The sequence below is a fragment of the Rana temporaria genome, chromosome 2 (assembly GCF_905171775.1).
Source record: "Rana temporaria chromosome 2, aRanTem1.1, whole genome shotgun sequence".
Taxonomy (NCBI): Eukaryota; Metazoa; Chordata; class Amphibia; order Anura; family Ranidae; genus Rana; species Rana temporaria.
The window spans coordinates 370986-441854 of record NC_053490.1 but is presented as its reverse complement, the minus strand read 5'-3'; the positions used below and the strand labels follow the sequence as shown (position 1 = coordinate 441854).

At 53.1% G+C, this 70869-nt stretch overlaps 3 protein-coding genes across 3 annotated transcripts in view; 2 read left to right on the top strand and 1 right to left on the bottom strand.

Moving 5' to 3' along the window:
• The first annotated feature begins 10542 nt into the window (after window positions 1-10542).
• Window positions 10543-12352, top strand: RHOG (ras homolog family member G). The gene is given in 2 exon segments (XM_040339760.1): window positions 10543-11045; window positions 11048-12352. Coding segments are annotated over 2 exon segments (690 nt in total). The 5' UTR covers window positions 10543-10594; the 3' UTR covers window positions 11287-12352.
• A 17499-nt stretch (window positions 12353-29851) lies between these two features.
• LOC120928765 (nudix hydrolase 24, chloroplastic-like) lies at window positions 29852-39969 on the bottom strand. Its single transcript, XM_040339756.1, has 8 exons — window positions 39867-39969; window positions 38495-38727; window positions 38146-38209; window positions 37939-38066; window positions 37190-37308; window positions 34349-34481; window positions 33952-34048; window positions 29852-30106 (listed from the first exon to the last, which is right to left on the bottom strand). The coding sequence occupies exons 1-8, from the start codon at window positions 39934-39936 to the stop codon at window positions 30060-30062; spliced, it is 891 nt and encodes a 296-aa protein (XP_040195690.1). The 5' UTR covers window positions 39937-39969; the 3' UTR covers window positions 29852-30059.
• A 28447-nt stretch (window positions 39970-68416) lies between these two features.
• The window catches only part of PGAP2 (post-GPI attachment to proteins 2), a 21276-nt gene continuing 18823 nt past the window's right edge, over window positions 68417-70869 (top strand). The window contains exon 1 of the mRNA XM_040339758.1: window positions 68417-68517. Coding sequence (XP_040195692.1) covers window positions 68516-68517 — 2 coding nt within the window. The 5' untranslated portion in view covers window positions 68417-68515. The remainder of the gene's footprint in view (window positions 68518-70869) is intronic.

Sequence of the window (70869 nt, the reverse complement as noted above, 5' to 3'; positions counted from 1 at the left end):
GAGCGGAAATTTCCCCTGACCAGTAGAAGCTTCATCCCTCCCCCGACTCTACAGAGACTCCGGGTTCCAGGACCAGGGATGAGCTTCCAGAGCGACTCGCACATCGCCCGTTCTACCAACAATTCGGGGCCCGGGTCCCCAAACACTCCCCCTGGGACAGGACTCGGGTCCCCAAACACTCCCCCTGGGGCAGGACCCGGGTCCCCAAACACTCCCCTGGGGCAGGACCCGGGTCCCCAAACACTCCCCTGGGGCAGGACCCGGGTCCCCAAACACTCCCCTGGGGCAGGACTGAGGTCCCCAAACACTCCCCTGGGGCAGGACCCGGGTCCCCAAACACTCCCCTGGGGCAGGACAAGGGGCCCCAAACACTCCCCTGGGGCAGGACCCGGGACCCCAAACACTCCCCTGGGACAGGACCCGGGTCCCCAAACACTCCCCTGGGACAGGACCCGGGTCCCCAAACACTCCCCTGGGACAGGACCCGGGTCCCCAAACACTCCCCTGGGGCAGGACCCGGGTCCCCAAACACTCCCCTGGGACAGGACCCGGGTCCCCAAACACTCCCCTGGGACAGGACCCGGGTCCCCAAACACTCCCCTGGGGCAGGACCCGGGTCCCCAAACACTCCCCTGGGGCAGGACCCGAGTCCCCAAACACTCCCCTGGGGCAGGACCCGAGTCCCCAAACACTCCTCTGGGGCAGGACCCGGGTCCCCAAACACTCCCCTGGGACAGGACCCGGGTCCCCAAACACTCCCCTGGGGCAGGACCCGAGTCCCCAAACACTCCCCTGGGGCAGGACCCGAGTCCCCAAACACTCCTCTGGGGCAGGACCCGGGTCCCCAAACACTCCCCTGGGGCAAAACCCGGGTCCCCAAACACTCCCCCTGGGGCAAAACCCGGGTCCCCAAACACTCCCCCTGGGGCAAAACCCGGGTCCCCAAACACTCCCCTGGGACAGGACCCGGGTCCCCAAACACTCCCCTGGGGCAGGACCCGGGTCCCCAAACACTCCCCTGGGGCAGGACCCTGGTCCCCAAACACTCCCCTGGGGCAGGACCCGGGTCCCCAAACACTCCCCTGGGGCAGGACCCGAGTCCCCAAACACTCCTCTGGGGCAGGACCCGGGTCCCCAAACACTCCCCTGGGACAGGACCCGGGTCCCCAAACACTCCCCCTGGGGCAAAACCCGGGTCCCCAAACACTCCCCCTGGGGCAAAACCCGGGTCCCCAAACACTCCCCTGGGACAGGACCCGGGTCCCCAAACACTCCCCTGGGGCAGGACCCGGGTCCCCAAACACTCCCCTGGGGCAGGACCCGGGTCCCCAAACACTCCCCTGGGGCAGGACCCTGGTCCCCAAACACTCCCCTGGGGCAGGACCCGGGTCCCCAAACACTCCCCTGGGGCAGGACTCGGGTCCCCAAACACTCCCCTGGGGCAGGACCCGGGTCCCCAAACACTCCCCTGGGGCAGGACCCGGGTCCCCAAACACTCCCCCTGGGGCAAAACCCGGGTCCCCAAACACTCCCCTGGGACAGGACCCGGGTCCCCAAACACTCCCCTGGGGCAGGACCCGGGTCCCCAAACACTCCCCCTGGGGCAGGACCCAGGCCCCCAAACACTCCCCTGGGGCAGGACCCGGGTCCCCAAACACTCCCCTGGGACAGGACCCAGGTCCCCAAACACTCCCCTGGGACAGGACCCGGGTCCCCAAACACTCCCCTGGGACAGGACCCGGGTCCCCAAACACTCCCCTGGGACAGGACCCGGGTCCCCAAACACTCCCCTGGGACAGGACCCGGGTCCCCAAACACTCCCCTGGGACAGGACCCCGGTCCCCAAACACTCCCCTGGGACAGGACCCAGGTCCCCAAACACTCCCCTGGGGCAGGACCCGGGTCCCCAAACACTCCCCTGGGACAGGACCCAGGTCCCCAAACACTCCCCTGGGGCAGGACACGGGTCCCCAAACACTCCCCTGGGGCAGGACCCGGGTTCCCAAACACTCCCCTGGGGCAGGATCCGGGTCCCCAAACACTCCTCCTGGGGCAGGACCCGGGTCCCCAAACACTCCCCTGGGGCAGGACCCGGGTCCCCAAACACTCCCCAGGGGAAGGACCCGGGTCCCCAAACACTCCCCTGGGGAAGGACCCGGGTCCCCAAACACTCCCCTGGGGCAGGACCCGGGTCCCCAAACACTCCCCAGGGGAAGGACCCGGGTCCCCAAACACTCCCCTGGGGAAGGACCCGGGTCCCCAAACACTCCCCTGGGGCAGGACCCGGGTCCCCAAACACTCCCCTGGGACAGGACCCGGGCCCCCAAACACTCCCCTGGGGCAGGACCCGGGTCCCCAAACACTCCCCTGGGACAGGACCCGGGCCCCCAAACACTCCCCTGGGGCAGGACCCGGGTCCCCAAACACTCCCCTGGGGCAGGACCCAGGTCCCCATAGACTTTACAGAGACTCGGGGGCCCCAAGAACCCGATTCAGGAAAACTCAGAACAGACATCCCGGGGGCCCCTCAAACCCGTATGAGTGAGGAGCCCCGGTGACCTCTGGTGGGGTGACACTCGGCCAATCAGATCTCGTATTTCTGGGGAGTCTCGTTGTAGTCGGGAGGCGTCCTGCTGGTCGGAGTTCCTCTTTAGCGCAGGAAGTGAAGAAAACAACGAGAAACAATACGTGTGACTTCCTGCACCGCCCTTCCCCCGCTATGTGACTGCGAGGGGGGGAGGGGCGGGTCGCTACCGATATATTCCAGACCGACCACACACCATACAATCTGATTGTACAATCTCCACCATCCGGACCACACACCATACAATCTGATTGTACAATCTCCACCATCCGGACCACACACCATACAATCTGATTGTACCCTCTCCTCCACACACCATACAATCTGATTGTACAATCTCCACCATCCGGACCACACACCATACAATCTGATTGTACCCTCTCCTCCACACACCATACAATCTGATTGTACAATCTCCACCATCCGGACCACACACCATACAATCTGATTGTACAATCTCCACCATCCGGACCACACACCATACAATCTGATTGTACAATCTCCACCATCCGGACCACACACCATACAATCTGATTGTACAATCTCCACCATCCGGACCACACACCATACAATCTGATTGTACAATCTCCACCATCCGGACCACACACCATACAATCTGATTGTACAATCTCCTCCACACACCATACAATCTGATCCTCCATACAATCTATAAGTACTTCTTATGATTTCCTCCCACTTCCTGTTGTGTCTCCGGAGACAGGACGTGGATTCCCCCCACCCCCCGGTGATCCCGCCATGTTCAGGCACTTCCTGTTATGGGGTGACAACGCTCTTTGTGGACAGGAAGTGGCTGTAAAAAGGCCGCAGGAGAAAACATGGAATCCGGATTTCCTTCTCCGGACGCAGGGATTGGCTGAGGTGTGAGGGGGCGGGGCTGTAATCTGATCCTCTTATAGTTACATTGTTGCGGATTCCGTCCTCTAATAATATCGGTGGATTGTGCGGCGTCCCCTCAGGGGGGGGGGTTGTATAAATAGCTCTGGCATTGCGGGGCCCCCAGGGGGGGGTGGGAAGGGGCCCTGGGAGCCATGGTACAAATGCTGGGGGTGAAGGGGTTAACACCGGGGCCCTGACTGGAGGAAGTTGTGATGGAGGAAGTGGGGGAGGGGCGGCTTGTGAAATGGCATTTTCTGTAATATTTGGGTGTAACGCCGGGGCCCCAGACCGCACTCCTGGGGGGGGAGATTATGGGGCCCCTGACTGAACTCCTGGGGGGGGAGATTATGGGGTCCCTGACTGAACTCCTGGAGGGGGGGATTATGGGACCCCTGACTGAACTCCTGGGGGGGGGGAGATTATGGGACCCCTGACTGAACTCCGGGGGGGGATTATGGGGCCCCTGACTGAACTCCTGGAGGGGGGGATTATGGGGCCCCTGACTGAACTCCTGGGGGGGAGATTATGGGGCCCCTGACTGAACTCCTGGGGGGGGGATTATGGGGCCCCTGACTGAACTCCTGGGGGGGAGATTATGGGGCCCCTGACTGAACTCCTGGGGGGGAGATTATGGGGCCCCTGACTGAACTCCTGGGGGGGAGATTATGGGGCCCCTGACTGAACTCCTGGGGGGGAGATTATGGGGTCCCTGACTGAACTCCTGGGGGGGAGATTATGGGGCCCCTGACTGAACTCCTGGGGGGGGGATTATGGGGTCCCTGACTGAACTCCTGGGGGGGGAGATTATGGGACCCCTGACTGAACTCCTGGAGGGGGGGATTATGGGGTCCCTGACTGAACTCCTGGGGGGGGGATTATGGGGCCCCTGACTGAACTCCGGGGGGGGGGGATTATGGGGCCCCTGACTGAACTCCTGGGGGGGGAGATTATGGGGCCCCTGACTGAACTCCGGGGGGGGGGATTATGGGGCCCCTGACTGAACTCCTGGGGGGGAGATTATGGGGCCCCTGACTGAACTCCTGGGGGGGGGAGATTATGGGGCCCCTGACTGAACTCCGGGGGGGGGGATTATGGGGCCCCTGACTGAACTCCTGGAGGGGGGGGATTATGGGGTCCCTGACTGAACTCCGGGGGGGGATTATGGGGCCCCTGACTGAACTCCTGGAGGGGGGGATTATGGGGCCCCTGACTGAACTCCTGGGGAGGAAATTATGGGGCCCCTGACTGAACTCCTGGGGGGGGGAGATTATGGGGCCCCTGACTGAACTCCTGGGGGGGAGATTATGGGGCCCCTGACTGAACTCCGGGGGGGGATTATGGGGCCCCTGACTGAACTCCTGGGGGGGAGATTATGGGGCCCCTGACTGAACTCCTGGGGGGGGGAGATTATGGGGCCCCTGACTGAACTCCTGGAGGGGGAGATTATGGGGCCCCTGACTGAACTCCGGGGGGGGGATTATGGGGCCCCTGACTGAACTCCTGGGGGGGAGATTATGGGGCCCCTGACTGAACTCCTGGGGAGGAAATTATGGGGCCCCTGACTGAACTCCTGGGGGGGGAGATTATGGGGTCCCTGACTGAACTCCGGGGGGGGGGATTATGGGGCCCCTGACTGAACTCCTGGAGGGGGGGATTATGGGGCCCCTGACTGAACTCCTGGAGGGGGGGATTATGGGGCCCCTGACTGAACTCCTGGAGGGGGGGATTATGGGGCCCCTGACTGAACTCCTGGGGAGGAAATTATGGGGCCCCTGACCGCACTTATGGGGCGCCTGGATTCTTTTCTTGTTCCCTCTTCTGGGCAATATGGACCCTTCAATCTCCAGGACACTGAAAATGACCTACAGAGTCCGGATCAGAGCCCCCCCTGTACTTAGTACAGCGCTGAGCAAACAAGGGGGCGCTACCCCAAGTGTAACCACGACCCCCAAGTGTAACCCTGACACTGACCCCCAAGTGTAACCCCGACACCGAGTGTAACCCCGACACCGACCCCAACACTGACCCCCGAGTGTAACCCCGACACCGACCCCGAGTATAACCCCGACACCGACCCCAACACTGACCCCCAAGTGTAACCACGACCCCGAGTGTAACCCCGACCCCCAAGTGTAACCCCGACACTGACCCCCAAGTGTAACCCCGACACCAACACTGATCCCCAAGTGTAACCCCGACCCCCAAGTGTAACCCCCGGCGACACCGACCCCGAGTTTGACACCGACCCCAACACTGACCCCCAAGTGTAACCCCGACCCCCCAAGTGTAACCCCGACACCGACCCCAACACTGACCCCCAAGTGTAACCCCGACCCCCCAAGTGTAACCCCGACACCGACCCCAACACTGACCCCCAAGTGTAACCCCGACACCGACCCCAACACTGACCCCCAAGTGTAACCCCGACCCCGAGTGTAACCCCGACACTGACCCCAAGTGTAACCCCGACACCGAGTGTAACCCCGACACCGACCCCAACACTGACCCCCAAGTGTAACCACGACCCCGAGTGTAACCCCGACCCCCAAGTGTAACCCCGGCAACACCGACCCCGAGTGTAACCCCGACACCAACCCCAACCCCCAAGTGTAACCCCCGGCAACACCGACCCCGAGTGTAACCCCGACACCAACCCCAACACTGACCCCCAAGTGTAACCCCGACCCCGAGTGTAACCCCGACACTGACCCCAAGTGTAACCCCAAGACCGAGTGTAACCCCGACACCGACCCCCAAGTGTAACCCAGACACCGACCCCAACACTGACCCCCAAGTGTAACCCCCGGCGACACCGACCCCGAGTGTGACACCGACCCCAACACTGACCCCCAAGTGTAACCCCGACCCCCCAAGTGTAACCCCGACACCGACCCCAACACTGACCCCCAAGTGTAACCCCGACCCCGAGTATAACCCCGACACCGACCCCCAAGTGTAACCCTGACACTGAGTGTAACCCCAACACCGACCCCCAAGTGTAACCCCGACACCGAGTGTAACCCCAACACTGACCCCCAAGTGTAACCCCGACACCGACCCCAACACTGACCCCCAAGTGTAACCCCGACACCGAGTGTAACCCCGACACCGACCCCAACACTGACCCCCAAGTGTAACCCCGACACCGACCCCAACACTGACCCCCGAGTGTAACCCCGACACCGACCCCGAGTATAACCCCGACACCGACCCCAACACTGACCCCCAAGTGTAATCCCGACCCCCAAGTGTAACCCCGACCCCCAAGTGTAACCCCGGCGACACCGACCCCGAGTGTAACCCCGACACCGACCCCAACACTGACCCCCAAGTGTAACCACGACCCCGAGTGTAACCCCGACCCCCAAGTGTAACCCCGGCAACACCGACCCCGAGTGTAACCCCGACACCGACCCCAACACTGACCCCCAAGTGTAACCCCGACCCCGAGTGTAACCCCGACACTGACCCCAAGTGTAACCCCGACACCGAGTGTAACCCCGACACCGACCCCCAAGTGTAACCCCGACACCGACCCCAACACTGACCCCCAAGTGTAACCCCGACCCCAACACTGACCCCAAGTGTAACCCCGACACCGAGTGTAACCCCGACACCGACCCCCAAGTGTAACCCCGACACCGACCCCAACACTGACCCCCACGTGTAACCCCGAGTGTAACCCCGACACCGACCCCGAGTGTAACCCCGACCCCAACACTGACCCCCAAGTGTAACCCCGACACCGAGTGTAACCCCGACACCGACCCCCAAGTGTAACCCCGACACCGAGTGTAACCCCGACACCGACCCCAACACTGACCCCCAAGTGTAACCCCGACCCCGAGTGTAACCCCGACCCCAACACTGACCCCCAAGTGTAACCCTGACCCCGAGTGTAACCCCGACACCGACCCCGAGTGTAACCCCGACCCCAACACTAACCCCCAAGTGTAACCCCGACCTCCAAGTGTAACCCCGACACCGACCCCCAAGTGAAACCCAGACACCGACCCGAGTGTAACCCCGACACCAACACTGACCCCCAAGTGTAACCCCGACCTCCAAGTGTAACCCCGACACCGACCCCAACACTGACCCCCAAGTGTAACCCCGACACTGACCCCAACACTGACCCCCAAGTGTAACCCCGACATCGACCCCAACACTGACCCCCAAGTGTAACCCCGACATCGACCCCAACACTGACCCCCAAGTGTAACCCCGACCTCCAAGTGTAACCCCGACACCGACCCCAACACTGACCCCAAGTGTAACCCCGACACTGACCCCAACACTGACCCCCAAGTGTAACCCCGACCTCCAAGTGTAACCCCGACACCGACCCCAACACTGACCCCCAAGTGTAACCCCGACACCGACCCCAACACTGACCCCCAAGTGTAACCCCGACATCGACCCCAACACTCACCCCCAAGTGTAACCCCGACACCGACCCCAACAGTGACCCCCAAGTGTAACCCCAACACTGACCCCTCCAGGTCCACGATTCCCGACCCTTGAAGTCCCATTTCTAATTTCCTCCATGTGGAATGTGCCGCCGCCTCCCACCAGCGGATCCGGAGCTTCCTGCACATTCCACACACTTCAGAGGGACAGAAATCTCCGACCACCGAATTATTCCGCTCACAGGGAGGGCGCCATCGGGGTCAAAGTCTCCCGGAAAGTCACATGACCTCGGAATGGCCATGGAGTTCCCTGGAGAAGATGGCAGCCAATCAAACTTCCTGCAGGTAGATGAATACGAGTGAAGATTCGGCCCCCAATTTCCACCTTTTCAATGAGATCTTCCGTGTACCCTTCTAAAAGCCCCCCCCCCCCCAGATATCTCCAACCCAACAGTTCCTCGGGGACTAAACACAACCAGAAATTCTCCTACTTCATGGTGGAGTTTGTGACCACGTGACCCCCCCCCCCGTCTACACGTGACCCCCCCCGACCCGTCTCCATCCATCACCACGTGACCCGTCTCCACGTGACCCCCCGTCTCCACCAGAAATTTACCAGTTGGGGCCCAAGAGCCAACTCCCAGGCCAAGTGCTGTCACACGGGGGAGGGGAGGCGTGCCATTCAGAGAACCAGTGGAAGTCAGCTCTTTTTTTTTTTAAAGTGTATTTTGTGCATGTACTCGAGAGAGGAGCCGGACTGTAGGAGTTGGGAGTAGGCAGGCCTCCCCCAGAGGTAATCTGCCACCTTTCTCCATGCCCCGGGTGGCAATGGCGGGTGTGTGAGGGGGCCCTCCCACACAGCCCGCCCTACCTGCTCCGCTTTGAAGCCCAACGGGGCAGAGGGACTCCCTATAAGGGAGTGAGAGGATGTAGCCCGCTCAACCAGCCCCGTTAGTACTTCGCCTCTCTTTTTAGAGGTCAAAGTGCGTGTGTTAACCCAATTTCGAGTGCGTGTAAGTGTGGTGGTTTTTGTGGGAGGGGGGTGGGCGTACTAAGCGCAAGCTTACCTTGCATAGCACACCCACCGGGGGCCGGGCTGAGACCACCAAACTCAATTCACATGTAGCTGAGACCGAACCCCTAGCTGCAGAGGTGAATGGCTTGTCAGCGCAGTGCCAATCGCGTCGAGCCACCGCAGCTCCTGGAAGTCAGCTCTTGATGACGATTGTCAGGAATGTGATGGTGGAGAGGAGGCAGTGAAGGTAAGTATAGACATTGGAGGGAAAGTAGTATGGAAGGGCGCTCAGGGATTTTTCTGACAGGTTCACTTATAAAGAAATACTGGTGTAGCCAATCAGAGGGTCAGAGGTCACAGTAACGGACCTATCAGCTAGCCGAAACACGCCCTTCTAATTCAGGCAAGAGATGGGGCGCCAGGTGACCTCTGACCCCCTGACACCTAAATAAAGGAACAATATAAATAATGTGACCAATGCCACACGTCATCAATGTTTTGTGATTCCCGCTGGGAATTGAGCTCAGGGACCCCCCCGGGGGGCAGCAAGGCAACCATGCCAACCGCCAATCCGGATCCACCATGACAAGCAGACACGGACAGACGGCGTTCTCCTCCGAGGTTTTATATATAGAGCTGGAGATTCTATTTCTGAAGAGTCAGGAAGATCTGGTGTGACGGGGGAAGGAGATATAGAGAGGAGGAAGTCGTGTGAAATGAGGAAGTGGCCGGCGAGTGTCACATGGAACTTCCTCTTTGTGGTTGTCAGGAAATAGTGAAGGGGATTTCTTCACATTCTTTACTGGTAAAATATTTCTGGAAAGCTGAACTGATGAAACCGAGTTACAGGACACCGAAGGTTCTCATAACCATGAATGACCCCCCCCCCCCATCCGAGGGCACAAGACCCCCAACCATGAATGACCCCCATCCCAGGACACAAGACCCCCAACCATGAATGACCCCCATCCCAGGACACAAGACCGCCAACCATGAATGACTCCCCATCCCAGGACACAAGACCCCCAACCATGAATGACTCCCCATCCCAGGACACAAGACCCCCAACCATGAATGACTCCCCCTCCCAGGACACAAGACCCCCAACCATGAATGACCCCCCCCCCATCTGAGGGCACAAGACCCCCAACCATGAATGACCCCCCATCCCAGGACACAGGACTCCCAACCATGAATGACCCCCCATCCCAGGACACCCCAAGATCTCCCAACCATGAATGTAAATTTGTATTGTTGCCAAGTCTTATTATGAAGTCTTTTTTGCTGTTGTACTGTATAAATCTATAATATGAACGTCAGCTTAAACAAAACGCATGTTCAAGAGACTGATGGATGAAGGTGGCTAGAACCTTCTACAAAGCTCTGATTTTCCAGCTATGAGCTGAAGCCATTGTGATGGGGTCTTCTCCTGTCTTTGAAGAGTTGGGTTCTCCTTTATTTAGATTACTCCGACTTCTACAAGAGGCATAAGTCTCTATGGTAATTTGGGGAGATGGTGTCCTTGATGGTTATAAGAAAGCCAGTCGGTTGTCCACCCCTCACTTAAATGAAATATTGGTTTTGGGTATTCTTATCGTTGACAGATTTGTTTGATTTTGAAGTTTCGTACTCCTGACTTCATTCTTATGTCTCTTTTCCAGGTTGCTGAAACTGGACACAACGGAGACCATGCAGAGCATTAAGTGTGTGGTAGTCGGAGACGGAGCTGTGGGGAAAACTTGTCTTCTCATCTGTTACACCACCAATGCTTTCCCCAAGGAGTACATCCCCACCGTGTTTGACAACTACAGTGCCCAATGTACAGTGGATGGAAAAACCGTGAGCCTGAACTTGTGGGACACAGCTGGCCAAGAAGAGTACGACCGACTAAGGACATTGTCTTACCCCCAGACCAACGTCTTCATCATCTGCTTCTCCATCGCCAGTCCTCCATCTTACGAGAACATCAAGCACAAGTGGTATCCTGAAGTGGGCCACCATTGTCCCAACGTTCCCATCCTCCTGGTGGGCACCAAGAAGGATCTAAGAGCCAACCCGGATGTCATCAAAAAGCTAAAAGAGCAGAACCAGCTACCGATCTCCCACCAACAAGGGGTCAGCCTGTCCCGGCAAATTCACGCGGTGAAGTACATGGAGTGCTCAGCCCTGAACCAAGATGGCATCAAAGAGGTTTTCGCAGAGTCAGTAAAGGCCGTTCTCAACCCAAATCCAGTAAAAAAGAAGAGTCCATGCTTCTTACTGTGAAAAGAAATGCCTCCAAGGTGATGATCTGGTCAGTGGGACCTCCTTGTGTTGATCTCAGTTTATGTGACTTTGTCCTGAAGAACCACAACCTACGTAGACCTCAAGGACCGAAATGACAGACTCTTCTATGTGTTCCTTTATGTAAAATGTTCATTAGACCCAAGAAACCCCCAGATGGAGATGAATATTTCAGACAGCACCAAACGGTTTTGTCTGTTCCGGTGTTGGGCACGAAATTTCGCACCTCATAACATTCATGGAATATAAGAAGATGTCTCGTGTTTTGTGTGACACCACCTGAGATTGCTGAGGTTATACAAAGTACAGAACTACGCAAATTCTTCTTACATTCTGAGAAATTTTTATCGCAATACCGCATTTTTACAATTTATTTTTGAAAATGTTATCGTGTTTTCTTTTTAGTTATAATTTTTTGCTTCTTGAAGAAAAACCAGCAGCCATATTACTATATGTGAAGCTTGAAGACTTGGAAGAACTTTGCTTGACGCTATTTGCATCTAAACTGGTCATATATTGAAACTCCAATGCGGAAAAAAAAAAAACATGAAAAACTGCTTGCAGTTTAGGGGTCCCTATGGCGCTCTAACAGTCAAGGCTCATGAGGAAGAATTTTAACATCAGAATGGCCACCACCTGTGTAGAGCATTCCATAAGTGGTCAGATCTGAAGGGGACAATTTATGAGCTTCTCTTCTGATTCCGTAGCTCCAGGTATAACACACACAGAATTGTGCACCCTTGGTATCTCCCAATCATGGCTCCTCCGATTTCCTCCCCAGTCTGGGAAGTTTAGAAGGCACAAAAAGGACTTTCTTCTGCTTTTTATGTTATATTACGCTCCACAAAACATTGGGATCCAGAAAGCAATGTCTGGTGGATGCTGAAGATAGAGAATTTCATGGAAAAGCAACGTCTGGTGGGTGCTGAAGATAGAGAATTTCATGGAACAGCAACGTCTGGTGGCTGCTGAAGATAGAGAATTTCATGGAAAAGCAATGTCTGGTGGCTGCTGAAGATAGAGAATTTCATGGAAAAGCAACGTCTGGTGGATTCTGAAGATAGAGAAATTCATGGAACAGCAACGTCTGGTGGATGCTGAAGATAGAGAATTTCATGGAAAAGCAACGTCTGGTGGATGCTGAAGATAGAGAATTTCATGGAACGGCAACGTCGGTGGATGCTGAAGATAGAGAATTTCATGGAAAAGCAACGTCTGGTGGATGCTGAAGATAGAGAATTTCATGGAAAAGCAACGTCTGGCAACTTCCTGCATGTATACTTCCCAGTGCCACTGGCTTGGAGCTCAGCTGTCTATGGAGGTGAGGTAAGGGTGCACAGATGGAGTGTCCTTACCCCCAGAGACAAGGCAGGAATAGTCTCTATATGAGTCGGGAATGTTAGTGGCTTCCTCAGCTAAAGAAAATTAAACCAAACTAGTAACTGGCTATAAATACAGTAATTATTTTAACATTTTCATGAATAAAATACCCAGGACGAATAGGACAAACTTTCTTTACATGGGAGTCCTTCTCCAAAGTGAACCTGCCATTGGTAGAGAGCTAATCAGCCACCATAAATGTTCAATGGCCCACATGCCCACAATTTTTATACTGCACTATGACCTATAGAAAGGTTTTAATTTTGAAGGACACGATGGGGGGGGGGTTGAGGGGTGACACAGCTCTGACATAGAAATGTACATACTGTGCCTAATGTCAGGGCATTAAGGGGGTCACACTAAAGAAGCACCAGGTACTAACCACAGATACAGGTACTCCGTTACAACACGTGTGCACTATTGAGAGCGGGCAACTGGTGCCAAATACTAAATCAGTGGCAGTAATCCCAATTTTTTGTATTTGGTCTTGGCCCAAGTTTGAAGAACAAAAGTAGAGCATTGGATGGCTTCTTCTGTCACAGGCTACCAACACAGCTGCCACCATAGACAGGGCTCTACAGGGAGTTGGCAGACATTCTCCAAGTGAACAGAAAACAACTGAAATACCATCAGAATAACTGTCAATGTCATAAATATGGAGTACAAAAATCAATTCTTTGGGCACAACTGAAGACAAGTGGATTCTGGACTTAGAAGAAAGAGATGAGAAGTGACTTCTTCACTGCTTAACGAGTGTTATCAGATAATGGATATATAATGAGGGTGTCACTGATAGGCTGCATTAACCACCATGTGATAAAATCTTCTATTTTCCTGGAATTTCTATGAACCATCAGAAAACCCACAAGCAAGCATCGTGGAATATTCATAAAACCGTCAATGAATTCTTAAGGAACATTCATAAAACTCTCATGAAATTTTTGTGGAACCCTCATAACACCTTCATGGAATCTTCAGTGACCCTCATGGAATCAATGAACCCTCATAACACCTTCATGGAATAGTCAGTGAGCCTCATGGAATCATTGAACCCTCATAAAACCTTCTTGAAATCGTTGAAAATGTTTATGAACCTTCATAGACCCTTAATGAATCCTCATGGAATATTCATAAAACCCTCAATGAATCCTCTTGAAACTTTTATGAAATATTTGTGGAACTTTTAGAAAAAAACCCTCATGGAATCTTCAGTGAACCCTTATGGAATCATTGTGGAACCCTCATAAAACCTTCTTGAAATCCTTGAAAATGTTTATGAACCTTCATAGACCCTTAATGAATCCTCATGGAATATTCATAAAACCCTCAATGAATCCTCTTGAAACTTTAAAAAAACCTCAAGGAATCCTTATGGAACTTTCATAAAACCCCCCAGGAAGTCCTCATAAAACCCTCATGAAATATTTGTGGAACTTTTATAAAACCCTCATGGAATCTTCAGTGAACCCTTATGGAATCATTGTGGAACCTTCATAAAACCTTCTTGAAATCCTTGTGCAATTTTTATGAACTTTCATAAAACCCTCATGAAATATTTGTGGAACTTTTATAAAAACCTCAAGGAATCTTTGTGGAACTGTCATAAAACTCTCACGGAATCCCCATGGAATTTTCATAAAACCCTCAAGGAATCTTCAGTAAACCATCATGGAGTCATTATGGAGCCCTCGAAAAACCCTAATAAAATCCCTGTGGAACCCTCATAAAACCTTCAGTGTACCCTCAAGGAATCTTTGTGGAAGTCTCAAAGAGCCCTCATAATCCCTTAATGAATCCTCTTGAAACGTTCATAAAACCCTCATGGAATTTTCATAAAACCCTTAAGAAATTCTGAAAACCCTCAAGAAATCCTTATGGAACTTTCATAAAACCCCCAGGAAATCCTCATTAAACTTTCATGAAATATTTGTTGAACTTTTAAAAAACCCTCATGGAATCTTCAGTGAACCCTTATGGAATCATTGTGGAACCCTCATAAAACCTTCTTGAAAGCCTTGTGCAATTTTTAAGAATCTTCAATGAATCCTCACGGAACTTTTATAAATCCCTCAATAAATCCTCATTCATGGAACTTTCATAAAACCATCCTGAAATATTTGTGGAACTTTCATAAAACCCTTATGGAATCATTATGGAGCCCTCGAAAAACCCTAATGAAATCCTTGTGGAACCCTCATAAAACCTTCAGTGTACCCTCAAGGAATCTTTGTGGAAGTCTCAAAGAGCCCTCATAAACCCTCAATGAATCCTCTTGAAACTTTCATAAAACCCTCATGGAATCATTATGGAATTTTCATAAAACCCTTAAGTAATTCTGAAAACCCTCAGGAAATCCTCATGAAACTTTCATGAAATATTTGTTGAACTTTTATAAAACCCTTATGGAATCTTCAGTGAACCCTTATGGAATCATTGTGGAACCCTCATAAAACCTTCTTGAAAGCCTTGTGCAATTTTTAAGAACCTACATAGACCTTCAATGAATCCTCACGGAACTTTTATAAAACTCTCAATAAATCCTCATTCATGGAACTTTCATAAAACCATCATGAAATATTTGTGGAACTTTCATAAAACCCTCATGGAATCATTACGGAACCCTCTATAACCCTAATGAAATCCCTGTGGAACCCTCATAGAACCTTCAGCGTACCCTCAAGGAATCTTTGTGGAAGTCTCAAGGAGACCTCATAAAACTCTCATGGATTGTTCACGTTTCTTGGCTTTTTTTTCCAAACCTTTATGTTTTATTTGATATATCAGACCACAGGAATACGGCACGTCTGTTTGTTAAAACTTTTTGAACATAAACCTCTCTCTCTGGCTTACAGGCCATGATGTATATTTTTATAGATCTGTGTAAGTGAGTCATTAATAATATTCATGGATAGATACATGAAGGTGCCCGTAGATGTAAGATGTTCTATGGACTGACGGTGACATAACCATACACAATCTACATGGGTCAAGCATACTGGTTTACCCATCACAGACATCCCCGTGGCCAGCTTAGTTATGGAGAACAAAAGAATCATTCCTGCTTAGCCGGGGGGTGTCTGGACAGATTGAGGAACCCCCATAGACATACAGTCCATTCCTGATATGACTGATAACACGGTTGGTCCACAATCGTCTTATATCTATGGGCACATTACAAGTGTTGAGGAAACGATTAGAATAAAAGAAGTATGGAAGGAAGGTGTTATAGCAGAAGATGAAAGAAGTCGGATATTTTATCTACTCAGGGTTCCATGGTTTGTGTATTGTCCGTCTTCGGATCGCTGTGTTCCTGTTATACGCCTCGTAGCCGCTGTTTTCTCTGTCACTATTTCTGAATAAAGAATATTAATATATCGTTGTGTCTCTGATCAAGTCACACCAAATAAAGAACGTTCATTTTATAGAAGGGAGGTTGGATTACGGGTATGAACCCTGAACTCCAGGCAAAAAATCCAATTCTATTCATAAAGGATTTATTATTGGGGATCAGTCTGATGATTGTGCCGGTATCTGGAGCCATAACTGGTGATTGGTCTGATGACTGTGCCGGTACCTGGAGCCATAACTGGTGATCAGTCTGACGACCATGCTGGTATCTAAAGCCAAAACTGTTGATCAGTCTGATGATTGTGCCGGTATCTGGAGCCATAATTGGTAATCAGTCTGATGACTGTGCCGGTATCTGGAGCCATAATTGGTAATCAGTCTGATGATTGTGCCGGTATCTGGAGCCATAATTGGTGATCAGTCTAGTCAATATTCCAATTGCACACGTTCTTGGAGAGACGGCTCATAGGTAAAAGGTGGGTGCTGATGCGATCACCAGCTGGGCACTGGAACCATCAACCACATGAACATATTCTCCAACACCATGGATCGTAGATGATGTCCAAAAGTTTATTGCAAAAAAAAGTATCACCAGAAATGCAAAGTTTCGAGGCCACGCAGGACCTCTTCGTCAGGCGAGTGATTTACCTGTAATTGGTGATCAGTCTGATGACTGTGCCGGTATCTGGAGCCATAACTGGTGATCAGTCTGATGACTGTGCCGGTATCTGGAGCCATAACTGGTGATCAGTCTGATGACTGTGCCGGTATCTGGAGCCATAACTGGTGATCAGTCTGATGACTGTGCCGGTATCTGGAGCCATAACTGGTGATCAGTCTCATGACTGTGCCGGTATCTGGAGCCATAACTGGTGATCAGTCTCATGACTGTGCCGGTATCTGGAGCCATAACTGGTGATCAGTCTGATGACTGTGCCGGTATCTGGAGCCATAACTGGTGATCAGTCTCATGACTGTGCCGGTATCTGGAGCCATAACTGGTGATCAGTCTGATGACTGTGCCGGTATCTGGAGCCATAATTGGTAATCAGTCTGATGACTGTGCCGGTATCTGGAGCCATCATCAGACTAATTACCCCTCAGGATCCCTCCATCAATCCACTACACACTTTCCTCAGTAGTACATCCCCATATGAAGGCGGAAGTGTCTTCAAACATGAGAACTTTACCTTCCTCTGGAAATGGGAAGTCCAGACAGTAAAACCAAATCTTCTTGAAGGCTTTATACTTATTCTGGGAGGAGAGTAGAAGGTCCTCCGTATCACAAATGTCATCAACTCTGCGTAACCAAAGGAAGACAATAGAAGGGTTGGTGACTTTCCATTCTAGGGGAATGCATGATTTATCAGCATTCAAGAGATGACGGAGGAGAGATTTTGGTGGGAATTGAGGAGTGATGAAACAGAAGGTCGGATCATCTGGAAGAGTGAAATCCATGAAGTTCTGGGAGATCTCTCGTTTTTTGGTCCAGAAAGGGGTCAACATTGTGCAAGGCCAAAATATCCCGAGGAGTGACCCCCATCTCCGAGTGCCAATGTACGCGGGTATCAGGCTAGTTTCTATGTAAAACAGAAGAAGTTCTCTACCATCGTAATTTGGTTCCTGGAGTCTATAGAGGATTCCTCCATTGTCCTATACTTTTTTACATTATTGTCTTTGCTTGTGTCCCTTCTCTTTTATTCTCTTCTTCCCTCCCTGTCCTTCTTCCTTCCCTTCCTCTATTCTTGCCTTGATCTCTTTCATCCTTCCATCATTTTCCTTCTTCCCTCCCTTACTCCTTTTTCTTCTCTTTTCTCCCTGTCATTTCCTTTCATCCTTCTGTCCCATCCCTTCTCTCCCTTTCTTTCTTCTCTTCTTTTGCCTATTCCTTCTTCCCTCCCTTACTCCTTTTTCTTCTCTTGCTTTTCTTCTTATGTCCTTTCCACATACTTCTTCCCTCCTTTCCCTTTCCTTCTTCTCTCCTTTACTCATTATTCTCTCACTTTCCCGTTCCTTTCTCCCTTCTGTCTTTGCCTTCTCTCCTTTTCTTCCTTCTCTCCTATACTTTCCTCTCTCACTCCTTTTCTCTTCTTTTCCTGTCCTGCTTCTGTCCTGTTCTTTCTCTCCCTTTGCTTCTTCTCTCCTTTACTCTTTTTTTCCGTCTTCTCTCCCTTTCCTTCCTCTCCCTTTACTTCTTCTCCCCCTTTCATTCTTCTCTCCTTTTCCGTTCTCTCACTTTAATTCTTCTCTCCTTTACACCTTCTACTCTTCCTTTCCTTCCTCTCTCCTTTACTCCCTGTTCTCTCCTTTACTCCCTTTCATTCTTCACTCCTTTCTTCTTCTTTCCTTTACTCCTTTTTCCTTCTCTCGCTTTCATTCTTCTCTCCTTTACACCTTCTACTCTTCCTTTCCTTCTTCTCTCCTTTACTCATTCTTCTTCTCTCACTTTCCCGTTCCTTTCTCCCTTCTGTCTTTGCCTTCTCTCCTTTTCTTCCTTCTCTCCTATACTTTCCTCTCTCAGGCCCCGTACACACGGCCGAGGAACTCGACGTGCCAAACACATCGAGTTCCTCGGCGAGTTCAGGGATGAAGCCGCCGAGGAGCTCGGCGGGCCGAGTTCTCCCATAGAACAACGAGAAAATAGAGAACATGTTCTCTATTTTCTCGGCGAGTTCCTCGGCGGCTCCATCGGGCCGAAAGTGTACACACGACAGAGTTTCTCGGCAGAATCCGGCTCTGACCGAGTTTCTCGCTGAATTCTGCCGAGAAACTCTGTCGTGTGTACGAGGCCTCACTCCTTTTCTCTTCTTTTCCTGTCCTGTTCTTTCTCTCCCTTTGCTTCTTCTCTCCTTTACTCTTTTTTTCCGTCTTCTCTCCCTTTACTTCTTCTCCCCCTTTCATTCTTCTCTCCTTTACTCCCTTTCATTCTTCACTCCTTTCTTCTTCTTTCCTTTACTCCTTTTTCCTTCTCTCGCTTTCATTCTTCTCTCCTTTACGCCTTCTACTCTTCCTTTCCTTCCTCTCGCCTTTACTCCCTGTTCTCTCCTTTACTCCCTTTCATTCTTCACTCCTTTCTTCTTCTCTCCTTTACTCCTTTTTCCTTCTCTCGCTTTCATTCTTCTCTCCTTTACTCCTTTTCCGTTCTCTCACTTTAATTCTTCTCTCCTTTACACCTTCTACTCTTCCTTTCCTTCCTCTCTCCTTTACTCCCTTTTCTCTCCTTTACTCCCTTTCATTCTTCACTCCTTTCTTCTTCTCTCCTTTACTCCTTTTTCCTTCTCTCGCTTTCATTCTTCTCTCCTTTACTTCTTCTCCTCCTTTCATTCTTCTCTCCTTTTCTCCTTCTCTCACTTTAATTCTTCTCTCCTCCACACCTTCTACTCTTCCTTTCCTTCCTCTCTCCTTTACTCCCTTTTCTCTCCTTTACTTCCTTTTTCTTCTTCTCTCCTTTTCCTTTCTCTCTGCTTCTAGCCTCGTACACACGCTCGGTGTTCTCAGCAATGAAACTGCTGGCAGAGCGTTCTTGCCGAGTATACCGAGCGTGTGTACGAGGCTTTCAGGTTTCTCGTCAAGAAAACTGCCCAGAATCCAGACGAGAAAAATAGAGATCCCGCTCTCTAATTTCTCGTCGTGATTCTCGGCCGTGTTTTCCTGCCAAGAAACCCGAGACTGGCCCAAATTCAGTAAGATTTGCGCATAAATTACGGAGGCACAGGGCAACGATTTTGCCCTGCGCCCCCGCAAATTTGCGCCGCTGCCCTCGATTCACGGAGCAGTAGCTCCGTAAATTGCGAGGGCGCGCCGGCAAAATTGCCCCGGCGTAAGCGCGCGCAATTTAAATGATCCCGCAGGGGGCGGGAATCATTTAAATTAGGCGCGTTCCCGTGCCGATCGTAAAGCGCATGCGCCGTTGGGAAACTTTCCCGACGTGCATTGCGGCAAATGACGTCGCAAGGACGTCATTTGCTTCAAAGTGAACGTGAATGGCGTCCAGCGCCATTCACAAATCACTTACGCAAACGACGTGAAATTCAAATTTCGCGACGCGGGAACGGCGGGTATACTTTAGCATTGGCTGCCCCTACTATTAGAAGGGGCAGCCTTACGCTAAACACGCCGTACGGAAACAACGTAAATTGCGTACGCAGGGCCCGCGCAACATTGTGAATCGGTGTTAGTATGCAATTTGCATACTATACACTGAGCACAATGGGAGCGCCCCCTAGCGGTCATCGCAAGAATGCAGCCTAAAATCTGCGTGGCATAAGAGCAGATTTTATGCTGCAGTCGGCGTTACAATGTTCCTGAATCAGGAGCATTCGTAACGCCGGCGCAAGCAAGCAATTGCGCTGCGTAACTATGGTTACGCAGGCGCAATTGCTCTCTGAATCCGGGCCAATGTGTATACTTACCTGTCGCCGTGGAAACCCGCGCATGCTCGAAATGACTTTGACGCATGCGCGGTAGCTTTCTAGGCATAGGTAGGGTGCAGCAAGATGGTGGCGACGGCATCGAATGTGACGAGCGCATCCTCGTACGCAATGACATCACCGCGTTCTTGCCTATCAAAAGAACCGCGGTGCTTTTGAATGGAGTGTCTGTACACTCGGCCGGCAAGAGATTCTTGCCAAGAATCTCGTCAGGAAAAACAAGTATTTTCCTGACGAGATTCTGGCCTGTGTGTACGGGCTTCACTCCTTTTCCTTCTTCTCTCCTTTTACTCCTTTCTCCTCCTTCACTCTTTTTTCTTCTTTTCTCTCCTTTACACCTTCTCTTCTCCTTTCCCTTCTTCACTCCCTTTCCTCCTTCTCTCCTTTTTCCTTCTTCACTCTCTTTCCTCCCTCTCTCTCCCTTTCATTCTTCTCCTCTTTTCCTTCATATCCCCCTTTCCTTCTCTCCTTTGCTGCTTCCTCCTTCTCTCTCTTTCCTCCTTCTCTCCCTTTCATTCTTCTCCTCTTTTCCTTCATATCCCCCTTTCCTTCTCTCCTCTACTGCTTCCTCCTTCTCTCCCTTTCCTCCATCTTCTTATTTTCGGATGCCAGTTACCTCCGTCCTGTACCCCCCCCTTCCGATCTCGGAGCGGGGCCCCAATGTTGGGATTGAGTTTGGCGCCCTTTGCTCGGAGTTGAACAATCGCTGTAATTATTCGGATTATTCACACATTTCGGGGGAATGGTCGCTCGGCACGCTGCGGTCAGAGAGCACTGGAGACGGGTGGAAAGAATGAGGGTGATAATTGTGTCATTTATGGGACCGGAGCCAACATGAGCAATTCTGAGGTCTTCTGCCATCTGCGTGTGCCAAGCCCGATTCGGACCCCCCCCCCCCTCCCCCGAGCGCCTTGATGTGGCAGATCTGTGTCTGCACTTCACAGGCCTTCATTGTCCTCATCACCAGCAAGTCGGTTTATTAACAATTGTCCCATAGACATGGCTGCCAGTGTTGGGTGGGGGAGGGGGGGGCGCTGACCTTGGCCTCGGGGTCAGCATATCATGAATGGGGTTCAGACAGGTCCCCTTCATAGAGCGCGGTGTAAGAACTCTGCATGGCGGGAGTGTTGGGTTGATGCAGACATGTTGGAGTCCTGAATGTTGTCGTATAAATTCTGCAGGTACAACGCAGGACACAATCACTTCACACCTGGAACAAAGTAATAAGTGTGCCGGATCCAGGATTGGCCGAACCGAGAATATTACACACGGTGCTGAAGACTTGTCTTACTATGTAGTGTGTGCAGGAGAGGAGAGGGGGTTACAGAGGGACAGGCTGGGGACACATTGGATGGACAGGTCTGGGGACACATTGAATGGACAGGCCTGGGGACACATTGGATGGACAGGCCTGGGGACACATTGGATGGACAGGCCTGGGGACACATTGGATGGACAGGCCTGGGGACACATTGGAAGGACAGGCTTGGGAGACACATTGGATGGACAAGGCTTGGGGACACATTGGATGAACAGGCTTGGGGACACATTGGATGGACATGCTTGGGGACACATTGGATGGACATGCTTGGGGACACATTGGATGGACATGCTTGGGGACACATTGGATGGACAGGCTTAAGGGACACATTGGATGGACAAGGCTTGGGGACACATTGGATGGACAAGGCTTGGGGACACATTGGAAGGACAGGCCTGGGGACACATTGGATGGACAGGCCTGGGGACACATTGGATGGACATGCTTGGGGACACATTGGATGGACATGCTTGGGGACACATTGGATGGACATGCTTGGGGACACATTGGATGGACAAGGCTTGGGGACACATTGGATGGACAAGGCTTGGGGACACATTGGAAGGACAGGCCTGGGGACACATTGGAAGGACAGGCCTGGGGACACATTGGAAGGACAGGCCTGGGGACACATTGGATGGACAGGCCTGGGGACACATTGGATGGACAGGCCTGGGGACACATTGGATGGACAGGCCTGGGGACACATTGGATGGACAGGCCTGGGGACACATTGGATGGACAGGCCTGGGGACACATTGGATGGACAGGCTTGGGGACACATTGGATGGACAGGCTTGGGGACACATTGGATGGACAGGCCTGGGGACACATTGGATGGACAGGCCTGGGGACACATTGGATGGACAGACTGGAGACAGATTGGATGGACAGGCTTGGGGACACATTGGATGGACAGGCCTGGGGACACATTGGATGGACAGGCCTGGGGACACATTGGATGGACAGGCTTGGGGACACATTGGAAGGACAGGCCTGGGGACACATTGGATGGACAGGCTTGGGGACACATTGGAAGGACAGGCCTGGGGACACATTGGAAGGACAGGCCTGGGGACACATTGGAAGGACAGGCCTGGGGACACATTGGAAGGACAGGCCTGGGGACACATTGGATGGACAGGCCTGGGGACACATTGGATGGACAGGCCTGGGGACACATTGGATGGACAGGCCTGGGGACACATTGGATGGACAGGCCTGGGGACACATTGGATGGACAGGCCTGGGGACACATTGGATGGACAGGCCTGGGGGTACATTGGATGGACAGGCCTGGGGGCACATTGGATGGACAGGCCTGGGGACACATTGGATGGACAGGCTTGGGGACACATTGGATGGACAGGCCCTGGGGACACATTGGATGGACAGGCCTGGGGACACATTGGATGGACAGGCCTGGGGACACATTGGATGGACAGGCCTGGGGACACATTGGATGGACAGGCCTGGGGACACATTGGATGGACATGCTTGGAGACACATTGGATGGACAGGCTTGGGGACACATTGGATGGACAGGCTTGGAGACACATTGGATGGACAGGCTTGGGGACACATTGGAAGGACAGGCCTGGGGACACATTGGAAGGACAGGCTTGGGGACACATTAGATGGACAGGCTTGGGGACACATTGGATGGACAGGCTTGGGGACACATTGGATGAACAGGCCTGGGGACACATTGGATGGACAGGCTTGGGGACACATTGGATGGACAGGCTTGGGGACACATTGGATGGACAGGCTTGGAGACACATTGGATGGACAAGGCTCGGGGACACATTGGATGGACAGGCCTTGGGACACATTGGATGGACAGGCTTGGGGACACATTAGATGGACAGGCTTGGGGACACATTGGATGGACAGGCTTGGGGACACATTGGATGGACAGGCTTGGGGACACATTGGATGGACAGGCCTGGGGACACATTGGATGGACAGGCCTGGGGACACATTGGATGGACAGGCCTGGGGACACATTGGATGGACAGGCTTACGGGACACATTGGATGGACAGGCTTACGGGACACATTGGATGGACAAGGCTTTGGGACACATTTAATGGACAGGCTTAAGGAACACATTGGATGGACAAGGCTTGGGGACACATTGGATGGACAGGCCTGGGGACACATTGGATGGACAGGCCTGGGGACACATTGGAAGGACAGGCCTGGGGACACATTGGATGGACAGGCATGGGGGCACATTGGATGGACAGGCTTGGGGGACACATTGGATGGACAGGCTTGGGGGACACATTGGATGGACAGGCTTGGGGGACACATTGGATGGACAGGCCTGGGGACACATTGGATGGACAGGCCTGGGGACACATTGGATGGACAGGCCTGGGGACACATTGGATGGACAGGCTTACGGGACACATTGGATGGACAGGCTTACGGGACACATTGGATGGACAAGGCTTTGGGACACATTTAATGGACAGGCTTAAGGAACACATTGGATGGACAAGGCTTGGGGACACATTGGATGGACAGGCCTGGGGACACATTGGAAGGACAGGCCTGGGGACACATTGGATGGACAGGCATGGGGACACATTGGATGGACAGGCCTGGGGACACATTGGATGGACAGGCCTGGGGACACATTGGATGGACAGGCTTGGGGGACACATTGGATGGACAGGCTTGGGGGACACATTGGATGGACAGGCTTGGGGGACACATTGGATGGACAGGCTTGGGGGACACATTGGATGGACAAGGCTTGGGGACACATTGGATGGACAGGCTTGGGGACACATTGGATGAACAGGCTTGGGGACACATTGGATGAACAGGCTTGGGGACACATTGGATGGACAGGCTTGGGGACACATTGGATGGACAGGCATGGGGGCACATTGGATGGACAGGCCTGGGGACACATTGGATGGACAGGCTTGGGGACACATTGGATGGACAGGCTTGGGGACACATTGGATGGACAGGCTTGGGGACACATTGGATGGACAGGCATGGGGGCACATTGGATGGACAGGCCTGGGGACACATTGGATGGACAGGCTTGGGGACACATTGGAAGGACAGGCTTGGGGACACATTGGATGGACAGGCTTGGGGGCAGATTGGGGGGGACAGAACACCAGAGAGGTGGATATAATACATCTTCTATTACAGGGAATGGAGGGGAGGTAGGAGACACAGGACACCAGAGAGGGGGGTATGATACCTCTTCTATTACAGAGAATGGAGGGGAGGGTTTGAGACACAGGACAACGGAGAGGGGGGTATAATACATCTTCTATTACAGAGAATGGAGGGGAGGTAGGAGACGTAGGACCCCGGAGAGGGGGGTATAATACCTCTTCTATTACAAAGAATGGAGGGGAGGTAGGAGACGCAGGACACCAGAGCGGGGGGTATAATACCTCTTCTATTACAGGGAATGGAGGGGAGGTAGGAGACGCAGGACACCGGAGAGGGGGGTATAATACCTCTTCTATTACAGAGAATGGAGGGGAGGTAGGAGATACAGGACACGGGAGAGGGGGGTATAATACCTCTTCTATTACAGGGAATGGAGGGGAGGTAGGAGATACAGGACACCGGAGAGGGGGGTATAATACCTCTTCTATTACAGAGAATGGAGGGGAGGTAGGAGACACAGGACACCGGAGAGGGGGGTATAATACCTCTTCTATTACAGAGAATGGAGGGGAGGGTATGAGACACAGGACACCGGAGAGGGGGGTATAATACCTCTTCTATTACAGAGAATGGAGGGGAGGGTATGAGACACAGGACACCGGAGAGGGGGGTATAATACCTCTTCTATTACAGAGAATGGAGGGGAGGGTATGAGACACAGGACACCGGAGAGGGGGGTATAATACCTCTTCTATTACAGAGAATGGAGGGGGAGGTAGGAGACACAGGACACCAGAGAGGGGGGTAGAATACCTCTTCTATTACAGAGAATGGAGAGGAGGTAGGAGACATGGGACACCGGAGAGGGGGGTATAATACCTCTTCTATTACAAAGAATGGAGGGGGGGTAGGAGACACAGGACACCGGAGAGGGGGGTATAATACCTCATCTATTACAGAGAATGGAGGGGAGGTAGGAGATACAGGACACGGGAGAGGGGGGTATAATACATGTTCTATTACAGGGAATGGAGGGGAGGTAGGAGATACAGGACACCGGAGAGGGGGGTATAATACCTCTTCTATTACAGAGAATGGAGGGGAGGTAGGAGACGCAGGACACCGGAGAGGGGGGTATAATACCTCTTCTATTACAGAGAATGGAGGGGAGGGTATGAGACACAGGACACCGGAGAGGGGGGTATAATACCTCTTCTATTACAGAGAATGGAGGGGGGGTAGGAGACACAGGACACCGGAGAGGGGGGTAGAATACCTCATCTATTACAGAGAATGGAGGGGAGGTAGGTGTAACGGCTACCCATGTAGTGTGAGGGTCTCAGCCGTTAGAGACGTCCTTTTCCCTGGCAAGCTGCTATATGCAAGTACCGCCGGTATATCCCATCGAACGCCCTTCCAAGAAACGAGACGGACTACGTTTGCAGAGTCAAGCAGACAGACCTTTAATGTCACATTTTTCCTCCTTATATCTGGTTACAACTGTACAGAAACAAATGACACTTCCCCCCCCCCAGGGGGGCCTTCAATACACATACTTTGAAACAATGACACTCCCTTGAGCCAATCAGCTGCTAGCCGTTTTGGCTCCTTAACTTGATCAGACAATAGAATTCAATTAACCTTTAAAACAATTATCACTCACACATAATCCCCATCAGCATACACCTCACAGGAGGCTGTTACCTCCACAAGAGAGTTCATTAGCTATGCGAAGGGAACATTAGCATTCAGCATCAAAAGAGACTTGTCCAATTAACCCTTTGAGCTCAGAATACAATGCGGTACATCCAATTGTGACAAGCCATGCAGTTCCTTGTAGTCCTTCCTGCATGAGATTATAACTGTCCCGGCAGCATGCATAGGTCCGTTACACTACTCCCCTTTTGTGGAACACTCCGGCAGACCCGGATTGATCCTTTTCGGATCAACTTGGGGATGTCCGGTCTGCTGTTAGGGTAAAAGTTCCGTTTGCCTGGACAGTCCGTCGGCCTTCCCATTGGCTTACCAGGTCGGTAGCTGATGGTGACGGTGAAGAATAGAATTCAATTCTGGAACAGTCACTTGCTTTGCTCTCTCAATGGCTCCCAAAACCTGTTGCTGATGCTCTTGGGACAGATACGGCACCACCTGGATGCAAATCCCATTTAATCTTTTGACAATTTCCGCCTGTTTGTGCATTTCAATGTTCAAGCCACGGGACATCTCATAATACATGACATAGTGTCGTTGCATCTCTGATTTCTCACTGGCCAACTTGTCACATTCCCATTTTAGACTGTGATATTGTGCCGGATCTACAGTACATGTCGGGGAAGGGAGTCTTACCCGGTTCTCAGCAGCAAGTGGGTTGATTCCAGCAACGCGGGTGGTCACGGCACAAGCAGCAGCAGGTGTAGGTAAATAAGCCGAAGTCAGAGGGCCAATGTCGTTGCCCAGCACCACCTCGGCAGGTAGGTTGTCCATGATACCAACTGTGGTCTTTCCTGACCCGGCTCCCCAGTCTAAGTGCACCCGGGTGGTGGGTACGCGAAATACAGCACCCCCTGCGACCCGGACGGCAACTGTGCGAGTGGACACGTTCTCTGGCTTTACCAGATGTTTTTGAACCAGAGTGATAGTAGTCCCGGAATCTCTTAGGCCTTGTGCTACTTGTCCATTCACCCGTACCTCCTGACGGTGATGCTGACGGTTATCCGGAGAGGCCGCTTGTATTGGGTCTGCCTCATACCAAATTCCCAGACATTCCTCAGGGCCCCCCTCGGTCTCCAGGCAGTGGGCCGCAGAGCGACGTGATGGAGTGACCTCTGTGTTGGGTGTTGTGCGTCTCCAATTGTTATTTGTAGCTCTCAAAGGGCAATAACGAGCAATATGTCCCGTGTCGCTGCAGTGATGGCACGTCACCCTAGGCGAATCCCGTGGGTAGTTGTTAGGCCCCTGAGGACGTGGTGGGACTGGAGCTTGAAACTCTGGGCGTGGGGTGACGGTTGGAGTACGCGGTTCTACCTTCTGAGCCAGCCGCGTCGTACCCTGGCTTACTTTCCTTGTCTCCGCGTACTCATCTGCTAGCCGAGCCGCCTCGTTTAAGTTAGCGGGACGGCGATCTCGTACCCAGTCTTGTATGTCTGCGGCCAGGTCTTGGAAGAAATGTTCCATTAGGAACAGCTGCAATACTTCCTCCCCGGTGTTGGCCTTGCACCCTTGGACCCAATGGGATGCCACCCTTTGTAACTGGTTTGCCCATTCCATGTGGGAGTCCACAGCCTTCTTCTTGGACTCCCGGAAGCGCCGGCGGTAGGCTTCTGGCGTTACGGCATATCGGGTTAGCAGCGCCTTTTTAACTTGCTGGTATTGTAAAATATCCTCTGGAGCAAGAGCCCGAAAGGCTTCATTGGCTTTGCCCGACAATTTCCCCGACAAAATAGTGACCCATTGGTCTGGTGGTACCTGGTGTAGTGAGCACTGCCTCTCAAAGTCCGCCAAATATCCATCGATTTCCTCCTCACTTTCTACAAAAGCTTTAAATGCAGTGAACGGTATTTTCTTTCCTGTAGCCGCGGGTGGGGGGGTAGGAACTGCAGGTGTAATGGGCTGTCTCGCTCTTACCAGTTCCAGTTCTTGTCCCCTCTTCGTTTGTATCTCCTCCCTTGCTTCCCGGAACAGCTGGTTGATTAGTTCCACGGACGTTTCTGGATACAAGGATAATCTCCGCTGTACAATCCCAGTAATTACATCTTCCTCGCTGACCGGTGCAAGGGGCTCCGTTCCTTCCATGGATCCATCCATTTCGTCCAGCTCCAGCAGTTCAGCTATCAGCTCCCTCCGTGGTCTGTTGCTGGCGCTCCTACCACGACTCTCTAATAGATCTTTTAGTGTGGATCTTTTCAGCCTGGCGTACTGCGACTCCATTCAGAACTTGCTCTTTGGATAAAAGGACCATCCCACCGCTGCCACCAATGTAACGGCTACCCAAGTAGTGTGAGGGTCTCAGCCGTTGGAGACGTCCTTTTCCCTGGCAAGCTGCGATATGCAGGTACCGCCGGTATATCCCATCGAACGCCCTTCCAAGAAACGAGACGGACTACGTTTGCAGAGTCAAGCAGACAGAGTTTATTTGCCACATTTTTCCTCCTTATATCTGGTTACAACTGTACAGAAACAAATGACACTCCCCCCCCCACCCAGGGGGGACTTCAATACACATACTTTGAAACAATGACACTCCCTTGAGCCAATCAGCTGTTAGCCGTTTTGGCTCCTTAACTTGATCAGACAATAGAATTCAATTAACCTTTAAAACAATTATCACTCACACATAATCCCCATCAGCATACACCTCACAGGAGGCTGTTATCTCCACAAGAGAGAGGTAATGAAAGAGACTTGTCCAATTAACCCTTTGAGCTCAGAATACAATGTGGTACATCCAATTGTGGCAAGCCATGCAGTTCCTTGTAGTCCTCATGAAGATTATAACTGTCCCAGCAGCATAGTCCATGATCCGTTACAGTAGGAGACACAGGACCCCAGAGAGGGGGGTATAATACCTCTTCTATTACAGAGAATGGAGGGGAAGTAGGAGACTCAGGACACCAGAGAGGGGGGTAGAATACCTCTTCTATTACAGAGAATGGAGGGGAGGTAGGAGACACAGGACCCCAGAGAGGGGGGTATAATACCTCTTCTATTACAGAAAATGGAGGGGAGGTAGGAGACACAGGACCCCAGAGAGGGGGGTATAATACCTCTTCTATTACAGAGAATGGATGGGAGGTAGGAGACGCAGGACACCGGAGAGGGGGGTATAATACCTCTTCTATTACAGAGAATGGAGGGGAGGTAGGAGACACAGGACACCGGAGAGGGGGGTATAATACCTCTTCTATTACAGAGAATGGAGGGGAGGTAGGAGACACAGGACCCCAGAGAGGGGGGTATAATACCTCTTCTATTACAGGGAATGGAGGGGAGGTAGGAGACACAGGACACCGGAGAGTTGAACAAAATATCTACTTTATTAAAAGACAGACGGTCACTTTAGCGGTCTGGAGATCTCATGCATAGCGCCCCCTATAGAAAGTCTATAAGAAGATTCTTCTCATCGTCTCTATTGCTGTAATAACGGATTGTGTGGCCTGGAAGTTTCCACCGTCTCCTTTCCTTCTGCCGCTCCCTGAATTCGGAGAACCGTCTTCTTGTTTTATGACTGGGATATCTCCTTCCAATCAGAGTGGAGCGTGCAGCAATTCCACAAACCTGGTGTAGAACTTCTCTACAGGAAAGAGAAATACGATTTTTATTTCTTCAAGTCCACCGAGGGACGCAGGAAACAGGTTATAGCGCCGCCTACAGGAGACACTGGCAAACCAAATATGTGTACGCCTGTATAGCCCCTCCTCTTCCCAGCATGCCTCAGTTTTGTGGAAAAGCAGTACTAAGGCCAAAGCAAAAGAAAACCCCAGAGGGGTGGGACCCGTGTCCCTCAAGGGACTCAAAGAAATAGATTTTATATCTTATCCTCGTTCCTGTCCACTGAGGAACACATGACTTCAGAAACAGGAGGAAGTCCCCACTGAGATGTGGGAAAAAAACACCGATAGGCTCATAAGAAGGGACTGGGGGCGCAGCTCGGGAAAACAGCTTGAGAATGTAGCTCGGGAATGCAGCTCGGGAAATACAGCTCGGGAAATACAGCTCGGGAATACAGCTCGGGAAATGCAGCTCAGGAATGCAGCTCGGGAAATGCAGCTCGGGAATGCAGCTCGGGAAATGCAGCTCGGGAAATGCAGCTCAGGAATACAGATCGTGAATACAGCTCGGGAATACAACTCGGGAATGCAGCTCGGGAATGCAGCTCGGGAATACAGCTCAGGAAATGCAGCTCAGGAATACAGCTCGGGAAATGCAGCTCGGGAATGCAGCTCAGGAATACAGCTCAGGAATACAGCTCGGGAAATGCAGCTCGGGAAATGCAGCTCGGGAAATGCAGCTCAGGGAATACAGCTCGGGAAATGCAGCTCGGGAAATGCAGCTCGAGAATGCAGCTCGGGGAATACAGCTCGGGGGGAATACAACTCGGGAATACAGCTCGGGAAATGCAGCTCGGGAAATGCAGCTCGGGGAATACAACTCGGGAATACAGCTCGGGAAATGCAGCTCGGGAAATGCAGCTCGGGAATGCAGCTCAGGGAATACAGCTCGGGAAATGCAGCTCGGGAAATGCAGCTCGAGAAATGCAGCTCGGGGAATACAGCTCGGGAAATGCAGCTCGGGAATGCAGCTCGGGGAATGCAGCTCGGGAAATGCAGCTCAGGGAATACAGCTCAGGAATACAGCTCGGGGAATACAGCTCGGGGAATACAGCTCGGGAAATACAGCTCGGGAAATGCAGCTCGGGAATGCAGCTCGAGAATGCAGCTCGGGAAATGCAGCTCGGGGAATACAGCTCGGGGAATACAGCTCGGGAAATGCAGCTCGGGAATGCAGCTCGGGGAATGCAGCTCGGGAAATGCAGCTCAGGGAATACAGCTCGGGGAATACAGCTCGGGAAATGCAGCTCGGGAAATGCAGCTCGGGAAATGCAGCTCGAGAATGCAGCTCGGGGAATACAGCTCGGGGAATACAGCTCGGGGAATACAGCTCGAGAATGCAGCTCGGGGAATACAGCTCGGGGAATACAGCTCGGGAATACAACTCGGGAAATGCAGCTCGGGAAATGCAGAGCGCGCTGCCTAGAAGTCACTTTCCAGATTAGGCTGGGGAACTGGAGAATCCGGGAGCCGCTATACAGAGACCAGCTCAGGCATCAATGACCGTACAGAAACTTGGCTAAAAAGGTGAAGAAAAGGCAACCAACCTTCTAGGGAGGCTAGAAAAACTGAGGCATGCTGGGTAGAGGAGGGTTATACTGACGGTTGGCTTACAACTAAGGCCTTGTACAGACGAGCGAACACGTCCGCGGACCGTTTTCATCGGATATGTCCGCTCGGAGATTTTGGTCTGATGGTTGTACACACCATCAAACCAAAATCCCCGCTGACAGACAGTGCGGTGATGTTGACGCCGCCACGTCCGCAAACCCGGAAGTTCAATGCTTCCACACATGCGTTGAATCACTTAGACGCCATGCGCAGGTTCTAGGGCCAGCAGACATGTCCGATGAGTCGTACTGACCATCGGACATGTCCGACGGACAGGCTTCCAGCGGACAAGTTTCTAAGCATGCTAAGAAACTTTTGTCCGCTGGAAACCTGTCCGATCCGGCGGAAAATTGTCCGGTCGGCCCTACACACGACCGAACATGTCCGCGGAAACTGGTCCGCGAACCAGTTTCAGTGGACATGCTCGGTTGTGTGTACGAGGCCTCACAAATTTTAACAATTGATAGCATGCAGCAGAATGTATGAGTCCGATCGAGGTTTCCACAGGTCGGTGTACTCCGGGGATCGGAGCTCCAGCACACACTTATATCTTCAGTGATTGACCAAAAGGCTGAAGAGGGAAGATGCCGCATCTGAAAGGCCCAGTAGAAAAGACAGTGGCAGCCATTGGTGGAGCATGGACCACACAGCCCTACTTATCCGCATAACGGCTCCACAACCTACCCCCTGGGCTGATATGAGCACCTAGTTACCAAATTCTCTGTCAACATATTTGAAGAGACACTTTCTGGGCTTCTACTTCTCCTGCTGTATTCAACAAATGTCCACCTTATTATGTCCACCAAATGTCTACTTCTTCTATGTCCACCAAATGTCTACTTCTCAATCTATGTCCACCAAATGTCTACTTCTCCTTCTATGTCCATCAAATGTCTACTTCTCCTTCTATGTCCACCAAATGTCTACTTCTTCTTCTATGTCCAGCAAATGTCTACTTCTCCTTCTATGTCCACCAAATGTCTACTTCTTCTTCTATGTCCACCAAATGTCTACTTCTCCTTCTATGTCCACCAAATGTCTACTTCTCCTTCTATGTCCACCAAATGTCTACTTCTCCTTCTATGTCCACCAAATGTCTACTTCTTCTTCTATGTCCACCAAATGTCTACTTCTCCTTCTATGTCCACCAAATGTCTACTTCTCCTTCTATGTCCACCAAATGTCTACTTCTCCTTCTATGTCCACCAAATGTCTACTTCTCCTTCTATGTCCACCAAATGTCTACGTCTCCCTCTATGTCCACCAAATGTCTACTTCTTCTTCTATGTCCACCAAATGTCTACTTCTTCTTCTATGTCCACCAAATGTCTACTTCTCCTTCTATGTCCACCAAATGTCTACTTCTCCTTCTATGTCCACCAAATGTCTACTTCTTCTTCTATGTCCAGCAAATGTCTACTTCTCCTTCTATGTCCACCAAATGTCTACTTCTCCTTCTATGTCCACCAAATGTCTACTTCTCCTTCTATGTCCAGCAAATGTCTACTTCTCCTTCTATGTCCACCAAATGTCTACTTCTCCTTCTATGTCCACCAAATGTCTACTTCTCATTCTATGTCCACCAAATGTCTACTTCTCCTTCTATGTCCACCAAATGTCTACTTCTCCTTCTATGTCCACCAAATGTCTACTTCTTCTTCTATGTCCACCAAATGTCTACGTCTCCCTCTATGTCCACCAAATGTTTACTTCTCCTTCTATGTCCACCAAATGTCTACTTCTCCTTCTATGTCCACCAAATGTCTACTTCTCCTTCTATGTCCACCAAATGTCTACTTCTTCTATGTCCACCAAATGTCTACTTCTCCTTCTATGTCCACCAAATGTCTACTTCTCCTTGTATGTCCACCAAATGACCACCACCTTATTATGGCCACCAAAATGTCTTCTCTTTTTTTCTTTTCTGTGTTCTGTAACACTCCAAAAAAATGTATAATACCTAAATAAAGAAAAGGAATGTAGCCGCCACATCTAAGGTCTGGGAAGCTACAGTAGATGATATTTTAGTCTTTGGGTTTGGACTCTTTTACACGCCCTGAAATGGGATAAAAGGGGCCACACAGACCACCAACAAGGCCCGATGATGAGAACATGTGAGGAAGGATGCCCGTTATTCCACCATCGCCCAGAGTCATCCTTTATAAGGACTGTCACCTTCTCCACCCCATAGAGGTACCTGTGTCAGGCCGGACGTGTCCTCTCCGCAGCAGGAAGTCCAGGACCACCAGGGCACAGTTGGGTTTAAACTCCTCTGTGGCGATGGCTTCCCGCACCTGAAACAAAGAGAGGATCTCCGTAAAACAACAAGAAACAGAAAAAGCCCAGCTGGGAGATCGGCCCCGGGGGTGAATATTTGGGCCGATCACACGGTGCAGATCTTGGAGGAACGGGAAGAGGTGAGTATTGGGCTTTCCTCATTTAAAGGAGAAGGGTACAAGAAGTCGAAGTTCTCTATAGACTGTCATGGTCATCATGTAAAGATCATTTATGTCTTGTTACCTCCATGATAAAAATGATGTAAATTCAGAAATAGTCCCCTCCCCCACAAACCACCATCATTTCCCACCATTCACCTTCTCCAATGGCCACAAGTAAAACTCTTCCACCTCTCCGTCTCCCACGCTGGGCTTGAACGACTCGGGAACCTCCAGATCAAAGACAAACTGACACTCCAGGTAGATCCCCTCCCCCTTCTCATAGGCATAGCTGAAATATGGAAGAGATTATCACCACATCAGTACAATGTTCAATCTTCGGCACTGACCTCCATACCCACTACCGCCCAGCGCCAACCCTGGAGCACCAGAGAACTGGGGTAGGTGGCTCCTCTCCAATGTTCAATCTTCGGCATGGACCTCCATACCCACTACCGCCCAACACCAACCCTGGAGCACCAGAGAACTGGGGTAGGTGGCTCCTCTCCAATGTTCAATCTTCGGCATGGACCTCCATACCCACTACCGCCCAGCGCCAACCCTGGAGCACCAGGGAACTGGGGTAGGTGGCTCCTCTCCCCATCAATAGGCTGCTCTAGTGAAGCTTGAACTCCCAGCTGAAGCTCTGATAAGCGGACAGAGGGTCCGAGACCTATTCCCCACACCTGCAGCAGTTCTGGGGGCCCAGGGTGAGAAAGTGGCCTTTCTTCTTCTCCAGCGGCAGACCAGGATCCCGGGACAGAAGGGAGAGGAGGTGGTCATCCTCACTCCCCAGCGACAATTCCACAGTCTGGGAGAGGAGGTGGTCGTCCTCACTCCCCAGCGACAATTCCACAGTCTGGGAGAGGAGGTGGTCGTCCTCACTCCCCAGCGGCAATTCCACAGTCTGGGAGAGGAGGTGGTCATCCTCACTCCCCAGCGACAATTCCACAGTCTGGGAGAGGAGGTGGTCGTCCTCACTCCCCAGCGACAATTCCACAGTCTGGGAGAGGAGGTGGTCGTCCTCACTCCCCAGCGGCAATTCAAGATCCCCAGCGGCAATTCCACAGTCTGGGAGAGGAGGTGGTCGTCCTCACTCCCCAGCGGCAATTCCACAGTCTGGGAGAGGAGGTGGTCGTCCTCACTCCCCAGCGGCAATTCCACAGTCTGGGAGAGGAGGTGGTCGTCCTCACTCCCCAGCGGCAATTCAAGATCCCCAGCGGCAATTCCACAGTCTGGGAGAGGAGGTGGTCGTCCTCACTCCCCAGCGACAATTCCACAGTCTGGGAGAGGAGGTGGTCGTCCTCACTCCCCAGCGACAATTCCACAGTCTGGGAGAGGAGGTGGTCGTCCTCACTCCCCAGCGACAATTCCACAGTCTGGGAGAGGAGGTGGTCGTCCTCACTCCCCAGCGGCAATTCAAGATCCCCAGCGGCAATTCCACAGTCTGGGAGAGGAGGTGGTCGTCCTCACTCCCCAGCGGCAATTCCACAGTCTGGGAGAGGAGGTGGTCGTCCTCACTCCCCAGCGGCAATTCCACAGTCTGGGAGAGGAGGTGGTCGTCCTCACTCCCCAGCGGCAATTCCACAGTCTGGGAGAGGAGGTGGTCGTCCTCACTCCCCAGCGGCAATTCCACAGTCTGGGAGAGGAGGTGGTTGTCCTCCCTCCCTAACAGTCAGCCAGAGCAGAGGAAGCTGCCCCCCAACAAGGATCCTTGCCCCTGGGAGACAGTACCAGAGAAATGTCATCCCAGCAGCTGGATGAGGGTATGAGGGGGACGGAGCAGCCGGCTCACCTTCCCAGTGACAGTTTAAGGATCAGGGAGGAGAGGAAGCTGTCCCCCTCCCCCCCTCTCCAGCAGCAGAGCCACCTTTCAGCAGGGGAGGAGGTCGTCCTCCCTCCGCAAAAGTCAATCAGAGCGGAAGATGTGGGGTCCCCAGTGTAGCCCTGGCAACAGGGCAGAGCGCTACCAACCTCTGCCTAGCACCTACCGTGCCTCCAGTCCTCCAAGGAGCCCCTCTCCCCTGCATCATACCGAGCCCCATTACGGTAAACACTGCCCAGATGAAATGCTGTCACCCGGGACAGAGGTTCCAACACCTACCTATTCCCTGCGGCCAAGAACGGAGATCATCTGGACCAAGTATGTGGGTTCCCTGTGCCCGAATAACAAATGTCCAGACCAGGTGAAGGTCTGGCACCTTGATAGTTCACTTCGCATGGGGGAGAAATGTGACAGACCCACCCAGTACAGAGGGGACTGCAGGGTAGCCTCCTGCCTACGGGATATAGCTTTTGAGGGGGCGCTATTTTTTGGGAGGTGTGTGACTGGGGGACCCTTGCAGTGGGTTTTGCTTCTGATTCGGGTCCATGTCTCCTTGAAAACGAACAGGGAATGTAGGACCTGGATACAGATTTGGGGCTTCAGACCACCACCCCACCCCTCCAGACTCAGAAAGAACCCAATGCTGGGGTCTCCTGCTTTAATCTGTTTATTAAGGGGTCTTTCTCTCATGGTATAGTCCCCCATTGTGTGCCTCCTAGGTGTGAATTCCCATTGTTAGTTGAGTCACCTATTGTTTCTGTCTGTCTGCTATTCCTCTTGGACATGGTAGCTGTCACTCGTGGCTGTTGATTACATTACTGTTTATGTTTTTGTTGGCTGTTCCTTAGATGTACTGATCACATTACCGTTTACAGTTTGCATTGTTTAGGGTAATGTGACCAAGCTCTTACCTGATGTTGTGTGGTATATATTCTGTGTGAGTTCCAGTTTGCACCTAAGCCAGTGTCGTCTAGTTCTCTGGTGCTCAGCTATAATACCCGATTCCTGGGTTCCTGGAGGAGGTTGTATCTTGGCGGAGGCACCCAGGCAGGAGGGCAGGTGCCCCCTCACATTTTATTTTATACCCAACATCAGAGTACGATTTGTGCTTGTGTACATATTTATCAGAATACCCCCCCTCCCCCATTTGTTACTAGAAGGCTGGTGTCGCTTACCTGACCGTCCCGCAGGGTTTGGCTGTGGCCGCAATGGATTCTGGGATACAGGCCTCTTCTTTGCACTCCTTCAGGAGGGTCTCCCACACTCCGGAACCGGCAGAGATCCCCCCCGCTGCCTGGAAACACAATCAATGGATGCCACCGGGCGGTCACACGTATTAACAATGGCGCCCCTCCCAGGTCTTATACTCATCTGCCCCACCCCCACCAAGATCTTTCCTGTGTGTCCCCTTTTGGGGGTCTTTATTTAACCGGATAGCTGAGCAACTCTGGAACGGAGCTCCGGGAACACATTTCTGACCTCATCTTCATTATCTGTTCCCGGAGCTCCGTTTAGGAGTTGCTCAGCCGTCCGGTGAAAGTCCCCAACAATGATGGAGGACAGAACCATTTTCATCCCCTTCCTCCTAATTCTTCACTTGGGGGGGGGGGGGTCTACACCTCTATGAGGAGCTCAGACCCCACCTTGGAATAGGCAGGATAGAGAGTTTTGTGACTTGGAGGGGGAGGGATCCCAGACAACCAGTGATAGAAGTCAACCTGATACTAATGAGACGTCCAACACAGAGCCCAGGTCATAGAGATCATCATTTCACCTTCATTCTCTGCAGCCAGAATTCACACAGCACCTCACAGGGCCAGTGGGAGGGTCAGCTGCTCGGCCTCACAAATGGTTCTTGGCTGCAGTTCTTGTACAATGTGTACCGATTATGACGCCCACCCCACCCCCCCCGACCTCTGCTCACCAGGTGGTCCAGCTTCCCCGGGTAGGTGGCCTTGGTCAGAGCTCGTTTAGCCACCCACATGAAGACTTCTCCACCTCGGTACAAATAGCCATTCACATGGACTCCGTACCGGGGGACCCCGAGGAGAGCTGGGGACACAAAGAGATGGAGGCGGGGTCAGCAACATATAGAGATGTACATAGAGAGAAATGGAGACACAGCCCTTACGTGTTGCGGCCCGCTCCATGCTGAGGAGGGGAGGGTCAGAGAAGAGACTATTCACATCGTAGTGCTGAGGAGACAAAACATTGCTGAATTAGAACCACCTGGATACATCACTTCTCAATAATAGTGTACGAGTGTGGGGGTGGGGTGGGTGTGGGGGGGGGGTTATATACTGTACAATGTATGGTGATATGGTGGGGGGGGTGGTGTGTGTGTGTGGGGGGGGGGTTATATACTGTACAATGTATGGTGATATGGGGGTGGGGGGGTGGTGTGTGTGTGTGGGGGGGGTTATATACTGTACAATGGGTGTATGGCTGGAATGACTATGAGGGAAAATGATGACGCTCACCTCACCCCTCCATTCCCGGAGACATGGGAAGGTGTCCTGATGTCGCAGTGACTCCATCACCTCCTGTACGGCCCGGGTCCTCTCCTGGGGGGAGCGGAGGTGGTCACTGAGCTCCAGGTGGGTAGCGGGGTCTCCATGCAGTGTGAAGACATCGAAGTTCTGAGAGAGAAGCCGGGCCACCGACTGACACACCCAACCGACCCTCCGACCCTGGACACAGAACGCCAGACACCCTGCAATGTTCACACAACGGGAATCAGATCATGCAGACAGGATGACTTCTACCACCAACAGTCCTCCACACGACAACTTCTACCACCAACAGTCCTCCACACGACAACTTCTACCACCAACAGTCCTCCACATGACAACTTCTACCACCAACAGTCCTCCACACGACAACTTCTACCACCAACAGTCCTCCACACGACAACTTCTACCACAAGAGTCCTCCACACGACAACTTCTACCACAAGAGTCCTCCACACGACAACTTCTACCACCACCAGTCCTCCACACGACAACTTCTACCACAACAGTCCTCCACACGACAACTTCTACCACCACCACTCCTCCACACGACAACTTCTACCACAAGAGTCCTCCACACGCCAACTTCTACCACCACCAGTCCTCCACACGACAACTTCTACCACAACAGTCCTCCACACGACAACTTCTACCACCACCACTCCTCCACACGACAACTTCTACCACAAGAGTCCTCCACACTTCACCTTCTACCACCAACAGTCCTCCACACGACAACTTCTACCACAAGAGTCCTCCACACGACAACTTCCACCACCAACAGTCCTCCACACGACAACTTCCACCACCAACAGTCCTCCACACGACAACTTCTACCACAAGAGTCCTCCACACGACAACTTCTACCACAAGAGTCCTCCACACTTCACCTTCTACCACCAACAGTCCACTGCGCCCCTCCCCCCATCATATAAGGATGTCCCCCGCGCCCCATCCCACTATTATATAAGGACGTCCCCCGCGCCCCCTCCCCCATCATATAAGGACGTCCCCCGCGCCCCCATCATATAAGGACGTCCCCCGCGCCCCCTCCCCCCATCATGTAAGGATGTCCCCCACGCCCCGCCCCCATCATATAAGGAGGACCCCCGCACCCCGCCCACATCATATAAGGAGGACCCCCGCACCCCGCCCACATCATATAAGGATGTCCCCCGCACCCCGCCCCATCATATAAGGAGGACCCCCGCACCCCACCCACATCATATAAGGATGTCCCCCGCACCCCGCCCCATCATATAAGGAGGACCCCCGCACCCCGCCCACATCATATAAGGATGTCCCCCGCACCCCGCCCCCATCATATAAGCAGGCTTGGTACCTCCCCTCTGGAGGTTGTTGAGGCTCTGGAGAAGGTGGAGAAGTCGATGTGACCAGGAAGCGGCGGCCATCTTTCCAGATCCTGGAGATCAGAGAAGAGGAGAGAAAAGTCTCTTATTATACAACGTTCCTAAACTCCTCCCCCTCCTATACACCCCCGGGAGCATAATTATAAACTCCTCCCCTCCTATACACCCCCGGGAGCATAATAATAAACTCCTCCCCTCCTATACACCCCCGGGAGCATAATTATAAACTCCTCCCCTCCTATACACCCCCGGGAGCATAATAATAAACTCCCCTCCTATACACCCCCAGGAGCATAATAATAAACTCCTCCCCCTCCTATACACCCCCGGGAGCATAATAATAAACTCCTCCTCCTCCTATACACCCCCAGGAGCATAATAATAAACCCCTCCCCCTCATATACACCCCCGGGAGCATACAAAAAACTCCTCCCCCTCCTATATACCCCCGGGAGCATAAAAATAAACTCCTCCCCCTCCTATACACCCCCGGGAGCATACTAATAAACTCCTCCCTTTCTATGCAGCCCCAGAGGAAATAATTATAAACTCCTCCCCTCCTATACCCCCCGGGAGCATAATAATAAACTCCTCCCCCTCCTATACACCCCCGGGAGCATAATAATAAACTCCTCCCCCTCCTATACACCCCCGGGAGCATAAAAATAAACTCCTCCCCCTCCTATACACCCCCGGGAGCATAATAATAAACTCCTCCCTTTCTATACACCCGGAGGTAATAATAATAAGCTCCTCCCCCTCCTATACACCCCCGGGAGCATAATAATAAACTAGGGCTGTGGAAATTAACTATTAATTCATCGATTAATCTTTAAATTGTTTGATTGGTACTCATCTCTCCGCCGGCTTCAGGGAGTTCCTGGAGATCCGGTGATGTCACGGACACTGGCGGGGCTGCCGTGTCCATCTGAAGGGCTCCTTTGCTGTGCCTTCCTATCTGCCACACACAAGGGCTGTTACACTTCCCTCTATCACCCCCCCCTCTATCACTTCCCTCCATCACTTCCCTCCATCACCCCCCCTCTATCACTTCCCTCCATCACTTCCCTCTATCACCCCCCCCCTCCGTCACTTCCCTCCGTCACTTTCCTCTGTCACTTCCCTCCATCAGTTCCCCTTCCCTCCATCACTTCCCTCCATCACCCCCCCCCTCCGTCACTTCCCTCCGTCACTTCCCTCCGTCACATCCCTCCGTCACATCCCTCCGTCACTTCCCTCCATCAGTTCCCCTTCCCTCCATCACTTCCCTCCGTCACTTCCCTCCATCACTTCCCTCCATCACTTCCCCTTCCCTTCGTCACTTCCCTCCGTCACTTTCCTCCGTCACTTCCCTCCGTCACTTCCCTCCGTCACTTCCCCTTCCCTCCGTCACTTCCCTCCGTCACTTCCCTCCGTCACTTTCCTCCGTCACTTCCCTCCGTCACTTCCCCTTCCCTCCGTCACTTCCCTCCGTCACTTCCCTCCGTCACTTTCCTCCGTCACTTCCCTCCGTCACTTCCCTCCGTCACTTCCCTCCGTCACTTCCCTCCGTCACTTCCCCTTCCCTCCGTCACTTCCCTCCATCACTTCCCTCCATCAGTTCCCCTTCCCTTCGTCACTTCCCTCCGTCACTTCCCTCCGTCACTTTCCTCCGTCACTTCCCCTTCCCTCCGTCACTTCCCTCCGTCACTTCCCTCCGTCACTTCCCTCCATCAGTTCCCCTTCCCTTCGTCACTTCCCTCCGTCACTTCCCTCCATCAGTTCCCCTTCCCTTCGTCACTTCCCTCCGTCACTTCCCTCCGTCACTTCCCTCCGTCACTTCCCTCCGTCACTTCCCTCCGTCACTTCCCTCCGTCACTTCCCTCCATCAGTTCCCCTTCCCTTCGTCACTTCCCTCCGTCACTTCCCTCCGTCACTTCCCTCCGTCACTTCCCTCCGTCACTTCCCCTTCCCTCCGTCACTTCCCTCCGTCACTTCCCTCCGTCACTTCCCTCCGTCACTTCCCCTTCCCTTCGTCACTTCCCTCCGTCACTTCCCTCCGTCACTTCCCTCCGTCACTTCCCCTTCCCTCCATCACTTCCCTCCGTCACTTCCCTCCGTCACTTCCCTCCGTCACTTCCCTCCGTCACTTCCCTCCATCAGTTCCCCTTCCCTTCGTCACTTCCCTCCGTCACTTTCCTCCGTCACTTCCCTCCGTCACTTCCCTCCGTCACTTCCCTCCGTCACTTCCCTCCGTCACTTCCCCTTCCCTCCGTCACTTCCCTCCATCACTTCCCTCCATCACTTCCCTCCATCAGTTCCCCTTCCCTTCGTCACTTCCCTCCGTCACTTCCCTCCGTCACTTTCCTCCGTCACTTCCCCTTCCCTCCGTCACTTCCCTCCGTCACTTCCCTCCATCAGTTCCCCTTCCCTTCGTCACTTCCCTCCGTCACTTCCCTCCGTCACTTCCCTCCGTCACTTCCCTCCGTCACTTCCCTCCGTCACTTCCCTCCGTCACTTCCCTCCGTCACTTCCCTCCATCAGTTCCCCTTCCCTCCGTCACTTCCCTCCGTCACTTCCCTCCGTCACTTTCCTCCGTCACTTCCCCTTCCCTCCGTCACTTCCCTCCGTCACTTCCCTCCATCAGTTCCCCTTCCCTCCGTCACTTCCCTCCGTCACTTCCCTCCGTCACTTCCCTCCGTCACTTCCCTCCATCAGTTCCCCTTCCCTTCGTCACTTCCCTCCGTCACTTCCCTCCGTCACTTCCCTCCGTCACTTTCCTCCGTCACTTCCCCTTCCCTCCGTCACTTCCCTCCGTCACTTCCCTCCGTCACTTCCCTCCGTCACTTCCCTCCGTCACTTCCCCTTCCCTTCGTCACTTCCCTCCGTCACTTCCCTCCGTCACTTCCCTCCATCAGTTCCCCTTCCCTTCGTCACTTCCCTCCGTCACTTCCCTCCGTCACTTCCCCTTCCCTCCATCACTTCCCTCCGTCACTTCCCCCCGTCACTTCCCTCCGTCACTTCCCCTTCCCTCCGTCACGTCCCTCCGTCACGTCCCTCCGTCACTTCCCTCCGTCACTTCCCTCCGTCACTTCCCTCCGTCACTTCCCTCCGTCACTTCCCCTTCCCTCCGTCACGTCCCTCCGTCACGTCCCTCCGTCACGTCCCTCCGTCACTTCCCTCCGTCACATCCCTCCGTCACTTCCCTCCGTCACTTCCCTCCGTCACTTCCCTCCGTCACTTCCCTCCGTCACTTCCCTCCATCAGTTCCCCTTCCCTTCGTCACTTCCCTCCGTCACTTCCCTCCGTCACTTCCCTCCGTCACTTCCCTCCGTCACTTCCCTCCATCAGTTCCCCTTCCCTTCGTCACTTCCCTTCGTCACTTCCCTCTGTCACTTCCCTCCGTCACTTCCCTCCGTCACTTCCCTCCGTCACTTCCCCTTCCCTCCGTCACTTCCCTCCATCACTTCCCTCCATCACTTCCCTCCATCAGTTCCCCTTCCCTTCGTCACTTCCCTCCGTCACTTCCCTCCGTCACTTTCCTCCGTCACTTCCCCTTCCCTCCGTCACTTCCCTCCGTCACTTCCCTCCGTCACTTCCCTCCGTCACTTCCCTCCGTCACTTCCCTCCGTCACTTCCCCTTCCCTCCGTCACTTCCCTCCATCAGTTCCCCTTCCCTTCGTCACTTCCCTCCGTCACTTCCCTCCGTCACTTTCCTCCGTCACTTCCCCTTCCCTCCGTCACTTCCCTCCGTCACTTCCCTCCGTCACTTCCCTCCGTCACTTCCCTCCATCACTTCCCTCCATCACTTCCCTCCATCAGTTCCCCTTCCCTTCGTCACTTCCCTCCGTCACTTCCCTCCGTCACTTCCCTCCGTCACTTCCCTCCGTCACTTCCCTCCGTCACTTCCCTCCATCAGTTCCCCTTCCCTTCGTCACTTCCCTCCGTCACTTCCCTCCGTCACTTCCCTCCGTCACTTCCCTCCGTCACTTCCCTCCATCAGTTCCCCTTCCCTTCGTCACTTCCCTCCGTCACTTCCCTCCGTCACTTCCCTCCGTCACTTCCCTCCGTCACTTCCCTCCATCAGTTCCCCTTCCCTTCGTCACTTCCCTTCGTCACTTCCCTCTGTCACTTCCCTCCGTCACTTCCCTCCGTCACTTCCCTCCGTCACTTCCCTCCGTCACTTCCCCTTCCCTCCGTCACTTCCCTCCATCACTTCCCTCCATCACTTCCCTCCATCAGTTCCCCTTCCCTTCGTCACTTCCCTCCGTCACTTCCCTCCGTCACTTTCCTCCGTCACTTCCCCTTCCCTCCGTCCCTTCCCTCCGTCACTTCCCTCCGTCACTTCCCTCCGTCACTTCCCTCCGTCACTTCCCTCCGTCACTTCCCTCCGTCACTTCCCTCCGTCACTTCCCTCCGTCACTTCCCCTTCCCTCCGTCACTTCCCTCCATCACTTCCCTCCATCACTTCCCTCCATCAGTTCCCCTTCCCTTCGTCACTTCCCTCCGTCACTTCCCTCCGTCACTTTCCTCCGTCACTTCCCCTTCCCTCCGTCACTTCCCTCCGTCACTTCCCTCCGTCACTTCCCTCCGTCACTTCCCTCCGTCACTTCCCTCCATCAGTTCCCCTTCCCTTCGTCACTTCCCTCCGTCACTTCCCTCCGTCACTTCCCTCCGTCACTTCCCTCCGTCACTTCCCTCCATCAGTTCCCCTTCCCTTCGTCACTTCCCTCCGTCACTTTCCTCCGTCACTTCCCTCCGTCACTTCCCTCCGTCACTTCCCTCCGTCACTTCCCTCCGTCACTTCCCCTTCCCTCCGTCACTTCCCTCCATCACTTCCCTCCATCACTTCCCTCCATCAGTTCCCCTTCCCTTCGTCACTTCCCTCCGTCACTTCCCTCCGTCACTTTCCTCCGTCACTTCCCCTTCCCTCCGTCACTTCCCTCCGTCACTTCCCTCCATCAGTTCCCCTTCCCTTCGTCACTTCCCTCCGTCACTTCCCTCCGTCACTTCCCTCCGTCACTTCCCTCCGTCACTTCCCTCCGTCACTTCCCTCCGTCACTTCCCTCCGTCACTTCCCTCCATCAGTTCCCCTTCCCTTCGTCACTTCCCTCCGTCACTTCCCTCCGTCACTTTCCTCCGTCACTTCCCCTTCCCTCCGTCACTTCCCTCCGTCACTTCCCTCCATCAGTTCCCCTTCCCTCCGTCACTTCCCTCCGTCACTTCCCTCCGTCACTTCCCTCCGTCACTTCCCTCCATCAGTTCCCCTTCCCTTCGTCACTTCCCTCCGTCACTTCCCTCCGTCACTTCCCTCCGTCACTTTCCTCCGTCACTTCCCCTTCCCTCCGTCACTTCCCTCCGTCACTTCCCTCCGTCACTTCCCTCCGTCACTTCCCTCCGTCACTTCCCCTTCCCTTCGTCACTTCCCTCCGTCACTTCCCTCCGTCACTTCCCTCCATCAGTTCCCCTTCCCTTCGTCACTTCCCTCCGTCACTTCCCTCCGTCACTTCCCCTTCCCTCCATCACTTCCCTCCGTCACTTCCCCCCGTCACTTCCCTCCGTCACTTCCCCTTCCCTCCGTCACGTCCCTCCGTCACGTCCCTCCGTCACTTCCCTCCGTCACTTCCCTCCGTCACTTCCCTCCGTCACTTCCCTCCGTCACTTCCCCTTCCCTCCGTCACGTCCCTCCGTCACGTCCCTCCGTCACGTCCCTCCGTCACTTCCCTCCGTCACATCCCTCCGTCACTTCCCTCCGTCACTTCCCTCCGTCACTTCCCTCCGTCACTTCCCTCCGTCACTTCCCTCCATCAGTTCCCCTTCCCTTCGTCACTTCCCTCCGTCACTTCCCTCCGTCACTTCCCTCCGTCACTTCCCTCCGTCACTTCCCTCCATCAGTTCCCCTTCCCTTCGTCACTTCCCTTCGTCACTTCCCTCTGTCACTTCCCTCCGTCACTTCCCTCCGTCACTTCCCTCCGTCACTTCCCCTTCCCTCCGTCACTTCCCTCCATCACTTCCCTCCATCACTTCCCTCCATCAGTTCCCCTTCCCTTCGTCACTTCCCTCCGTCACTTCCCTCCGTCACTTTCCTCCGTCACTTCCCCTTCCCTCCGTCACTTCCCTCCGTCACTTCCCTCCGTCACTTCCCTCCGTCACTTCCCTCCGTCACTTCCCTCCGTCACTTCCCCTTCCCTCCGTCACTTCCCTCCATCAGTTCCCCTTCCCTTCGTCACTTCCCTCCGTCACTTCCCTCCGTCACTTTCCTCCGTCACTTCCCCTTCCCTCCGTCACTTCCCTCCGTCACTTCCCTCCGTCACTTCCCTCCGTCACTTCCCTCCGTCACTTCCCTCCATCACTTCCCTCCATCAGTTCCCCTTCCCTTCGTCACTTCCCTCCGTCACTTCCCTCCGTCACTTCCCTCCGTCACTTCCCTCCGTCACTTCCCTCCGTCACTTCCCTCCATCAGTTCCCCTTCCCTTCGTCACTTCCCTCCGTCACTTCCCTCCGTCACTTCCCTCCGTCACTTCCCTCCATCAGTTCCCCTTCCCTTCGTCACTTCCCTCCGTCACTTCCCTCCGTCACTTCCCTCCGTCACTTCCCTCCGTCACTTCCCTCCATCAGTTCCCCTTCCCTTCGTCACTTCCCTTCGTCACTTCCCTCTGTCACTTCCCTCCGTCACTTCCCTCCGTCACTTCCCTCCGTCACTTCCCTCCGTCACTTCCCCTTCCCTCCGTCACTTCCCTCCATCACTTCCCTCCATCACTTCCCTCCATCAGTTCCCCTTCCCTTCGTCACTTCCCTCCGTCACTTCCCTCCGTCACTTCCCTCCGTCACTTCCCCTTCCCTCCGTCCCTTCCCTCCGTCACTTCCCTCCGTCACTTCCCTCCGTCACTTCCCTCCGTCACTTCCCTCCGTCACTTCCCTCCGTCACTTCCCCTTCCCTCCGTCACTTCCCTCCATCACTTCCCTCCATCACTTCCCTCCATCAGTTCCCCTTCCCTTCGTCACTTCCCTCCGTCACTTCCCTCCGTCACTTTCCTCCGTCACTTCCCCTTCCCTCCGTCACTTCCCTCCGTCACTTCCCTCCGTCACTTCCCTCCGTCACTTCCCTCCGTCACTTCCCTCCATCAGTTCCCCTTCCCTTCGTCACTTCCCTCCGTCACTTCCCTCCGTCACTTCCCTCCGTCACTTCCCTCCGTCACTTCCCTCCATCAGTTCCCCTTCCCTCCATCACTTCCCTCCATCACTTCCCTCCATCAGTTCCCCTTCCCTTCGTCACTTCCCTCCGTCACTTCCCTCCGTCACTTTCCTCCGTCACTTCCCCTTCCCTCCGTCCCTTCCCTCCGTCACTTCCCTCCGTCACTTCCCTCCGTCACTTCCCTCCGTCACTTCCCTCCGTCACTTCCCTCCGTCACTTCCCCTTCCCTCCGTCACTTCCCTCCATCACTTCCCTCCATCACTTCCCTCCATCAGTTCCCCTTCCCTTCGTCACTTCCCTCCGTCACTTCCCTCCGTCACTTTCCTCCGTCACTTCCCCTTCCCTCCGTCACTTCCCTCCGTCACTTCCCTCCGTCACTTCCCTCCGTCACTTCCCTCCGTCACTTCCCTCCATCAGTTCCCCTTCCCTTCGTCACTTCCCTCCGTCACTTCCCTCCGTCACTTCCCTCCGTCACTTCCCTCCGTCACTTCCCTCCGTCAGTTCCCCTTCCCTTCGTCACTTCCCTCCGTCACTTTCCTCCGTCACTTCCCTCCGTCACTTCCCTCCGTCACTTCCCTCCGTCACTTCCCTCCGTCACCCTGGGATTCTACAACCATCCACTGGGAGTTGTGATCGTTCCCTTCACGGGACATCTACATGCCGACGGACTGATGTTAACCCCTCCTCATCTGGATTCAGCAGTGGTATCGTTGTACACATTTTTATACCAGTATCATACTTGGCTACATGTTTTTATGACTGCTTTTGGTATTACTCGCACCATTTTTACACTTTATGTCGCCACATCCATTTTATCTCCAGTGCAATATTTATTTGGTTTCCTACTTGAAGACTATAAAACAGGGGCGTCCAAACTTTTTTCATTGAGGGTCAGATTTGATGAAGTGAACATGCGTGAGGGCCGACTATTTTCCCCGACATTCTTTGACCCATTAATATTCGGTCTGAGTGCGTTCGTTCGAGCGACTGATACACGGCCCAACCAGAATTCTCCCGCCTTTGTGTCTGTGTGCGGTGAAGAGATGAGCGCGGGTGTGTTATTTGGAGATATATATATATTGTGGCCCCAACGAATCCCAGAGCGCTGCTCCGGACTAAGGATGAGCGCGGGCGCGTTATTTGGAGATACCGGCCCAGATTCAGGTAGCAATTGCGCCTGCGTAACCATAGTTACGCAGCGCAATTGCTGACTTGCGCCGGCGTAACGAGTTCTCCTGATTCAGGAACATCGCTACGCCGACTGCAGCCTAAGATATGAGTGGCATAAGGCTCTTATGCCACGCAAATTTTAGGCTGCATTCTTGCGTTGGCCGCTAGGGGGCGTTCTCATTGTGCTCAGTGTATAGTATGCAAATTGCATACTAACACCGATTCACAACATTGCGCGAGCCCTGCGTACGCAAATTACGTAGTTTGCGTACGTCGGGTTTCGCGTAAGGTTACACATCCTAATAGCAGGCGCAGCCAATGCTATAGGATACCCGTCGTTCCCGTGTCGGGACGTTCGAATTTTACGTCGTTTGCGTAAGTGAATCGTGAATGGCGCTGGACGCCATTCACGTTCACTTTGAAGCAAATGACATCCTTGTGACGTCATTTGCCGAAATGCATGTCGGGAAAGTTTCCCGACGGAGCATGCGCTCTACGCTCGGCGCGGGAGTGCGCCTAGTTTAAATGATTCCCGCCCCCGGCGGGATCATTTACATTGAGCGCGCTTACGCCAGGCAATTTTGCTGGCGCGCCCTCGCAATTTACGGAGCTACTGCTTCGTGAATCGAGGGCAGCGCAAATTATTTGCGGGGGCGCAGGGCAAAATCGTTGCCCTGTGCCTCCGCAAATAATGCGCAAGTCGTACCTGAATCCGGGCCACCGTATTTATCGGCGTATAACACGCACCTTCACTTCAAGGGAAGTTTCAGGATTTTTTTTATTTATTTTAAATAAAGAACTGTGAAGCAAAATAAGGGTCAGTGCCCATCAATGCAGCCTCACAATGCCCATCAATGCAGCCCAATCAGTACCCAGGAATCAAAATAGAGAAAGGGATAATCATAGAGCTATGACTAAGCACTGTTTGCCAGTGTGAAATGCGTCAGCTCTTCTGTCCGTTCTGATCTGCCGTGGCATGTATTTTTTAATCTATTTTTTTTAATAAAGACTGTCCAGAATTTCTTCCCATTTGCACCAATCAGTTCCCAGCTCCAGCCTCTCCATTGCCATCAGTGCAGCCTCACAAGTGCCATCAGTGCAGCCTCGGAGGGGCAGGACGAGTGCCAACACATTACATACAGGAGAAAATCCTCTTTAATACAAAGTCCCGCCTCCTATGATAGACAGAACAGTCGTCCAATGACAGCCCAGGACCCGGGACTTCCTATTACAGACGCCGCAGAGGAAACAGGAGATTCTCGCTGTATGTAATCTGACGGCGCTCGCCCCGCCCCCCCCCCCCCTGTCACTTCTGAGGCAGCTCCGAAAAAAATAGGATTTTTGTACTCACTGTAAAATCCATTTCTCTGAGTTCATGGACGGACACAGCGGCACTGACCTTAGGGGTTATCTACCTTCCTTTCAGGAGATGACTAGGCAGAAAAAACAGCACTTCAAGTGTTAAAACACTTCTCAGTATAGCTCCTCCCAGGGGGCGGTTCCCCCGGGTACATCCCCCATTCTCGGTTCTGCAGCCTCAGTTTGTAACAAGCAGTACAAACCAAGGAGGGGTGGGTGCTGTGTCCGTCTATGAACTCAGAGAAATGGATTTTACGGTGAGTACAAAAATCCTTTTTTCTCTTCCGTTCATAGACGGACACAGCATCCTTTGACCTTAGGGACGTCCCCAAGCAGTGTCAAAAAATTTGAGGGGTGGGAAAAATAACACAGCAAACCAGGTTACACCCCAAACAAAACCGGAGTTACTCAACGGAGGAACTCCAACCTTACACTGCCGCCTGTAACACCTGCGCCTGAAGGAGGCATCAGAAGATGTACTCACATCCACCTTGTAAGACTTTGAAAAAGTGTGGACCGACGACCAGGTCGCTGCCTTACACACCTGTAACACAGAGGCTTGACGTCGGAAAGCCCATGAGGCACCGATCGCCCTGGTCGAATGCGCCGTGACCCGAAAAGGGAGGCGCCCGCCCCTTTAGAGCATAGGCCTGAAGCACAACCTGTCGGATCCACCTAGAAATGGTGGCCGACGAGACCGCCAGACCTTTTCTGGGACCACTCACCGACACGAACAGTGAGTTCGACTTCCGGAGCGGAGCCGTAGCAGACAGGTACACCCATAGGGCCCGAACCACATCCAAGGAATGTAACGCGGCCTCTTTTGGGTTCTTCGGACGAGGACATAAGGATGGAAGAACAATGTCCTCATTGATGTGAAAAGTCTAAACAACCTTCGGAAGGAACGACGGCTGCGGCCGCAGCACCACCTTATCCTGATGGATGACCAAGAAAGGAGCCTTGCAAGACAAGGCCGCCAGTTCAGAGACTCGTCTGACCGATGTGATTGCCACCAGAAAAACCACCTTCTGGGAAAGAGTCAACAAGGGAATCTTTCAAATGTCCTCAAACGGAGACTCTTGAAGCACCGAGAGGACTAAATTCAAATCCCATGGAGGTAGTGGAGGACGCACAGGAGGGGCCACATGCCGAACCCCCTGCACAAACGTGCGCACCAAGGAGTGTGCCGCCAAGGGTCGCTGAAAGTAAACAGCCAGAGCTGAAGTCTGACTCTTAACCATACTTAAGGCGAGAGCCTGATCCACTCCACGCTGTAAGAACAGCAGAATCTGGGACATCACGTATGTACGAGGGTGCCAATGCTTTCCATGTACGATGGTAAATCTTCCGGGAAGTAGACTTCCGTGCTCGTAGCATGGTAGAAATCACTGAGTCCGACAGGCCCCGGTCTTTCAGCAACTGGCTCTCAACAGCCACACCGTTAAAGCCAGCGACTGTAAAGCAGGGTGAAAGACTTAGTTAGACTTACCGGTGACGGTATTTCTAAGAGCCTTTCAGGACAACCTTGGAGAGAGCGCAGCTCCGCCTCTTCATTAGGAAACACATGCTAATCTTTAAAAGCCCTCCTCTTCCACCATGGCCTCAGTTATTGTGGTCCGACTCTCTGGAAGACATAGCACAGAAAACCACAACACCATGATAGATTTTATAACTTATTACTTTAACATTTAGGGAGGGTAACAGCGGTTGTCCTGAAAGGCTCTTAGAAATACCGTCACCGGTAAGTCTAACTAAGTCTTTCTCCAGTCGCCTTTCAGGACAACCTTGGAGAGGATAAACAAGTAACTTACCCTAGGGTGGGACTACTGCTTGCAGAACCTTTCTGCCAAAGGCTTGGTCTGCGGCAGACAATAGATCCAACCTGTAGTGCCTTAGGAACGTTGAGTAGTTGCTCCAAGTGGCGGCCTTGCAGATCTGCTCAGGTGTAGCGCCGGCTCTTTCGGCCCAGGAGACTGCAGTTGACCTTGTTGAGTGTGCCACAATACCTGAGGGAGGCACGACTCCTTTGGCTTTATAGGATTCTGAAATAGCAAGTTTAAGCCATCTGGCTAAAGTACTTTTGGATGCTTTTTCCCCCTTGCGGGGACCTGAGAAAGCTATAAAGAGAGCATTTGACTTTCTGAAATCTCTGGTGACTGAAAGAAACTGTAAAAGACACCTTTTCACGTCTAGTGTATGGAACGCTTCTTCTCCAGCATTAGAAGGGTTTGAAGCAAAAGTGGGTAACACTATTTCCTGTGACCGGTGAAATTTTGATGATACTTTCGGAAGAAACGAAGGATCCGTTTGAAGGATCACTCGGTCTGGAAAAATTCTTAAGAAGGGTTCAGTGATGGCCAGAGCTTGGAGCTCACTGATTCGTCTTGCTGACGTAATAGCCACCAAAAAAACTGTTTTGAGGATTAAGTTTTTCAAAGAAATATTCTCCAATGGTTCGAACGGAACTCCCGTCAAACCTTGTAGTACAACCGATAAGTCCCAACTGGGAAAACTTTTGAGGATCACTGGCCTATTTCGAGCTAGTGCCCTAAAAAACCTGGAAATTAAAGGTTCTCTGGACAGAGTTTTTTCTAAGTAAACAGAAAGAGCCGCTACCTGTGTCTTTAAGGTACTGGCTGCAAGTCCTTTTTCCATTCCTTCATGGAGAAATTCTAGCACTGAGACCACAGTCTTAGTTTGAAAGGTCTTGGAAGAACACCATGAGTTATACTTCTTCCACACTTTAAGATAAATTGATCTTGTTACCTCCTTCCTACTGGACAGAAGAGTTTTTACAACCTTGTCCGACAAGCCTTTATTTTTCAAAATGTCTTCCTCAGAAACCAAGCGCTTAGATGTAACCTGTCTGTTTCTGGGTGACACACAGATCCCTGTGTTAGAAGGTCCTTCTTGGGAGGCAACTTCCATGGAGGTTTTGCGGCCAGGTTCAGTATGGTTGCGAACCAAGGCCTCTTTGGCCAAAAGGGAGCAATCAGAATTAGGTCTGTTTTCTCTTCTCTGAATTTCCTTAAGACCAATGGAATTAAGGGAAAGGGGGGGAAGGCGTAGCACAGATGGTAATCCCAGGGATGGGCTAGAGCATCTATGCCTATCGCCTGGTCTTCTCTGTGGAGAGAAAAGAAGTTTTGAACTTTCGTGTTTTGCTGACTGGCAAAAAGGTCTACTTGAGGATGTCCCCATTCCTTGGAGACCATGTTGAAAATCTCCTGACTTAGACTCCATTCTGCTTCTATTACTTTCTTTCTGCTGAGAAGATCTGCCAGCAGGTTTTGGGATCCTTTTAGGTGGATTGCTGACAAAGAGGCCACATTTCTCTCCGCCCAAGTCAGTAACTGATTGGCCAGCTCCATCAATCCCTGGCTCCTGGTCCCGCCTTGTCTGGTCACATAGGCCACTGCTGTAGTGTTGTCCGACAAAATTTGAACATGACAACCCTTCAGCATCTGTTGAAAAGCCAGGAGACCCATAAAAATGGCTTTTAGTTCTCGCCAATTCGAAGACCTCCTTGCCTCCACTTTGGTCCATGACCCTTGTGCGGTCTGTCCATCCAAGTGGGCTCCCCATCCCCACGAACTTGCGTCCGTTGTCAGACGTTTGTCCGAGGGAAGGACCCATGAGAGACCTTTTGTGAGATTGGAAGGATCTCTCCACCACCAGAGGGACCGCTTTACCTTTGATGATAGAGAGAAGGTTTTCTCCAGTGACTCCTGGTGAGACCACTCTTGTAGGATGTTCCTCTGTAGGGGTCTGGAATGAAGCCTTGCCCATTGAATGGCAGGAATCGAGGCCGTAAGTTGACCTAGGACTGCCATGGCAGAACGTACTGACACTGGGAGATTCGTTTGAATCTGGCTCACTGCAGAAACTACCTTTTCTACTTTTTCTTGAGGGAGAAACACCTTCTGCAGAACTGAATTGATGGTGTAACCGAGGAACCTCATTTTCTGTGAGGGGTCTAGGTTTGATTTTTCTAGATTCAATATCCACCCCAGGCTCTCGAGATGAGCCTGGGACGTCTGGAGATCTGAAACCAGCTGATCCCTTGAACCTGCAAAGAATAAGAGGTCGTCCAGATAAGGAACAACTGAGACCCCTCTCAGTTTCAGAGGCTCCAAGGCTTCCGCCATCACTTTTGTAAAGATCCTTGGTGAGGATGAGAGGCCGAACGGCAGAGCTCTGAATTGGAGGTGCCATATTGAAGTTCCCAAGTTTATTGCCAAGCGTAGAAACTTTTGTGAGGCCTGCGCTATTGGCACGTGTAGATACGCATCCCTTAGATCCAGAGAGGCCATGAAGCACTCTGGTGTTAACAACTTTGTGATGGAATAAATGGTGTCCATCCGGAAGTGCTTGTACCTTATAGTTTTGTTCAGGATCTTCAAGTTCAAAATTAGGCGATATTTGCCTGAAGGCTTTTTTACTAAGAATATGTGGGAGTAAAACCCTCTTCCCTCCTGATCTTTTGGGACTTGGACAATAACTTCCTGTTGGATCAGATCCTTTAGAAGGTTCATCATTGCGGAAGCTTTTTCCAGATCCCTTGGTAGGGTTGTCACATAAAACCTGCAAGGAGGGCACTCTGAAAACTCCAGACTGTATCCTTGTGTAACTATGTTTTTCACAAAGGGGCTCTTGGTCAGAAGGCTCCACTGAGAAGAGAAAATGGACAGTCTTCCCCCCACAGGAGTCAGATTGTCACTTGTCTTTTGATGACTGATCCTGGGGCGACTTAAAGAGGATACCTCCTCTTCCTCTACCTCTTTGAGGAAACCAGCGCTTTTTGTTTTCTTCTTTTTTGGAGGTTTGTGGAAAAGAACGAAAATTCTTTTTAACAGGTTGTTTCTTAGCCGGGAAAGCCTTCTTTTTGTCGGCTGTTCTATCCAGAATCTTTTCAAGATCTGGTCCAAACAGTAAGTCCCCTGAGAAGGGTAACCCGCAGAGTTTGACTTTAGAGGCTGTGTCCCCTGTCCAGGTTTTCAGCCATACTGCACGTCTGGCTGAGTTCACCAGGGCAGAGGATCTAGCTGACAACTTAATTGATTCAGCTGACGCATCAGCCATGTACCTGATTGATTTTAGAATCAATGGAAAGGATTCCAAGATATCCTTCCTTGGTGTACCAGCTTCAACATGGTTCATCAGCTTTTCCACCCAACACTCCAAGTTTCTTGCCACCACTGTGGAGGCCATTGCAGGTTTTAGACTAAGAGAAGTAGAGTCCCAGGCTTTCTTTAACAGGGAGTCCGCTCTTTTGTCCATGGGATCTTTTAGTATCCCCATGTCTTCGAACGCAAGATCCGTGCGTCGAGACACCTGGGAAAAAGCAGCATCAACTTTTGGCTTTTTATTCCAGGCTTCAGAGTCTTTATCTTCAAAGGGAAATCTTTTCCTTAGACTTTTAGAAAAGAAGGGGCCCCTTTCTGGATCTTTCCACTCTTTTCTTATAGTATCTGATACTACTTTATGAACTGGAAAAACCTTGTGTTTGGAGGCATCCAGACCCTGGTACATTTTGTCATGAAGAGATAATTGTACCTCCTCTTCTTGAATATCAAGTGTAGTATAAATTGCTTCAAGAAGGTCATCTACTTCATCTAGAGAGACTTTATATCTGGAGTTTCTGTACTCTCCTTCCTCTTCCTCCTCATCTGAATCCCTGAGTGAGCGAAGAGTACTTGTCCCTTCATCCCCTGAATCCACAACCTCTGACCTCGAGGTGGAAGCTTTTGGGCTGGGTGGTAAATGTTGGGGTTCAGCTTGCACTGCTGGAGTCTGAACCAACATAGATTTGACCGAATTCAAAGAACTTGCAAGTTCTTGCACTGAAGAAAATAACATTTTATATTGCTGGGATGTCTCTTCTTCCACTAAATCCTTAATACAAGATTTACACATTGCCTTCTGCCATGAATCTCTGAGAGGGTTTTTGCAGGAAGGACATTTCCTTTGAGTTGGTGGCTTTTTAGTTTTTTGTTTCTCCTAAAACACAAAAGAGGGTATTTTACCATTGGAGAAACAATAGGTTTTTTACAAACAAGGAAAAAACCGCCACCACTTTAAAAGGAAGATGTGATAGAAAGATCCACAGCTAATCAAACACCACCCAGTGCAACTGTCAGGGACCGAGAGAAGTTACCTCTGACCCTGCAGTACAGGCTCCTTAAGGAGGACAAATAACAAACAACCATATAAGCCCAATAGTAAGGATAGAGGCACCGCTGTACCCCCCTACCTGGACCTGAGCAGCGTCTGAGGCGCCTGTCTCCGCCATGGCTGTAGGTTCTTCCATCGCCGAGAGAAACACAGCCGGGACTGAATGATTTTTAAATCTTTCCCGGGCCCGCGCGTCATCAAAGACGGCCGGAACCGGAAGACGCCGCTCTTAGGCCTGTCCCCTGACCTCTGCGTTACTAGGCGACGTGGACCACGTGTCACCACGCCTCTACAGGAAAGAACGCTGCTGTGCATGACGTCACCCGCCCGCCAGGACCCGGGACCGTCATGCGGCGTTTCAAAAATAAACACCGCCAATGCGGTAGTGAGCCGCCCGGCCACCTGAGCCAAAACAGCGGACCCCTGGGCACTCAGCGCCGCTTCCTGTAGAGCCTTCACTCCACTGAGCAGGGAGAGGCTGGAGACTCCGGAGGACTCCCCCCACCCTTAGGGGAGCCTGGGATGGCCACTGCACACCAAACAGAAAAGGTAAGGCTTACCCCTCCAACCTTGGAAAGAGCGCAGCACCCCTGGTCCACAAGCATGCGCTTCCACCATGGCGGAGGAAACACAATAACTGAGGCCATGGTGGAAGAGGAGGGCTTTTAAAGATTAGCATGTGTTTCCTAATGAAGAGGCGGAGCTGCGCTCTCTCCAAGGTTGTCCTGAAAGGCGACTGGAGAAAAATAGGACCCTGCGACAGAAGATCCTCTCTCAGGGGTAGAAGCCAAGGGACGTCTGCCACCAGATCCGCGTACCAGGGATGGCGCGGCCAATCCGGGGCGATCAGGATTGTTGGTATCCCCTCGGCTTCCACTCTGCGCAGCAGGCGGGGAAGAAGCTTCAGAGGAAGGAAGGTGTAGATTAGGCGATAGTGACCCCATGGCGCCACTAACGTGTCTGACGCGTCCGTCCACGGGGCTCTTGACCTGGCCAAGAACCGTGACACCTTCCGATTGAGACGGGACGCCAGAAGATCCACGTCTGGAGTGCCCCATTTCAGACACAGACTCTGAAACACCTTCGGGTGTAGCGACCATTCTCCTTGGTCTAGCGTCTGGCGACTTAGGTAGTCGGCCTGCCAGTTCTGCACCACAGAAATGTACACCGCCGACAGAGCCGTAACGTATCTTTCGGCCCACCGGAGAATGTGCGCGACTTCTGTTGCTGCGGCCGAGCTCCGTGTGCCCCACTGATGATTGACATACGCCACAGCCGTGGCATTGTCGGACTGGATCCTGACCGGTCGGTCCTGCAGACCCAGAGACCACTTGGAGAGACACAACTTGATCACCCGGAGCTCCAGGGCATTGATCGGCAGGCGAGACTCCTCCTGAGTCCAGCGCCCCTGGGCTGACTGGACACCCCCCAGCCGGAGAGGCTGGCATCCGTCGTGACCACTGTCCAATGGCACGGCAGAAATGATTTTCCGGTCCGAAGTACTGGAGATGTCAGCCACCACACTAGGGAGGACCTGACCAGACGGCTCACCCGAATCTGGTAATCCAGAGACGAAGGGAGCTTGTCCCAAATCGACAGAATCTCTTTCTGTAACACTCGAGTGTGGAATTGAGCGTACGGAACCGCCTGGAATGACCACTCCTGGGTCACCAACCGCTGCACTGCAGATTGTAGTGTCTGTAATTTTCCCCCCGGGAGAAAAACCCTCGCCTCTGATGAATCCAGGACTAACCCCAGGTATTCCAACCGCTGAGACGGGACCAGAACCGACTTCTGGACATTCAATAGCCAACCGAATTCTTGGAGGTTCTGACAGGTGATAGACACGTCCTCTTCTAACTCTGAGCTTGAGGAAGCTCTCAGAAGAAGGTTGTCCAGGTATCCCATGATAGCGATCCCGCGCTGCCTCAGCAGGGCCAGAATCGGAGCGAGCACCTTGGTGAAGACCTGTGGCGTCAAAGCCAGGCCGAATGGGAGGGCCACAAATTGAAAGTGGTCCTCTCCGATTGCAAAGGGCAGAAATCCCTGGTGTTTTGTGCATATGGGGATATGTAGGTACGTGTCCATGATATCCAAGGACGCCAGAAAATCCCCCTAATGGAGCGCCGCCACTACCGAGCGAACCGACTCCATCCTGAACTTTTGCACTTTGACAAAACAGTTGAGGGCCTTGAGGTCCAGGATTGGACGGACCCCTTCCTTCTTGGGGACTACAAACAGATTGGAGTAAAACCCCTGAAACCGTTCCGCTGAGGGAACCGGTACAATCACTCCCCTGACCAGCAGATCCTGAACAGCCCCCGACAGGGCCCCCCCGACATTCCGGAGGAAGCTGGAGGTTGGAAGGAAAAAATCAGTTTGGTGGACAAGAGAGAAACTCTATCTCGCAAACCCATCGGTCGGAAACAAGAGACCTCCACCGAGCCGCAAATTCGCGAAGCCGGCCCTCCACCCGAGATGCGGGGGCAGACCTTCATGCGGAAGCAGGCTTGTCCGCAGGCTTGTTCGGCTTGCGATACCAGGTGCGCTTTTGATCTACAGTGGGCGCCTTAGCACCCTGGAAACGTTTTCCTGCCGCACCTCGGGGACGAAAAAAACGATTGGGGGTAATAAAGGAGGGCCCTTGCTTGCGGCGAGGCTCCTTGCCCTTACCGGATTGTGGGAGCAGAGTGCTCTTACCTCCAGTGGCCTCTTTTATGATGTCATCCAGAGACGCCCCAAAAAGCTGTTCACCCTTAAAGGGTAAATCCACCAAAGCCTTTTTAGAAGACTGGTCTGCAGACCAACACTTCAGCCAGACAAGGCAGCGCAACACCACCGCGTAGGCCGAGGTCCTGGAGAGCAAGGGAAGCGTATCCAGGGCCGACTTGCAGACAAACTTTAGGCCCTGCACCAACTGATCGGCCAGCGCCACACAGTCCTCAGGAGCATTCTGCGAGCAAGGACTTTGCACTTTTGATAAGTGTCTGACACTAGAGCCCCGGCCAAGACCGGTCTCACCACCGACCCCACCACTGAACATGAGCGGGCCACAGCCTCCGCTCTCCTATCTGCGGGAGCCCCTTCCACAGGCAACGTGGTCGCCTTGTTCAGTCTGGACACAGGGGGGGTCCACTGACGGAGGAGATACCCGTTTGAGGAGGATTTCCTAAAAAAGTGGGTAACTGACCGCAAAGCATTTTGGAACAGCAAAAACTTTCTGCGGCCGATCCCACTCCTTGTGTTGTAGAATTTCTGGCTGTTTGCAGAGCAGACAGATATCTTTTCTGTAATTCATCTTAATGAAATAATCCATTTCTATGTAAATAAATTCACTCACCATCATTCTCTGCCATTCATACAAGTCAAGAGACCTCACACCAGCATGTTCTCAAGTCACCGTCCCAGTCATCACTGGTTTGCCGAAGCCCTCACAGGCAGTTTTATTAAAGACCCAGCAGGAAGTGATGTCACAACATGTGACCGCCTCCATAGGAAGTGAGCTCACAGGGTGTCAGCTCCACCCAGCAGATGCCCATATACGGAAACCCCTCTAACAGGGATTCAATACAGTAATATACCAATAACAAATTAATACAACAACACCGCAATACAATACAATGAATAGAAATACACACAATGCTGGCTAAAGTCTTATGGGCGTGTCTGGGCAGGGAGTGCCCCCCCCCCCCCTGCCTCTAACCGTCCATAAGCTCTCATATTAATCGCTGATAGAATCCTGAATCTGCGCCATTCCAAAGAAAAATGCATATCCAGATTATACCCTTATTAAGGTGGAATGGAGGCAATCTACCCTTATTAAGGTGGAATGGAGGCTATCTACCCTTATTAAGGTGGAATGGAGGCTATCTACCCTTATTAAGGTGGAATGGAGGCTATCTACCCTTATTAAGGTGGAATGGAGGCTATCTACCCTTATTAAGGTGGAATGGAGGCTATCTACCCTTATTAAGGTGGAATGGAGGCTATCTACCCTTATTAAGGTGGAATGGAGGCTATCTACCCTTATTAAGGTGGAATGGAGGCTATCTACCCTTATTAAGGTGGAATGGAGGCTATCTACAGGCGCACGCTACGAATCCCAAGCCATGCTGATCAGACAAGACCCAGATAAGAGCGCACATCTGTCCATAACCACTAGTGTGTTTGCGGAATGAGCGCATCCCCTCCTCAACGATCGTCGGTGCTAAATGCACAGAGGGCCCCTCGCCGGCGGACATACGCCCACGCCGCAAACATCACACTCCAACCTCAAGACATTTTCTACTACCAGACGAGATTCAACCAGCCTCAGACTGCCCCAGTCAGTTCTATTTAGAGCGGGGTGCGGAAGTGCTAACCCTGGTGACACTATGACAATACATCTTCAAATTTACACAACACTTGTACAACAAGTCGTCCAGGTAAGGAACACAAGGAAACACTTTCGCGGTGCGCAGCGGCGTGCGGAACCCAAAAGGGACCGACATCTCTGATGTCTCTGCCGAATCCTCCATTTTCTGAGTATCCTGCACCGCAGTGATAGGAGATCCCACTAGCGCCCTATCATGCGCTGACCCTGAAGCGGAGTCATCCTCACTGTCCGTGTGGGCTAGGACTGCATCCTCTGACACCTCAGAACCAGGGCCGGGAGCAGTAGCTGGGCCCGATTCCGTGTCAGAGGCATACCCAGAAGCAGGCGGGGGGAGGTGGCGCTTTTTACCCCCCCTCTGGCCACTCGCCGCTTCAATCCTGGCAACAAACGCCTCTAGGACTGCCGTCATAGCATCCACAGAGGCCGCAGGAACAGGGGCACCAAGGGTTAACTGGCATGTCTGGGGGAGAAGCATCCGGTTCGGACGTCATGCTGACTCACCCAATGGCTTCCTTTGGAATGCAAGGCAAGATCCACAGGCCACCCTCCCGGCCGCAGCAGAGAACAGGGGACCCCCCAGAGGACCCCCCACCCGACCGCAGCAGAGAACAGGGGACCCCCCAGAGGACCCCCCACCCGACCGCAGCAGAGAACAGGGGACCCCCCAGAGGACCCCCCACCCGACCAGGCTGTAGTGCTGCTGAGAAGCTAGAAACGCTGCCCGTGCTGTACCGTCCCTCAGGAAGTGTGCTGGGAGCTTTCACGCCGTTATTCTGGTCACTAGAGGCAAAAATGCCTTCCAAGATGGCCGCCGACATGCGGGTACAAGAAAAGGCCGCCGATCGCAAAATGGCGGCCAAACATGTTTTTAAACATACATAGGTAGATTCACACACAATGCCGTAACTTTAGGGCGGCCTAGCCTAGCCTGTTTAGGCTACACCGCCGTAAATTATTTAGGCTAGTAGTGATTTTCAAACTACTTACCTGCTAATCTACGGCGGCGTAGCCTCAAACGAGCGGGCGTAAGGGCGCCTAATTCAAATGACTTGGAGGGGGGCGTGTTGTATGGAAATGAGGCTTGACTTCACGTTTTTTGACGTTTTTTGACACTGCGCATGCGCCGGGCGACTACATTTCCCAGGGCGCATTGCGGCTAAGTACGCCGTACGGGCCTATTGATTTCGACGTGGACGTAAATCCCAAATTCGCGGACGACTTGCGCAAACATTTTGAACCTCGCGGCGGGAACGGCGGCCATACTTAACATTGTTATTCCACCTCATAGGTGGAATAACTTTAGGCCGCCTAAGGCCTTACGGAAACGATGTAATGCGACGGTGTAGGCCTTGCGTACGTTCGTGAATCGGCGTATCCCCTTATTTACATAATCTACACCAGCCGCAATGGAAGCGCCATGTAGCGGCCATCCGAAAAATTGCAATCTAAGATAGGGCGCAAGCCGGCCTATCTTAGCTTTGTTTAAGTGTATCTCTGTTAGAGCATACACTTAACCACTTAAGGACCGCCTCATGTAAATATACGTCAGCAGAATGGCACGGACAGGCACAATCACGTACCTGTACGTCCCCGCCTTTCCGCGGGTCAGGGGTCCGATCGGGACCCCCCCCGGTACATGCGGCGGTCGGTAAGCCTCGGGGAGCGATCCGGGACGACGGCGCGGCTATTCGTTTATAGCCACTCCGTCGCGATCGCTCCCCGGAGCTGAAGAACGGGGAGAGCCGCGTGTAAACAGGGCTTCCCCGTGCTTCACTGTGGCGGCGCATCGATCGAGTGATCCCTTATATAGGGAGACTCGATCGATGATGTCAGTCCTACAGCCACACCCCCCTACACTAGTAAACACACACTAGGTGAACCCTAACTCCTACAGCGCCCCCTGTGGTTAACTCCCAAACTGCAACTGTCATTTTCACAGTAATCAGTGCAATTTAAATGCATTTTTTGCTGTGAAAATGACAATGGTCCCAAAAATGTGTCAAAATTGTCCGAAGTGTCCGCCATAATGTCGCAGTCACGAAAAAAAAATCGCTGATCGCCGCCATTAGTAGTAAAAAAAACAAAAAAAACTAATAAAAATGCATTAAAACTATCCCCTATTTTGTAAACGCTATAAATTTTGCGCAAACCAATCGGTAAACGCTTATTGCGATTTTTTTTTACCAAAAATATGTAGAAGAATACGTATCGGTCTAAACTGAGGAAAAAAAATGTTTTTATATTTTTGGGGGATATTTATTACAGCAAAAACTAAAAAATATTGAATCTTTTTCAAAATTGTCGCTCTATTTTTGTTTATAGCGTAAAAAATAAAAACCGCAGAGAGGATCAAATACCACCAAAAGAAAGCTCTATTTGTGGGGAAAAAAGGACGCCAATTTTGTTTGGGAGCCACGTCGCACGACCGCGCAATTGTCAGTTAAAGCGACGCAGCGCCGAATTGTAAAAACCCCTTGGGTCTTTAGGCAGCATATTGGTCCGGGGCTTAAGTGGTTAAACAAACGCCGGCGTAGATTCGGAGTTAGGTCGGCTTATCTACTGATAATGTACTGATAAGCCGGCCTAACTCTACCTGAATCTACCTAACAGTGACATAAAGCAGCAAAAAACGCGGCAAACGTACCAGACGCTGCAGGTCCCCCCCCCCCCCCCCGGCATCACAAAAAGCACACAGCACCTGCAGCCCCAGGTAGGACGGAGCCCCCAGGTAGGACGGAGCCCCCAGGTAGGACGGAGCCCCCAGGTAGGACGGAGCCCCCAGGTAGGACGGAGCGCCCAGGTAGGACGGAGCGCCCAGGTAGGACGGACCCCCCAGGTAGGACGGACCCCCCAGGTAGGACGGACCCCCCAGGTAGGACGGAGCCCCCAGGTAGGACGGAGCGCCCAGGTAGGACGGACCCCCCAGGTAGGACGGACCCCCCAGGTAGGACGGAGCGCCCAGGTAGGACGGAGCGCCCAGGTAGGACGGACCCCCCAGGTAGGACGGACCCCCCAGGTAGGACGGACCCCCCAGGTAGGACGGAGCCCCCAGGTAGGACGGAGCGCCCAGGTAGGACGGACCCCCCAGGTAGGACGGACCCCCCAGGTAGGACGGAGCCCCCAGGTAGGACGGACCCCCCCAGGTAGGACGGAGCCCCCAGGTAGGACGGAGCCCCCAGGTAGGACGGAGCCCCCAGGTAGGACGGACCCCCCAGGTAGGACGGACCCCCCAGGTAGGACGGAGCGCCCAGGTAGGACGGAGCGCCCAGGTAGGACGGACCCCCCAGGTAGGACGGACCCCCCAGGTAGGACGGACCCCCCAGGTAGGACGGAGCCCCCAGGTAGGACGGACCCCCCAGGTAGGACGGACCCCCCAGGTAGGACGGACCCCCAGGTAGGACGGAGCGCCCAGGTAGGACGGAGCGCCCAGGTAGGACGGAGCCCCCAGGTAGGACGGAGCCCCCAGGTAGGACGGACCCCCCAGGTAGGACGGAGCCCCCAGGTAGGACGGAGCCCCCAGGTAGGACGGACCCCCCAGGTAGGACGGAGCGCCCAGGTAGGACGGAGCGCCCAGGTAGGACGGAGCCCCCAGGTAGGACGGAGCCCCCAGGTAGGACGGAGCCCCCAGGTAGGACGGACCCCCCAGGTAGGACGGAGCCCCCAGGTAGGACGGACCCCCCAGGTAGGACGGACCCCCCAGGTAGGACGGAGCGCCCAGGTAGGACGGAGCGCCCAGGTAGGACGGACCCCCCAGGTAGGACGGAGCCCCCAGGTAGGACGGAGCCCCCAGGTAGGACGGAGCCCCCAGGTAGGACGGAGCCCCCAGGTAGGACGGAGCCCCCAGGTAGGACGGAGCGCCCAGGTAGGACGGACCCCCCAGGTAGGACGGAGCGCCCAGGTAGGACGGACCCCCCAGGTAGGACGGACCCCCCAGGTAGGACGGAGCGCCCAGGTAGGACGGAGCGCCCAGGTAGGACGGACCCCCCAGGTAGGACGGACCCCCCAGGTAGGACGGACCCCCCAGGTAGGACGGAGCCCCCAGGTAGGACGGAGCGCCCAGGTAGGACGGACCCCCCAGGTAGGACGGAGCCCCCAGGTAGGACGGACCCCCAGGTAGGACGGAGCCCCCAGGTAGGACGGACCCCCCAGGTAGGACGGAGCCCCAGGTAGGACGGACCCCCCAGGTAGGACGGACCCCCCAGGTAGGACGGACCCCCCAGGTAGGACGGAGCCCCCAGGTAGGACGGAGCGCCCAGGTAGGACGGAGCGCCCAGGTAGGACGGAGCGCCCAGGTAGGACGGACCCCCCAGGTAGGACGGAGCCCCCAGGTAGGACGGACCCCCAGGTAGGACGGAGCGCCCAGGTAGGACGGAGCCCCCAGGTAGGACGGAGCCCCAGGTAGGACGGAGCGCCCAGGTAGGACGGAGCCCCCAGGTAGGACGGAGCCCCCACCTCACGTCCGACCATCCAGAACGCGGGGAAGGAGGGAGAGAGGAAAGCAGGGCGGACCCCCGATCGATTTCCCCAGGAATGCCCCAGCCGCACCACCCTGCCACTTACCCGTCCTGCGACCACCGGCGGGAGGCATCCTGGACAGAACCAACGTCCGCACAGTTACGGCATGGCTGTCGGCCCGGCACACAGACATAGAGCCCGGTCATATGTGTGCCCTGGAGCGTGTCGCTCACCGGCCGCCCCTGGAGCAACGGGCATGTCGTAGACGGCCCAGCGCGTAGCTAAAGGCCGGCACACGCTCAATGGCTGAACATGGGGGGGGGCGGCCCAGCGCGTAGCTAAAGGCCGGCACACGCTCAATGGCTGAACATGGGGGGACTACAAGGATCGAGGATCCAGCCCGTCACCCAGTCGGCAGTTGATTGTAGATCCCAGGATCCAAAAATGCAGAAAAAAATCAAATAAAAGCGGGAAAAAAAACCTCCAAAGCACATGGGCCCCGAGGAGCCGTGTCATCTCCTGTCACTAGGCAGAAAAAAAACTGCATGAGGCAGAGAGGGGGATGAACCCGGAGGACCCGCCCCCTGGGAGGAGCTATACTGAGAAGTGTTTAACACTTGAAGTGCTGTTTTTTTCTGCCTAGTCATCTCCTGAAAGAAGGTAGATAACCCCTAAGGTCAGTGCCGCTGTGTCCGTCCATGAAGGCAAGAGAAATACAGTATATATCTTTTGTGGCCCCCGGGGCCGGACTTTGTGTCCTGCTCTCCATTTCCCCAGTGCTTGGGAATCGGCCTGCGAGGAGATCCGCTGAATGTGCCTTATACCCCCCCGGAGGTAATAAGAATAAGCCCCTCCCCATAGATATGACATCATCTGGTAGTATACTGTGCTGAGTGGGAGGAGCTGCGACTGGGGGGAGGGGTCAGTGTCTGGTAGGGGAGGGGCATAGAATTATCATAGTGTCAGAGATCTTCTCTCTCTATGGAGGGGGGTTAGACCCTCTGTCTCTCTATATATATATATATTAGTATTGGATGGAGGGGGGTTAGACCCTCTGTCTCTCTATATATATATATTAGTATTGGATGGAGGGGGGTTAGACCCTCTGTCTCTCTATATATATATATTAGTATTGGATGGAGGGGGGTTAGACCCTCTGTCTCTCTATATATATATATATTAGTATTGGATGGAGGGGGGTTAGACCCTCTGTCTCTCTCTCTATATATATTAGTATTGGATGGAGGGGGGTTAGACCCTCTGTCTCTCTATATATATATATATATTAGTATTGGATGGAGGGGGGTTAGACCCTCTGTCTCTCTATATATATTAGTATTGGATGGAGGGGGTTAGACCCTCTGTCTCTCTATATATATATATATTAGTATTGGATGGAGGGGGGTTAGACCCTCTGTCTCTCTATATATATATTAGTATTGGATGGAGGGGGGTTAGACCCTCTGTCTCTCTCTATATATATATATATTAGTATTGGATGGAGGGGGGGTTAGACCCTCTGTCTCTCTATATATATATATTAGTATTGGATGGAGGGGGGGTTAGACCCTCTGTCTCTCTCTCTATATATATATTAGTATTGGATGGAGGGGGGGTTAGACCCTCTGTCTCTCTATATATATATATTAGTATTGGATGGAGGGGGGTTAGACCCTCTGTCTCTCTCTCTATATATATATTAGTATTGGATGGAGGGGGGTTAGACCCTCTGTCTCTCTATATATATATATATATATTAGTATTGGATGGAGGGGGGTTAGACCCTCTGTCTCTCTCTCTATATATATATTAGTATTGGATGGAGGGGGGTTAGACAGGAAGTGAAGTGAAATCTCCTCCATGGGGACACCCAGGGGTGACTACAGGAAGTGAAGTGAAGTCTCCTCTGTGGGGACACCCCGGGGTGACTACAGGAAGTGAAGTGAAATCTCCTCTGTGGGGACACCCCGGGGTGACTACAGGAAGTGAAGTGAAATCTCCTCCATGGGGACACCCCGGGGTGACTACAGGAAGTGAAGTGAAATCTCCTCTATGGGGACACCCCGGGGTGACTACAGGAAGTGAAGTGAAATCTCCTCTATGGGGACACCCCAGGGTGACTACAGGAAGTGAAGTGAAATCTCCTCCATGGGGACACCCAGGGGTGACTGCAGGAAGTGAAGTGAAATCTCCTCTGTGGGGACACCCCGGGGTGACTACAGGACAGGAAGTGAAGTGAAATCTCCTCCATGGGGACACCCCGGGGTGACTACAGGAAGTGAAGTGAAATCTCCTCTATGGGGACACCCCGGGGTGACTACAGGAAGTGAAGTGAAATCTCCTCTATGGGGACATCCCGGGGTGACTACAGGAAGTGAAGTGAAATCTCCTCCATGGGGACACCCAGGGGTGACTACAGGAAGTGAAGTGAAGTCTCCTCTATGGGGACACCCCGGGGTGACTACAGGAAGTGAAGTGAAATCTCCTCCATGGGGACACCCCGGGGTGACTACAGGAAGTGAAGTGAAATCTCCTCTATGGGGACACCCCGGGGTGACTACAGGAAGTGAAGTGAAATCTCCTCTATGGGGACACCCCGGGGTGACTACAGGAAGTGAAGTGAAGTCTCCTCTGTGGGGACACCCCGGGGTGACTACAGGACAGGAAGTGAAGTGAAATCTCCTCTATGGGGACACCCAGGGGTGACTACAGGAAGTGAAGTGAAGTCTCCTCTGTGGGGACACCCCGGGGTGACTACAGGAAGTGAAGTGAAATCTCCTCTATGGGGACACCCCGGGGTGACTACAGGAAGTGAAGTGAAATCTCCTCCATGGGGACACCCCCGGGTGACTACAGGAAGTGAAGTGAAATCTCCTCTATGGGGACACCCCGGGGTGACTGCAGGAAGTGAAGTGAAATCTCCTCTATGGGGACACCCCGGGGTGACTACAGGAAGTGAAGTGAAATCTCCTCTATGGGGACACCCCGGGGTGACTACAGGAAGTGAAGTGAAATCTCCTCTATGGGGACACCCCAGGGTGACTACAGGAAGTGAAGTGAAATCTCCTCTATGGGGACACCCCGGGGTGACTACAGGAAGTGAAGTGAAATCTCCTCTATGGGGACACCCCGGGGTGACTACAGGAAGTGAAGTGAAGACTCCTCTATGGGGACACCCCAGTTTCTCATTATCCAATCAGATGACACAATGTGAGGCGCGATCCTCAGAACTGACCTGGGATGTAATCAGACGGCCGCCATGTTTCCGAAGACCAGCGATGTGAAGGTGACTTCCCCCTATCGTTGTGTAAGGCGCCCTGTGATTGGTAGAAGAGGACCATGTGACCTTCGCGGACCCAATCTGAGGGGGAGCCGCCATGTTGGTACACCCGAAATAGTTCCGATCCCCCGTCCTATCGGTAAAGTCGGGACCAGCAGATCCTCCTCCGGAGTCCCATAGAAGGGTCATTGCTGACAGACCGCCGTGTTATAATAAACTTCCAGTGTCCTGGCGGTGACCTAACGTCACTTCCGTTACCCATTCTGACGGGTCACCTAATCTGACGTAACACCGCCACGAGTCTTGCTGAGCTGACAGATGACGAAACGTCACTTCCGTTCGCTGGTCTGACAGAACACCGCCATGTTGGTACACCTCGGTCTCTGCCGAGCGGCCGCCATGTTGGTACACCCGGGTCCCGCTTCGTCTTCTCGGTAGTCTTCCGCTCCGCCCCCCGGTGTTCGGTCCTCCCCTCCCCCTCTCTCGGTTCCTCCCATCTTCCTGATTTGTGAGGGGTTGGTGAAGTTGGGGGAGGAGCCGGGCGCGGGTAGTTCCGGGTGTAGAAAGATGGCGGCGGTGTGAGATCTCGGACTGGCTGTGTAGAGAGACGGGGAGAGCCCCCGGGGAGTGAAACATGTAAGTGTGTGTGTGAGGGGGGATTGTGGGGGATGGGAGAAGATCACCATGACTACCGGACATCCCATCGTTTATTTTATACCTTGTTCTTCATTCAGCAAATTATTGTAGGCGGAGACTACAGTTTAATTAGGGGCGGGGCATTCATAGGCAATGGGCGTGGTTACATAGGAATATCATTACCCAGAGAAGGAGGAGGGGTTCTACATTACTCCGCCCACTGAAATCTGACCCATCTGTAGCCCCGCCCAACCGGAGACTGCGTCCAATCACGCGCCTCCCCCAATCACGCGCCTCCTCCAATCACGCGCCTCCCCCAATCACACGCCTCCTCCAATCACGCGCCTCCCCCAATCACGCGCCTCCTCCAATCACGCGCCTCCCCCAATCACACGCCTCCCCCAATCACACCTCTCCTCCAATCACGCGCCTCCTCCAATCACACGTCTCCTCCAATCACACCTCTCCTCCAATCACACCTCTCCTCCAATCACACCTCTCCTCCAATCACACGCCTCCTCCAATCACACCTCTCCTCCAATCACACGCCTCCTCCAATCACACGCCTCCTCCAATCACACCTCTCCTCCAATCACACGTCTCCTCCAATCACACGTCTCCTCCAATCACACCTCTCCTCCAATCACACGCCTCCTCCAATCAGACGCCTCCTCCAATCACACGCCTCCCCCAATCACACCTCTCCTCCAATCACACCTCTCCTCCAATCACACGCCTCCTCCAATCACACCTCTCCTCCAATCACACGCCTCCTCCAATCACACGTCTCCTCCAATCACACCTCTCCTCCAATCACACCTCTCCTCCAATCACACGTCTCCTCCAATCACACCTCTCCTCCAATCACACGCCTCCTCCAATCACACCTCTCCTCCAATCACACGCCTCCTCCAATCACACGTCTCCTCCAATCACACCTCTCCTCCAATCACACCTCTCCTCCAATCACACGTCTCCTCCAATCACACCTCTCCTCCAATCACACGCCTCCTCCAATCACACGTCTCCTCCAATCACACCTCTCCTCCAATCACACCTCTCCTCCAATCACACCTCTCCTCCAATCACACGCCTCCTCCAATCACACCTCTCCTCCAATCACACCTCTCCTCCAATCACACCTCTCCTCCAATCACACCTCTCCTCCAATCACACGCCTCCTCCAATCACACCTCTCCTCCAATCACACCTCTCCTCCAATCACACCTCTCCTCCAATCACACGCCTCCTCCAATCACACCTCTCCTCCAATCACACCTCTCCTCCAATCACACCTCTCCTCCAATCACACCTCTCCTCCAATCACACGCTCCTCCAATCACACGCCTCCTCCAATCACACCTCTCCTCCAATCACACGCCTCCTCCAATCACACCTCTCCTCCAATCACACCTCTCCTCCAATCACACGCCTCCTCCAATCACACCTCTCCTCCAATCACACGTCTCCTCCAATCACACCTCTCCTCCAATCACGCGCCTCCCCCAATCACGCGCCTCCCCCAATCACGCGCCTCCCCCAATCACACGTCTCCTCCAATCACGCGCCTCCCCCAATCACGCGCCTCCTCCAATCACGCGCCTCCCCCAATCACAGCGCCTCCTCCAATCACGCGCCTCCCCCAATCACGCGCCTCCCCCAATCACACGTCTCCTCCAATCACACGCCTCCCCCAATCACGCGCCTCCCCCAATCACGAGCCTCCCCCAATCACACGTCTCCTCCAATCACACGCCTCCCCCAATCACGCGCCTCCCCCAATCACACGCCTCCCCAATCACACGTCTCCTCCAATCACACGCCTCCTCCAATCACGCGCCTCCCCCAATCACGCGCCTCCCCCAATCACGCGCCTCCCCCAATCACGCGCCTCCTCCAATCACGCGCCTCCCCCAATCACGCGCCTCCCCCAATCACGCGCCTCCTCCAATGACGCGCCTCCCCCAATGACGCGCCTCCTCCAATCACACGTCTCCCCCAATCACACGCCTCCTCCAATCACACGCCTCCTCCAATCACACTCTCCTCCAATCACACCTCTCCTCCAATCACACCTCTCCTCCAATCACACCTCTCCTCCAATCACACCTCTCCTCCAATCACACCTCTCCTCCAATCACACCTCTCCTCCAATCACACGCCTCCTCCAATCACACGCCTCCTCCAATCACACCTCTCCTCCAATCACACCTCTCCTCCAATCACACGCTCCTCCAATCACACCTCTCCTCCAATCACACCTCTCCTCCAATCACACCTCTCCTCCAATCACACGCCTCCTCCAATCACACCTCTCCTCCAATCACACCTCTCCTCCAATCACACCTCTCC

Coding starts and splice junctions, on each gene's coding strand:
- LOC120928765 (XM_040339756.1), bottom strand. CDS start 39,936: ATGGCCGCCGCTTCCTGGTCACATCGACTTCTCCACCTTCTCCAGAGC. Junction 38,067..38,145: donor CATGGAGCGGGCCGCAACAC/GTAAGGGCTGTG, acceptor TTGTGTCCCCAG/CTCTCCTCGGGGTCCCCCGG. Junction 34,049..34,348: donor ACTTGTGGCCATTGGAGAAG/GTGAATGGTGGG, acceptor TCTTTGTTTCAG/GTGCGGGAAGCCATCGCCAC.